At 44.0% G+C, this 72,089-nt stretch overlaps 3 protein-coding genes across 3 annotated transcripts; 1 reads left to right on the top strand and 2 right to left on the bottom strand.

Annotated features, from left to right (window-relative positions):
* Positions 1–29,253: 29,253 nt before the first annotated feature.
* Positions 29,254–29,855, bottom strand: LOC131293309 (uncharacterized). Its single transcript, XM_058321388.1, has 2 exons — positions 29,841–29,855; positions 29,254–29,757 (listed from the first exon to the last, which is right to left on the bottom strand). The coding sequence occupies exons 1-2, from the start codon at positions 29,853–29,855 to the stop codon at positions 29,254–29,256; spliced, it is 519 nt and encodes a 172-aa protein (XP_058177371.1).
* Positions 29,856–32,476: 2,621 nt separating this feature from the next.
* Positions 32,477–34,558, top strand: LOC131290191 (small ribosomal subunit protein mS39). Its single transcript, XM_058319482.1, has one exon. It carries the CDS (start codon positions 32,535–32,537, stop codon positions 34,551–34,553), a length of 2,019 nt encoding a protein of 672 aa, XP_058175465.1. The 5' UTR covers positions 32,477–32,534; the 3' UTR covers positions 34,554–34,558.
* Positions 34,559–42,366: 7,808 nt separating this feature from the next.
* On the bottom strand, positions 42,367–60,597 carry LOC131282715 (mucin-19). The gene is made up of 10 exons (XM_058312247.1): positions 60,077–60,597; positions 59,058–59,219; positions 51,675–51,999; positions 51,166–51,598; positions 50,957–51,105; positions 50,739–50,879; positions 49,431–49,463; positions 48,609–49,277; positions 45,869–46,864; positions 42,367–43,265 (listed from the first exon to the last, which is right to left on the bottom strand). The coding sequence occupies exons 1-10, from the start codon at positions 60,091–60,093 to the stop codon at positions 42,450–42,452; spliced, it is 3,741 nt and encodes a 1,246-aa protein (XP_058168230.1). The 5' UTR covers positions 60,094–60,597; the 3' UTR covers positions 42,367–42,449.
* Positions 60,598–72,089: the final 11,492 nt, after the last annotated feature.

The raw sequence follows: 72,089 nt of genomic DNA, 5'->3' as shown, positions 1-72,089 counted from the left end.
ATAATTTGTTTCATGTTCGAGTGGGGAAAAAGTGCTACTCAAAAGTACCTCATGAACAGACAGTGGATAGAAACTTACAAAGTATTGATCTACACCCAGGCTATCTTACCAATGAAGTTGCCTTCGTGTGATTTTTTTTTTCACGAGTAAAAGGTTCTTGAATTCGGAGACTCGGTTTTTTTGTTCAATCCATCCGAAGGTTGCTATTAGATCGATGTTTCATCTGCTCAGAAACCACAAAGTAAAAGAAGCTAATAATGAGCTTGTCACAAAGTTTTTGGATTAATTAGCTCGCGTAGGAGGGGTGAGCTTTTCGGAGGGCAACCTCAAACAAGCCATTTCATTTAGCCTTAATGGATGGGCTTTGCGTTTTCCAGGGATCCACTTATTTGAACAAACGGAGGTGTTGAAATGAAACTCATAAAAGGCTTCTATGTTTCTAACACACATCAGTTGAATATCATTCATTGAAACTTTTCATTTCAATAAGCAAATGTTGGAGTTTCAGAAGCTATTCATATACAAGAGCCACATTTGAACACTTCGGAGAACAGTATCTACAACCCTTCTGTTATGTTATGTTAAATATCAACCGCTCCTTCAACAGATTTATGGGGGAGAAAGTTGAATAAAAACACTTCTATTAAGCAATTCAAATGCCACGGAAGTAGCAAAAGCTTGCCGGCAGAAGTAAAGCCTCAAAATACTACCATCATTATTTGCCCATAACAAACACATTGTTCAGCAATAATAATAATAACAAACAAACTCAAGGCCTCGGGTTTTTGCAGGAGGAGAATAAAAAGTTCCCGACTGCCTAAAACCCCACCATCATTTAATGTTGGCCACTTTTTCTTCGCACGTTCGAAAGGCTACTAAACCCTTTTGCGACCGGGACTGAAAATGATCACCCGCTAGTCTTACCCGTGGAGTCGTTTCACTCCAGTCGAGACCTCTTCATTTGATTCCGGAGTGCCCTTTTACCGAGGCTTCCCAGCTTATGGGGGAGCTTACGGTCCCTTTAACGCCGCGCAGCCGACAAACACCGAAGGTTTTAGATCCATCTCGAGTAGGGTAAGGGAAAATTAAAGGAAAGTTGAAAATCCAGCCTGAATGATTCCGTCGTCCTTCGGGTCGTCCCGGGCTTGGTCTGGGTAAATGCTCAATTTAATCCTATTGCCTTCTTTTCGCCTTCCCACTTTTGTCTTATCCCGCCCCCCTCATGGAGGCCACATTTAGACGTGTCGGTTGATACTCATACGCCTGCTCGGAGGTGTCGTGCCCGGGTTCGGATGGCGTTGCCGTGTGAAGGTTTTCACGTTCGCCAACGCAAGGTCTTACGGCACGAAAGGACGAAGAGTAATTTCGATTTAAACATCAATACTGACACGAAGACCGATTAAACCGACGGATTGTAAGCTGAAGGTTGCGTGGAGGTTGGTACGCGCAAAAAACAAAAGTGCAGACATTGAGCTGGCGGGAAAACAATTTGACGACCTCCAACCTTTCAGGACATGGTGTGGAGCATTCTTATCACACTGGACGACCGGTTGGCAACGGTTTGGCATTCCAAGCCAAGCAAGAACGCTTCACGAGGACAGCTACAATGTTAAAACAAGAGAGGGCTCCTGCCATTACTGAGAAGTAAATTCTTGGAGCCGCTTCAACTGTAGTGCTCTTCAAACAGAGGAGAAAATAAAAAAAAACCATCGTACATAGGGTAGCTAAGGGAAAAGCAAAGAGGAAACCCGGGGCCAAAACATGGTGTCCGGCACGGAAAGCAACAGAGGCAAATAGAACCGAGAGTGGTACGTGGCCCTTTTACTAAACGGTTCGCCGCCTGCAAAGGTCGTGCGTCGAGGCTAAGCAACATCCTTGAGTACGCAAATACAGTGTAGCTTCAGTGAAACAAACAATTTCTACTACATTTAAAGCAAGGTATCCGGATTTGAAGTCCTTCGTGGATGATCTTGAGAAGAGCTCGGGGAGCACGAGAGATGCTGGAAGTAATCCAACGCACGTGCTCAACAGGGAAGCGTTACGCACTGGATCGTATCTATCAACATTGCGAATAGTACGGAGAGGGATTAAAAGTATCGAATTTCTACAAGATCCCATTAAAACTGAGTAACGATTCAAGTTCCCAACCATTCGAACTCTGACATCTGGTCTGAACACTATCATCGTTCAACATTGGAATAAATCGGAATTTATTAACCCCATACACGCGGTGTTTAGAAATTCTAAACTGATCCCCCGGTACCATCTGTTGCCAGCGAGCCAACCATCGTCAGTCAGTCACCCTAACGTGCGCAACATGCATCGTCAATGTGGCGAATTTTTGATTCCAACCAATCCCCCTCCATCGCAGAAATCTTGGGAACAGCTTTTCGCGATGAAATGTTCGCCACACCAACATAAACTAATCGGACGTGCCACGTGGCACGACCAGGGTGAAAGCTTTCGTATACCGGTTCGCGTTCGTACGTTGCCGTTTCCCATAGACGGCTTAGTAACTTGTAACCATCAGCTTGGGATTCTGGGAGCGCTGGGAAATATAACCGCCGCAGAGGACAAGGAACCAGCATTGATTTTGGGTTATGGGGATCACTGTTAGAGGGTGGGTGGTCGGTTACAGAACTCATAAAACAAACATCACAGCGAGGTGCCGGGCGACATCCTCGTGGTATATTCCCTCCCCACAGGTCAGCAGAAGTAATGGAATATTTAAAGCCGATAAAAATGCGAAAAGTAAAGCTGAAGATTTGTTCGATTTTGTCCGAGGGCTTTTCATGCCAAGATTCTATTGATCGGTTCTAGAGGTCGGGGCTAGAGTTAGCCAACGAGGCGAATAATTTCGAACTTAGGGTGACTACTAATAATTTTCCCCATAAGGCCTTACCCTGAACAAAGATAAGCTTCAGCGCGTACTTGTGCGAGAGTCACCTTTTGCTGTAAATAAATTTGAGCCCTGGGACTAGCGAACCCACGACAACCGATGACCCGTGTCGAACGGTCAAATTTACAACCCATGGGTTTCCGTCCCCACACTTCCCTCGAGAGAACCCCGAACGCAATTACATCGAACGAGTCTCAACGCTCGACTTCCCCTTTGGAAATGGTCAAGTAAACAAATTTATCGATTCCCGGCATCCGGCTGCGAGATTCATTGGGTCCTTTTTCCGCTTCGAACGGTGTTCGGCAGCCAGGGACAGGTAAATGGCGGCCAAATTCCTTCTCCCAAAACGGTGCTCCTGGAGAACAGTGTTTCCGGGCGAATTATCACTGCACGCAAATTACATAAATCCTCTGCCCTCTGGGGGCCGATGCACGGGAAAACATGCTTTTGTGAGGCGAAGTTTTACGACCCCGGGTGGAGTAGGGTTGAGAACGAGCACGGGAACTACTTATAAACACGCGTGCGTATGTGATCGCGCTATGGGGGGGATGAAAGCATTATGATTTTCCAAGAGTCATTTGGAACACGTTTTCCCCTCGTCGTTCGTCGATATCCGTTTGGAAAATTTCATGCTACGTGATGGGATAGCAGCACTCCGAATGTCCCTTCATGGGTTGTCACCCACACGCTTTTACAAGGCAATGGAAGCAAATCCTAAACATCGTTACCCTTAATGGTAAATATGACGCACGGAGTCGCCGGTTTGTTTTTTCGATCTGTAAACGGAACGGTCCAATCGAGCTCGTTCCCATTGTATGGTCACTTTGGGTCCTTCGGCACCATCGGCACCACTCCATCGAACGCCATTCGCATGTGGTCGAGTACGTGGCTAATGGTCGCCTGGATGGGGGGGAAATGGAAAACTCACCCCAGAAATCCGATGGTGGAGCGTGATTAGATCAGGTGCGTCGGATAACCGTGGAAGCGATTTGGATTTTGTTCACGTGGCACGTGGAGTGTTGGCCGCCTTACCATCGTGATGGTGAGTGTGATTTGAACATATGGTGTCGGTAAGGATAAGCGTCGATTTGCTTCGTGCATTACACTTTGAACTTGAGCATTAGGAATTAGGATGATTTGGAGTGGGATATAGAATTCATACAAAAAATCAAAAGTTAAGAGCCAACGAACAGGTCATCTTTTACCAACAAACAAAATGGTTGTGTTCAGAATGGTGATCTTCGAATGACAAACATTTTTTCAACAAACTTTAAATTTTTGTTCAGCTTGAGCGTGAGTAATATCGTCTTTGGTTCCATCACCTTGGAAAATAGACATTAATCTATCTTTGTTTCCACGGGACGACTGACCCAAAACATCATCCCAAGCACGAATCAACAAATTGCGAATGCAGAACCATGCACCACACACGTCCTTCAATCTTGTATCCCCCAATTCGTCCCTTGAGTGAGGACGATAACAATGTTTCAATCGTGCGTATCACGATTCGCTTCAGCTGCCAGCCGAACCGAACAACGCGCGCGAGGACATTGGCCAGCGTGGATAAAAATATCGTTTACGTTCACCCACAGTTCCTTCCAACAAACGAACGGTGCATTTGATCTGAATCAATCGTAATTTATTGGAGCGTAAAACATTCCCTCGGAAAAGAAATGCGCTCGGATCCGCGTCGAATGATGCCGTGAAACCGTGAGTAACATTACGATCATGATCCCCATCCGCTGCATCGATGGAGCGAGTGTAAGCTCGGGTTGAGTCTTAGAAGAAGGATAACGCGAACAAGGGCTGGCCAGCTCCAAAAAGGATACACGAAGGTTCCGGGAAACAATTGAGCCAAATCCGAACACACCGTTTCTTGGCGTCGAGAAAACATCCTCTTACACACACACACACAGTGAATCCCTCAAACCTCCATTCCGGTGCACCGAACCGGTACAATGCGCCGCAAAACGAATTGTAAATCTCATCCGACAGCATCGTTCAACTGTGAACGGCTGTGATCTGTTGTTCGGAGGGAAAGAAAATACCCAGAAGGTCGCTCATAACCTCGTTTCGGTATCCTTCTCGCTGGAGTCGAAACAAATGTTTCCCCACGCCGCGTTGCCGTCTCGCGTTGACGGAGATGGAAGACAAATTCCGCGGAAAAGACACACTTTTTCAACCTTCCTACAACGATTGAAAAACATTGTTGCGGATTCAATGTCTAGTGCTATGGTAATTTCTTTTCTTACTTTCATTTTACTCCTTTTGCTTGCGAGGAAAACAACATTTTTAACGCATTTCTTGAGGCATATTAAACCAGAGGAATTTCCTTTTTGCGGTGAGAGTAGATATTCACATTATTTGTCTTGAATAAAACACGACAAAAGTGAGTTCTCCACGAGATCATTGAGAAGTTGTAATTTTCCAAGAAATTCGCATGTGACGCCATGCCATGTAAACCTGTCTCCTCTGAGGCTGAGGAGTATCTACTTTCATGGAGGCATACGAAACAGAAAATCACCCCGAAAATGTTGGGTCAACAGCTTTACCAGCTCCCAACATCCACCAGCTTGCCAACAATGTTTGCTCGGGCGGCAGGGTTTGTCGAAGGATCGGATTTGTTTTATTTTTCAACACACCCCATCCCGCCAGGTTACGGTTCGAACCCCAAAACCGGTAACACACGTGGCACGCGCTCGGAGCATTGATTGGGTCGCCGGAAATCTGGTTCCTTCCGATTCACCCACTTCTACCCAAATGGGGGGAGGAAATCAGGACCAGGTGCTAATGCGAAAGGAAAACCTCTCGGGCTGTGTTTTGTTTGCTCTCCTGATTACATCCTTTTTCCGCGAAGGAAAGGTGAACGATATCTTTCGGAACCGTAGGCCCATCACACCGAGGGCTCGGGAGGGGAGGTTCTAAATTAGTTGAAGTGTGAAATTGGGTTAGCGCGACCATGTTGCCGCAGTGATGAGCAATCAATGTGAAAGTTTCGAGCCCTAAAGCGATTCCTTATTTGGTCTCGTATTAAATCATGTTCTTGACGGGTTGCTGCTTTTAAATGCACTTGAAAACACGTCCTTCGAACCGAATAAATTTACAATTACAATGAAGCAACAACACACATGAATCATCTTGTTTATTGTTTCTACTTCCCTCGCCAGTAATTTGCATGTCACAAAGTTAATTTGCTACGGATTACTCCGAAACCTCAATGTAGTGGACAGAATGAACCTAACTTTTAGTTAGGTTTATGGCAGTTACACCTCATAACTTCCAAGTTAAACTATTTCCTAGATCCGGTAGCAAATGTTCCATCCCCCGCCCCAAACCACAAATCTTACCCTCTTCGACATGGGACCAATCAAAACCATTCGATAAACTTGACCTACGAACCCGAGCAGACGAGACCTGATTGAACCGGCCAGTTGTTGTTTGCGGGGCAAAGTAACCTTTTTCGGAAAACTTTGAGCTTTTCCCTCTCCCCGTTGGTGTATGTGTGTATCATCTTCCCTGTCGCCGAAAGGATGACATTGGAATAGATTGAGTTTAGAAAGTTACACCATCCGTGCCGCCCCGAAGCACGGAGGACATCTCGCCGACACTTTCGTTCCCCCGTGACATGCAAGTGTATGTGCGAGTGTGTGTTTACTCACGTATCGTGTAATGGATACGAGAATCAAGTAAACTTCGGTGATGTATGCAAACGTCCCACTGGAGCATTACTTTCATCCGAACGCGCGCTCCCAAACAAGTTCTTTTTTTTTATTCGCGGAGTTCCATCTTATTTTTTACACGTACCTTATCTATGTTTACAGCCCCGGAAAAGTTTCGCGTTCACACTTTCTACGGGCAGCAATTTTTCCATCCATGACATGCTTTGAAATATGTTTTCAATTATAGACTCTGGCAGAAGTTGCTCTTCGCCGTGCGAGAGGGAGTTGCTCGTGTTTTTGTGTGTTTATTTTTCATTTTTCCACGGGTCACGGCGCTATAATTTCCCGAAACGATGGCAACAGCGCGAACGCAAGTTCGACGTGTACACAGTTTCAGGTGATATCGTGCACAGAAAGCAACTGTATACGGCAAAGTAAACCGTATTGCGTTAAAATGTGTAGAAAAGTAATAGAATTTACCCAATTCAAATTTGAAAATCATAAAAACTGTTCATAAAATATCAAAGGTTCATTGAAAAAGCACAATTTTGTTTCCAAAAAAATGTTACCTCAAAAGAACCAACGAACCATAATCTGCTAATGTTGAAGTGACCTCATTATAAGGGCGTTTATGAGGTATAATGTTAACATTTCCGGCAGCCAACCTGTCATTACGCTGATCAAAAGACCCTAACATAGGAGGGCATTGAAGGAGGCGCTTGGAGGAGGAACTCAAACAGGTTAATTTTATTACGATTATTAGCCGTACTTGGGAGCGTCGGATAATGAAAAGAGAAGATGATAGATATAATTTTCAATTATCACGTTATGTACGCTAGGGTGATTTATGATACGAACATTGTGCCAACCACAGGCTCGTAAAAATATATTTTCCAAGCGGATGTTTTAGCGCTAAATCTTACTGCCACACAACTGAGAAGGTCGCCGAAATAATCAAACCAGCTCAGAAAAAACACCATTCGTCATCGAGCACCAGTTTGATCCAGTGTTTATCCGTTCGACTGCCACAACGCCGCAAACAACAACCAACCGAAGCCGAGGACGTGCGCCGATGACTTTTTAGCTTCACCAAACACAAGACAACCGAACGCCAACTCCTTCGAGCAGCAGCTGCCAGCATTCACAAGGCACTTAATCAAGATCCACCAATTTGCGCCCACCGATCTTCGCATGGGGAGAAGAAAAATAACAACAGTAAACACCGTTGGTTGGTTTTGCCGTGCCGTTTCTACGACGTTATTTTGTGTTTTGCGTTCGAAACAGAGGCGGGCGGAGCGGGGCCAAGAAAACGGGCGACACCAAAATCAACAGAAACGACCCATTCATTCGCCAATCCGTCAACCATCGCTCATCGGTGGGGACGATAATAACATCATTCAAGGACCGCCGACTCGTTCCGTAAAGGATGGAAAGGTCCACCGTTAGGGCCAAAAATATTCCCACTGGACGGTGGGTGGGCGGGGAGTGTGATACAATAAAACAGAAAACAGACCACCAAACTGTCAACACATTCATCGGAAGGAAGCAATTTCACAGATCGTAGCAGAAATGCTTGTGACCGTGTGTCAACCGGGGGGTGAACGAAACAACTGGTGACTACAGAAAAGCCCAGATTATCCTGTTAAGGAGACTCCTTTTTTCGTGTTATTCATCCCCGGCGCGGGGGGGAAAAAAAGGGATGGGACCGGATTTGGTGATTAAGATCGGACTGTGCCTCACAAACAAGCTAAAAGTCGTTTCCGTCCGTTGGCTTGAATGGGCAGTGGATTTGAATAGTACACGGCTGGGGTTCACCACAAATCCGGTGTCACCGGAAAAATCCCGCTCGGGAAAGCTAAAAATATGCTCTTAACAATAACTCGCCGGTATTTCTAACCGGTACGCCACAGTACGGCTTAAACCAACCTTCTGTTACATGTGTGTATATTTCAGCGGAAAACGTAAATAAAGAAACGCTTTCCACTGTCCCATTTTAAATCCTCACTTTAAAGCTAAAGGAAATCTGACCGAAGTTGAAGAGGATTATATCCAACCCCGGGAAAAGGACAACACCCTGATCAACAATCGGTGCTACATGGCCAACTTCGCAACCACCTGTTGTCACTCCTTTGCAAAAGGGAGTGGAAAAAACGAACCAGGTCGCGTTGGGTTGTTCATCGTGATTTTAGTGAGCTTTTGAAATCACCGCCCGTTTGGAAGGCGCATGGAAATGTATCACTCCTACTTGGGTATCAGCGCGTGGAATCTCTGTTTTCGCCCGCCTCGTAACAACACTGGTAGGTTGAACTTTTTTGTTCCTGCAAAATCATTTTCCTTCGTGAGGTAGAAGAATATAAAATGGAAATGAGAAAAGTGAATGATGTACGGCGGAAAATGGAAGCTGACACGCCACACCGGCGCGCAGTGGGTCTAGATTTGCGTGGTGGTATAAAAGAAAAGCGCTCGCCACTGCTGGCGGTGGAAAATGGAGAAGTGAAGTCAAAAATCCGTCCACCAACAGAGCGCCCTGACAAGCGAGCAGATAAAAGTCAACTCCGATGGAAGCGATGCTTAACGTGTGCCTCGCACGCACTTCGTCGTCTCGAGTCGAGGAAATGGAAATGTGTGACGCCCGATGTGTATGTGGGACGCCGGCCAGTGGGGGTGAGTGGGTTGTAGGAAAAATAGCACACGATAAAGGATTCCCGGGGCATGCATCGGATACAACAAACGATGGCAGCCTGTTGAGTTTCTTTCTTTCTCCGCCTCGCCTCCGGCCCACATCCGGCCGGGGATTAAATGTTTAGAAAAAAGGCTGTCCCAGACGCGATGGTATTTATATTCCCCGCAGCGAATGCCCGAATGCCATCGGTGTTGGCCCCTTTTTTCCATCCTCGACTCCTTTGGTGCTGTTCTTGCGAAGGTCGCCGTTTTGCTCTTCAAGGCTCACGTGAATGTTTGCGATGTGATTGTGTGGATACGCATCGGAGCGGAAGCTCCACCGAACCAAAGTCTCGCCGCTCACGAGCCCAAGCCAAAACCATGGAATGAAGTCCTGACACGACATTCCGACCGCAGCCTAGATCTTCATTCGACGGCACGGCATGCGTCTGAGGCAATTCTTTTTCGAGAAAATGGCGCCCACCGGGTAGGGCACAACCAGGCAAACAAAAATAAATTTCGCCGGCATGCCGTTTTCTTGGCGGAATTCGCGCCATCAAAGCCGCAACAAACGGTTGGTAGGTGCAGAAAAAAAAGGGAAATAACGTCCGGAACACGCGGAGTCGTCTGCAAATTGACTTTCCTTCTGCAGGACGCACAACCACACAGCGGATGGCAGTGAAGCGAATAATTTTAATTTCCAGAACTCACCGGCGACAATGGCGGTATCCGGCGTGTGGCAAGCATTTGGTTCGGGAAAACGGTTGCAGTCTGCCCTTGTTTTTTGTGTATTGGGAAAGGCATAGAAGGGTTTTTTTCCATTTTCCCTCCGAAGGAAATGACTACGGCACCGACCTTTCAATTGGAGACACGATTGGGTAAATGAAAAACCACTTCACGAAACACCAAAGGAAAGCTCGATAGGAGAAAATATCACAACCACCACACATTTTCCTCAACATGAATAGAAAAACGACGAGAATTGTCAAGAAAACACCACTTCCGTTCCCGTTGACACTCTCGGCTGCAGCGACAATCTGACGGGGATCAGCTTTTTTTCGTTTTCCCCACGGGGACGACACTTCCGGCTCAAAATATGCTCCACCTTTTTCCGGGGAAAAATGGGCCGCGCTCTTGCCGAGCCCAGTCGAAGGATCGAAAGAAAAACTTTATTATCTGTGAATAGCCTTTTAGCCAGCCAGCCTGCCATTGTTGGCATATTTTCCGTCGGGCGAGCCTCCAGCAGAATCCGGCGACACTCTTATGCTATCCCATGGAAAGTGCGGCATTTTTTTCCTCTGACTTTCCTTTTGCAAAGAAAAGAGAACGAAGTCTAACCGAAAGAAAAACCACAAAATGGAAGGGAAAAGATGCAAATGGTGGAAATACCTGCTAAGTGCTTACGGTTCAATTCGGTTCAATGACCGGTGTGGGCAAGTAAAATGTGCTTTTGTAGTGTGTTGGAAGGAAAAAAAGGATGTCACAATAGTACACCCACAAACACACACACAGTTTGTCGATATCTGCTCGATCAGTTAATGGACCTGGAAGCGGCTTAAAGGATCGGCACAAAGCGACATTTCACGCGATTGAATTATTCATGACCCAACAATTTGGAAACGGTTATTTTCTAAACGCCTCGTTCTGCGCCGTCCGACGCCTTGGAGTAAAGGTGCACGGTTGGAAAATCTGTTTTGATTATCTCCGTAAGGTGATGTAAAATTATGCAAATGTTATGCATCGTTGAAATTGTCAACATGATTCCGTGCGGATAATCAAACGGTAATCACCGTAAAATGTGTAATCATCATTTCCGCTTCCTTTTCTTTCTCATTCAAAAATCAATTTCCGATAAAAGCGCCTAACAAGAAGTCCGGTTTAATTCATATTTCACCCAAAATTATCTCTAAGCAAATTCTTTTTCCCAAATTAAAGCACACCCTTAAAGGCATTTGGAAAAAAGGTTTTCGTTGTATTAATTTTTACGACCTTACGAGTTCATTCTTTAGGATTTCTCGTTGATCCTCTAAGTGGATGGCGTCGTACATGGAATGCCTTTCACTTTTCGCCCAACAGCTCGGGTGACACAATTCGGGAAAAGATGATCTCCGGAGCCGTTGCGTGAAAGTTGTCATGTCGGACATTATTGTGCTCGTTGGCGTCTAACGGTCATAAACCCGCTCGAAACCCCCCACACCCCCTACAGGTGCGCTGAAACCTACCTGTCAGGATTTTCCCCGTTTCGGCAGCAGTAGCATTCGGGATTTTCGGTGAGAAAATTCACACTTTTGTGTGAGTAAGAAAATGAACAACGCAGTTTTACTTCTGTTTTTTGTAATGTTCGTTCGTTCGTCAGTCGGTTTTCCCGGTCGGTGCGTTTCTTCGCGGCACGAAACGTCAATTTGCTGTCATGTTAGCAAATAGCAAATGGTTTTGCGGACGCCGGGAGACTTTGGCGCGTGCGATGGTTGGAATAAAGTTTTCCCCTGTCCTCTGGCGGCATTTTCCCGGGGACCTGCAGCAACGGCACGCGCTGTGTCGGAATTTGTGGACGATGCGTTTCAGGTGGTCGGCTGCCTGCCAAAGTGAATATGGACATCGCCTCCGGAGCAGGTTATCGACAGCCGCCATTTAGTTAAATTGATTTTGATTATGATGATCGAATAAACTGGCCAATGTACAAATGTACAGAAAACAGGGAAAAGCCAATTGGGCACATTCTATTGACTTTTGATTTATTTTAAGAAAAGATTTTATATTTTTTCCCAAATCGGCTAAATATCTTTTCGGCAGCACAAAATGAAGGGAATATTATTTCAAAATATAATAATTTATCAGTTATTTTTCAAAGCTATTTCTGATATGTTTTTGGGCGACTCGAGGAAATAAAATAATTTGAACGGTTCTATTCCATTTTTATATTAGACCCAGTGTTGTCAAATACTTATTCCAATTTTTAACAAATTCATCGATAGGAAATCAGTTACTTCCATGACAAAAACGGCTTAACTCAAAACAACAAGTACTTCGAAAGCTAATGCTTCTTTGCGACCACCTGAGGAACAACCGGGTTTGCTTCAATATTGTCCACAGCAGCTGAGGTTCTACAGCGAAAGTTGGTAGTCCAGCATGAATTATGCAACATTCTTTCACCCCCAGCCGGTTTCGATCGGCAAAATCATTCCGGGCGAAAGCGGCGCAAGTGGCCAAATATACTTAACACCGCAGCTGGGAAAACTACCTCCCCAAGGCTAACCCTGTCGGCACGGATGGCATGAATGGCCGGCCAGCAACTACCACGGGCCGGAAAACGACCGGATAAAAGGAAAACAACCTCAACCAATTTTCCCGCCCGAAAAGAACAAATTGGGCACCCCAGCGGGGATGGGGAGGACGTTCGCAGTTTGCCAATGGATCGTTCGAAGATCGACAGCACGAGAATCCAACCCGACAAAATGAACGGACGAACGAGAGCAAACCCGTAGCTACCTTGTTTTCCGAACCCCGGGCCGCTTGATGAAATTTAGATTACAAGATTACGGTAAGATCCGATTACTCGGCAAACGGCGTACCGAAACACCCTCAAAATGGTGATGGATTAACGAACTTAGCGGCAACAACATGCGCCACCGAACGCGGGAACCGAACGGGAAGATTGCCGGCGAATACCCCGGTTGGCGCCCGGATCGAAGGGGTCCCGGGTGGGAAAAGTCCTCGACAGCACACAACACAACGCCATGTGGCTTGGATCCTTTAGCTGTCTTCGAGTCGAGGAGCAACGTCGAGGCAAGCAGAGTTTGGAGTGTTTTTGTGTGGTTGAAATGACTCGGGACTTCGTTGGTTCATTTCCCTCGGGAAAACTCAAGACCGAAGCCCACGTTTCATCGCCCTCACACACCAGTTTTCCAAACGCAAACAACACGGAAGTAACGGAATGTGAGGGGGAAATGTTCATTGAGAAAGGACTGAGAAGCATTTTTCAACCACTCCGTTGTAAGCGGAAGTTTTTTATTCCGGAAGGAAACCAATCGATTGCGTCGTTACAGCGTTTCGGGGGGACATTAAGTGATTTTAACCGTGGTTTGTTCCGGTGTTTGTCGTTATACACCTACTTTCCGTCCATTATTCATACTTGAATGGCATTACTTGGAATCTCACAGAAATTGCTTAAATGGATAAAATTAGAAATTAATGGAGCTGAAAGAGCTGAACACTGAAAATGGTTTCGGTTGAAGTGCTTTTTTATCTTCCCAGATGCATTCCTTTTACGGAGGCAATTTTTATTCCTGATTAATTCTATTGAGTTTCATTTTCGTTCGAGTTTTTCATTCTCGCCATGAATTAGATATTCACGGCACGCAGGGCTTTGGCCGCAGAAAACCAGCAAAGAAACGGCCCGACATGGCGTAATAAAATTGCTCCTATCTTGATAAGAAACTTCCAGCATCCAACCTATAACCATGCTTCCTAAACAAAGTACGGGAAACCAATAAACAAATTTCGTCACACAAGGCACATTTTGATTGATTTCCTTCGATTGTGTCATTCTCCTGGTGCTATCGAAAAGTTTGGCTAGAGCGTCCCGGCCGGGCGTTGCAAATGAATCCCTTTTGGCGCCCGGTCAACCTTCAAGTTGGATGCCCTTTCGGGTTGAAGGTACGAGAAAACTAATAAATTCGATTTTTCCTCACTCCGGTTTTCTTACGCAACTTTGCGAATGATGGAATGTAATTTGCTCGCGATGGTCGGGCAATTTGTGCCAGCTTGGAGTGTGATTAGATTAGATGTTTGTACTTTGGAAAAGGGAAAGATGTTATGCAGAAGAAAATAAATGCTGTTCTTTGGTGTTTATTCGAAATGGATACCATTACTTGCTTCAAAACATCTGGTCCCATGATCGCGTGGTTCATATAAATTACTATTCGGAAACCACTTTGCGCCTGACGCCTCGAGACGATCCAGCTCCAACTCGAAGGGCTCGATGATAGTGAAACAATTATGACTGCGGAAAGTATAACCGAGCCGTAGCAAAATGCCGGAAATTGCTCATCGTCATCATCATAGACATGGTGTTTGTCAGCACCGCACAGCATTCGGGCGAGCTGATAAGCCAGGAAAGCACTTGTGTAGCGTCCCATGCACCATGTCACTCCCATTCCTGTTGGAGATATTGAGATAAATAGATGGGAAACATCCACGCAACATCCGTTCCCCGGGGACGATCTGCTTCATCATTCTCGTCTCATTGGTTTGGTCCCGTGTCTCGTTTGACCGTGGACGAAATTAACTTCGAACCAAGCCTTCGCTCAACCGACGACAACGACGACGACGACGACGGTAAAGATCGACGAAATTCACGTGATGCGATTGTGACGTACGGCTGGGCGTTCGGAACCGTCTCGACCAAACAACAAGAAGCTGGTATGTAACTTCGATCAAAGGGTGGTAAATTATGTTTCCGCGTGCTAACGCCAACCAGATAAAGGCAAGGTAAAGTGAATCATAAGTGAGCACGCTGCGATGTTTCAAAAGCCAATCAACACACACCTGAAGAGTCAATCGAATGAAAACACTTGAACAACAAAAGGCAAACATTTACTCGTGGTATCCCCCGGGGCGCTGGGCAAACTGTTATCGGGTAAGTGTGGCGCCTATCGTAAATAATGTTTTACATCGGAATATCACTTGCAAAATCAAAATGAGAAAAAAAACAAAAAAAAACAATACCGATGAATGATACCGTCGGACACGAATATGACTGGTTACGGATGGCATACTATGCTACTTCCACCATTTTGCGAGGTGCGTTATTTACATGGATATGGAATAAATTACATGTGAGATCACCACAGTTTTTCTTTTACGAGCAGATAAAATAATAGAGATTAAAACAAACATTCGGTTACCGCTGGGGGTGATATATTGGTTCGAGTGCCGTTCAATTACCAGAAGCGGAGTAATTGATTGCATAAATTGAAATATCTTGTCCCATTGGCTGGGAAATGGAAGCATATGGACGGTGGATTTAAAAAAATATTTCTTTATGTCCATCATTTTCCGAATTCAATCAACATTACTTTTTATGTTTCCGTGGGATGGTAGTTGAGCGAGTGGATGGTTTATTTAACCCCATCGGTACTCACAAGATCAAGCAATATCGAGTGTACGATTAGTAAATCTTCATCTTAATTTCAATTACACTTCAACATGCACCACTCTCCTCGTGCAACAGGTTTTCGCATAAAAGCTCCTCAAAGCGAACGTAAGCATAAACTTCGTGCCCGTGGTAAATAAATTACACTAATCTGCTTCACACGCTTCCATAAAAGGATGAATACTCATTACCGTAGTGTCTGTTTCGCGTGCACTCAATTGCGCGCTCCTCAATGCACAAATCGTTAGCGATTGAAATCACGATCCACCGGTGGAATGGAAGCTGAAGCACGTGCCGCTTTTCATCCATCAAGCACGGGAAGGATTGAAACAATATTTGCTTCCCCTTGGTCCTGATCCCGGAAGAACGGTTCGGGATTTAATTGCTTTCGTTTTCGTTTACCTCCGCGTCCTATCGAACCGGCTTGCCATTGCAATGCGAGACGAAGATGTAGATTCATTCGAGCAGCATTACGATCCGAGCAATGTTGAAGTACCCTCAATGCGATCCATTAGCAAGAATTCATCGGGAAAGCAGGTACATTTCCACCATTCCCGGTCATACCGAATGCCAACTTCGAAAGGGCAAGGTACAACTTCAATGCACATTCGACATCGACAAGCAGCGGGTTAAATTACGGTTCCCACCCCTTGGACAAACAGCTGCACTTGCACCGGCTTACGCTTATCTCGCGCATTCAAATGAGCGTTATTTAATTAACATCTAATTTTCACCATATTACACCCTCTCGGGGGGCGCTCCAATCAAAGCTTACCTTGAGTTCGACGACTGGTTCGTTGTTTTTTCTTCTCTCACTGTTGATTTCTTTTTTGCTTTTGTGTTTGTTGTTATTTGGAGGTCCAAACCAAAAAAAAAACACAAAACACAAAACTTCAACCCCTTTTCTCCCTGAAGGTGCTAATTGAAGGGTTTGTGGAAGCCTTTTCACCCTTTTTTTGTATGTTGTTTGCTTCACTTTCCACCACTTTTAACCTCGTCACGGATTCACTTGGGAGGGATGATACTGGATGCGTAGATGCTTCCCCTCCCGCCCGGGTAGATCTTCAATGCCACAGAACTGAAACCGAACTAGCATTAGAAACATCTTGCGTTGGTTTAGTTTGTTTGTTTGGTTATCTTTTTATTGCTTTTCTCAACGGAACGCCCTAAAAATTGCCAGAAGGTAACTGCGAACGTGCCGTTCTGTTTTGTTTGCTTTTTTGCTTCACCCCAGACCCCACTTGGATGCATCCCACGATCTCCGGGAGCACTTGATCACCCTTCCCTATGCCTTCGTTATCGCCGGCGCCAGCCCCAACTAGTTTGGTCCTCCAAGAGAATTATCACCAGGAGCAGCGTGATTCAACAGGTGAGTAATTTTATGGGCTTTCGAATGAAATCACATCGACGCCTCCGATGGCGACGGCACACACCCCCCCTTTCGGAGGGTTGATCTTTAGCTTCTGTTTCCTTTCCCTTCCGGCAACAAGGGCGGAACCCATGTTTACCGTCGTCGTGGGCACTGCGACATCAATCGTAAAGACGTCGGGCGACTTTTCCGACGGTATAAAGGGGGAGGGTTGAGTATCAGAAAAGAGCGCGTTCGTAGGCCATTAATTACATTGCCAAGCATCGGCCCCCGGACAACGTACACTTGCGTTAGTTTTAAAGAGATGTAGATTTTTTTTTCGTCCACCATTAAACATTTTCCACCTTCTTTTATTTGCCCTCCGGGAAAAAGGTAACTGTGCAGTTTAATTTGTTTTTTCTTGCCCTTTCATCGAACACTATTTATAGAGACACTGGGAAAAGTGGAGGAACTCCCACAGGTGGTCACCCACTTTCCCGGGTACGCGTTGGAAAATTATTAATGTTGCAAAAAAAGAAACCAGCCGGCGGATAAAGTTTATGGAAAAAGTTACCAAGAAAACGGCGAGGGAAGTCACTTGTGGACGCGCGTACACGCTTTCGATAAACCTTACGGCACACACTGACCCGTACACCGCGACACTCGTCCGCCTCGGGGACTTTTCTCCTTCCCTTGCCAGCGCTTCATGTCAACTTGCATCAAATCTGCATGCTTAATGATGACGACGGGGCGAGCCGAGACACGAGTCAAACACGCGCGGCGGGCTTTAGCATGAATGAGGATTAATTTTACACAACTCAACTATGTGGTAATGGACACCCCCCACCCACTCTCCATCCCGGCATGGAGTCGTTTAGCTTTTTGTTTTATGTATTTTTATAAAAATGTTAGCCAAAGAAGAAGACACTTCAAAAGGGGGAGGAGAGAATATGAAGAGCTTTGATTTTATCTCGAATGATCACTGGGCCATAAATTTGTCTCATCAAATTGCACTTTACAAGGGAGCGTCGTCGTCGTCGTCGTCGTCGTCATTGAAAACACGTCGTCGTTCGCTTTCCTACTTCTATTTCCCCCACTCGCGCTCGGATAACGAGCATCGATCAAATCAAATCCATGCTGCGCTCCTTGAGACGCTTGCGAACGTCACCGAAATGCAGTTGCATTCGGAAACACACCCTCTGCACGGTGCACTCACACACTTTGGTATTCCACTCACTCACTTCCACAGCCAGCGCTGGAATCTGGGTGACAATTACACTTTCGATCAATTTGCATTCAAATGCACTTCATTATCACGTCACTGGCGGCGGCGGCGGCGGCGGCGGCGGCGGCGACGGGCGGGCATATGCGTCCGTTGCATATATCGGTTCGTGGTGCGCTTTTGTTTCTGCACAGCATAAGAAAGCGAAACGAGACGCGAAGACGAAAAAATTGCCCGTGCTAGGCCGTTGGTGTTTCTCCCTCTTTTCCTTTCGGTTGCATGATTTTTAGTGTCAGTGTGTAACACTTTAGGTGGAGCATAGTTTGGTACCTTTTTTAACACAGAAACTTTAAAAAATCACGCTTACATTGAGAGTGCTGATAGTGAAATGTTTCGTAAAGGTGGCCACTGTTTCTTTGGGCTAACCTTTCGGCGAGCGAGGACAAGAAGGAAGGGTCGAAAGGTCGAAGGAAAATCGACGGGAAAGAGTTCAGTGTCAACGCACAAGAAATTGACGGAATGTGGACGGGAAACGGTTTGGTGTTAATTCAATTTAAAGCAGTTCCCTCCTTGGAAGAGGAATGCCTTCGAACGGAAACAGGGCAAAGAAAGACGCTTTCTTCACTGCGAACGGACACAACTGCCCTTCGCGGCACACGGTTGACTGATAAAATAGAACTAAACCGCCCCCGACTAGAAAAGCAGACACACGCACACACGATCCACAACGCGATTAGAAACGGTCATTTGCTTACATGACGCACACCAAAAAAAAAACAAAACTACCACAACTCCGACCAGATGATAGGGGAGAACAATTTTAATTCATTTATTTGTAGTTTAATCTTGCACCAACTAGCCACTGCTCCCCTGCCGTTTCCACTTGTCGCCAAAACGCTGGACGAATTCCGGCGACGACGGGCGAGCGCGTGCAATTATTGCGCCAACGGACACATTCCCGCTGTGCGCCACGTTGTGGAGACGCCGACGAAACGCCGAGAGTCGGTTCAGCGAGCGATGCGTACCCACCGGCTGACGGGGAAAAACTGAACGCGAGCTCGGCCCATGCTTTTCCAGCGTCAGCGAATCCGTCCAGCCGCGTGCGTCCCAGCCGCCACCCCTTCGTCTTCCCCTTGTGCTGAGGCTTCGACGCGCCGACGGAACGCAAGGAACGCGCAAGTGCTAGTGTAAGCTGGGGTAAACTTGAGCACTTCGGTTTCATTAAACAGGCAAAATTATTTAAGATAATTCTGATTTAATCAGGTTGCTCAGTTAAAGTACTTTTTAAGAGAGAACAAATAACAATCAATTTTTTTAACAACACCACTTTCAACCAAAAGCTTTTTATCTTGTGCTTGTGACATTCATGTGTTCATAAAGTATTTAAAATGTTCTGTACAAATCGGATCTTTCGAATACTTGACAATTTTGTTTGTTTTCGTTGTTTAGCTTAATTTTGCTGCCAATGATTAGGACAATTGAATAACTTAACCTATGCAAGAACACTTAAAATCTGTAGTGAAATTTCTAGAATTGACCTTGTGGTACTTTATAACAGTACAACATATTGCCTAGCAACGTAATCTTTGTATAACCAGTACAATATGTACTACTTCAAAATTGATAAATAAATAAATAACAAACAACACAACATAAACATTATACATAACAAACTTTGTTCAAAATCTTTGAGTAATTTTTCTTTAGAGATGATCCGGTTATTAATACGGCCTGGCCGTTCAAACTAAACCTAATATTGATCCGGTTTTGCCTCGTCCCTCAACACGAGTCAAAAAATGTATTTACATTTTGCTATAACATTTTCATTTTCTGTGTTGACTGGTCCGTTTAAGGTGAGCTGCTTTGATTGTAAAACATTCAGCAAATAAGATAAGGAAAAAAAATTTTAAATGCATAACATAATACATTTTATTAGAAAAAGTATTGTATCCTACTGCATCACACATAACATACTAAAAACTTACATTTGGTTCGCACTTAACCTGTTCTATTCAATCAAATCACAATATATAACAAATATAAAGCAAATAAAACTATATCCAACCAATGGTAATATTCATCTTGTTCACATCAAACAAATGCTTTATATTTAATGGGAAGATTGAAATACATTAAAATATGTGATCTAAACTTTGCTATAACATTGCAAAAAATACAGTCATTAATAACATATCACAATCTAACATAAAGTAGCATAATAAATCTAGCATTTAAAAACTTGAGTACACCAGACTTTCACAAATTGAGTCATTGCAAATACTCCAAATTTTGTATTGACGTGACTACAAACTGCTGCATATAATCGTTTGCCTGTTCAGTTCAAGCTAGCTAGTCTTTACCTCGTCATACTCTACACGGTACTAGAAGAAAATCTTGCAAGGAAAAATATTCATTTGTTTTGTCAAACACCACACCGAAGGGAGGATTCTTCGCTAGCAAAATCGAAGTCATCGCGCGTCTGATAAGATCCGTAGACGGTGATGTTTGCTAATTAAATTTTTCCCTCAACCGCGAGCCACTTCGATGGCTGGCGCAACAAGTGGCCCTACACATGTGAGCGCAGTGGCGTAGCCCAGAAGATAAAGAATCCAGCGGAAACTGAGGAACCTTCGCGCACCTTAGAAAGGGGGTTCGAAAGGCAGAAAATAAATGGTGTCAGCTGAGCAGCCCTATCGTTTCGCAACCATCGATGACCTAGAGAACTGATAAAAAGAGGTTCTTCCTGATGGGGAATCCTGGTGTTTTATTTTTCCTCTAAATGGAAGGAACATGACGAAAATGTGTCAACAGATGTTAGGAAATGGGACTTGTGACACATCGGTAGCAAAACAAATGGAAAGTTAAGATGCAATTTGTAAGTTTATGTCAAATAAACTCAACTCACACCCAAAGCCATCAGCTCTAAGAACCATAATAATACCGAACGAACCTAATTGATGCTAAATAGCATACACTTTACAATCGATGCCAAAACAACCCGTTATCATTCAATCCGCAGTTGATTAATTAACTCAGATCTGCGGCTCATTTGCGAGCAGAAACCGAAATCACCTGCAGCTCCTGCAACTGCACAGACTCCCATTCCCGGCGCGAAACAACACGAAAATTACCATCCGAGCCCTAATGACCGGCATCCAGGCTGCACCGGTCCACAATTTGCGACCATTAGCCTGCTCGAGCACAGACACACACACACACACACACCCATTCGATGGCCAATTCGTTCCATCGTCGAATGTCGATTACAAGAAACCTCCCTCTCGAACGCCCCTCGAGGAGAAAAAAAGCTCCTCCATTTGTGCATTTCCCTTTTGCGAACCAAATCCCCAGGACGGGAGAACCATTCCGGAGACCCGATCATCGATGGTTGATAATTAGACTAGAAGAACCACCTCCTCGGGCCGCGTGCCGCGTGCCCTTTGGAGGAGGAGAAAAGGAAAAAGAGCGTTCGATTGAAAATAATCATATTTGCACAAGCGCGGCACAAGAAGTGATTCCGCCGCTGGTTTGTTGTGTTTATTTTTATGCTTCCCTTATGCTTCCCATGCTATGCGGACTGGTGGCGAGAATCGTTAAGGGTGTCGTTAAGCATCGAGCCGAGCCCGCGCTGGCGCCATTTTATTGCCACCTTTCAGGGCAGAGTTCGGTGCCACGGCACCCGTTCCGGCGGTTCAGGTTTGTATCTTCGACACATCTTGCCCGCCTTCAGTTGGAAAGGACAATTTACAACGTCCGACGTCCGAGCTACGAGTGGCTACATTGGATGCCGGTTGTATTTGCCGGGAAAAACTCCCTCCCCGCGTGTTCGAACCACGACGTTCGGTTCTAAGCTCGAGCTAAGGTAACGGAGCACATCGTTCACCTGATCGAGAAAGGCTCGCTTAACGAGCTTCCTGAACTCCTCGTCAGGCCTTCCACGGGCTTCGTCTTGGGTGGCCCTGGCACGAAAGTGCAGCAAACAATGGCGCAATCCGAATGCGACCCTGCGGGGCAAACGGCGATGCGGTCAACGAGATAAAGCCAATCCGGTTCCCGAGCTGCTGCTTCGGCACGCCGCCTCTGGAACCGCCTTCGAACCGGAGTCCAAAAAGTCGTCCTCCGGTGCAATACTGGGTGGAGTAATTATTTCCCCTTATAAGGACGTCGGTGTCCACCCCGGGGTGGCTCGTCCACAGCTCCGAGCAGGGACAACCGGACAAACACACACCCCGGCACCACGTACACGGTGGCCACTTAATGGTCGAATAAATCACACCCCAAAACGGTGCTACGAGGTCCGAAAGCACGCTTCGTCGATTTATCTTCCATTATCAGCGTTCCAGGGGTAGCTCGGCCGCGGAAAAGAAAACATCGAAGAAGTTCAAGCACGGTGTCTCATGTCCTCCACATTCGCGCCAGGGATCGCATCATAATGCGATCAACCTTTTTATCGGTGTATTGAAAACTCCCGAAAGAAATCTCCCGACTGGCCATCTTTTTTTTTTCGTTTCGACCGACAGGTGAACAAGGATCGCGGGGTGGAGAAAAATAACAACACCAGGAGCATGCATAAATTCACACGTTTGTAAAGCGAGCGGTAACAAATAGGCCACTTGTGGACACTACCCCCCGCTTCGACGACACCCTCCTTCTCCCACCAAACCGACAGGACTTTTATGGTCTTTTAAAAGACTTCATTTTTGTCCGTCCCCGATTGTGTCCCCGCGTACGCGCGCGGGTGTGTGTGTGTGTTTTTCTTTATTTTCTTTTGCTCTTATTGCTCCATTATCATTTCACTTGCGGTTCGCCGGCCGATGTCACGGCCCGGCGCGGATATTTATTTGCCTTCCTCCCGCGGTGGATGATAAATTTACGTAGTGAAACATAATAATAATCGTCGATTAATATTCATTTATGTTTTTTAATTTATTTACGATAATGGCAGCGGCAGGCCGTTTAGCCGAATGGGTGTGTGTGTGTGTCTCACTCTGTGACGACCATGCTGCCACTTCTTGTACACTCTGTTCTGCCGTCCGGATGTCACCTTACGACAATGCTTTTTTCACCTTTACTTTCCCGTACCGGGAGATTTTTATTCTTTAAAAAGTCGACATTAAAGGCAGAGCAGGGTGCGAGTGTGAGTGAGAAGGCAAACGCATGAAGCACTGCCCGATGCCCCGGGAAAGCAAAGTAACCCCCAGGACATGGCGGTTAAGGTGTTCCATCAGGCGTGTCACGCAGAAAATAAAATAAAAAAATCGGGACAAAAAATATGAACGAAGGTTAGGGCGGATAATGTGGACAAGATTTATAGTGGCGCACTCTCGGTGGACTCTCCACCGGTTGGCAGCGTAAGAGGGGGATGAGAGTGGGGGGGTTGATAAAAGAAACCCGTACGCGGTTCAAAGAAACCGTGGCTGCCATTTTTTGTTACTTTTTATTTCTCATTTTTCTTTTGCAAAAGCCACAATAAAGGTAACTTCAGTTGAGGTGCCGCCTGAACGTGAAGAACGATAAGCGATCCGTGCGCGCCGCATGTGGCTGCTTATGTCCTGTGGCTACCGGTGAAGAACCGATCTTTTGCTGAACGATGTTTGAAGAATACGGTGAAAGCGATTCCAGGGAGGCTTAAGTCTTGTTTTACATCGGAAGTCAATTTGGTCTTTTAAATCATAGATTTTGAAGGAAAGTGAGAATTGTTCCAAAAGTATAAATATTGAATAATGTTCTTAAATCGTTTGAAGTGGCAAGACAAGAGTGGATATCATCTTGTGAAATCGTTTAAATCCCCATACACGATTTTAACAGAGAAAACCAAAGTTTGTGGAAGAATCGTTTCCGATCGCGTAATACATCAGAAAGTCAAAATTCGGTAAAACCTAAACATCTGCCGTTCGGGGAATGATTTTCGCCAAAGAAGATAACAAAAAAACAAGGAAAGACTACTCAAATCTTCTTATCTCGCAGGATCTTTTGTCCATCTCGAAGCCATCGCCGGCCGATGGAGGTTTTCCCGGCAAAGAAAACCGCCCGCCAGCGATCAAATAAACTTCCAAACAAAAACATCAAAGTACTGTGCGTCTCCATCGAAACGTGAACGGAGTACGGAATTGAACGAGCGTCAAACGACTTAAATTCACGCACACACACATACACTGGGTGGTGGGAGAACTGGTTAACTTTCCGTGCCTTTCACGGCCACGGTTCGGTTGACATTTAACGAGACGGTTCGGGAAAAAAAACCTTCCCCACGAACGGGGACGATAAAGTTAAAGCGTTAGTTGTGTACCGTATTTGGTGGGAATTGATTGGCGGACTCGGAAGTGTCGCTGTCGGTGGTTCGGGGTCAGGGACTGGTGGCCATTAATTTCTGTCCGAAAGAATGAACTTCTTATGGCAGATTGTTCACGCTTGTTCCGGTGCCCAAATGTTTCCACCGCGGGATCCCCAACGGTTGGGTCTCTCCGGGAATCAATGAATAACAAATAAGTTTGACAGCTTGATGGCAGGAGCGTGCGTTGGGAATTATAATTTTGAGCGTCTGCTTTCTCGAAGAAACCGAGCAAAGATTAGCGTGAAGAAACATCTTTGACCAAGCGACTTTCAAGCAAGTTATTGGACATTCAATGAAACAATTTCGATGGAATACATTAAATACAAACCGACTTTCTTTCTGAAGACATTTAAAGAGAAGTGACACAAATGTCCTTTAAAAGTCATCCTGTCATCTTGCTGGATGATGATTCTTGCAAAAACTCCGTGTCCTTGACAGGCAAAGAGGAGCACGATTCAAATCATGCCACGATTCTGTTGATTACCATCCGTATTAAACGCTGGATAAATCGCGAGCCAGATGGCAAACCCGAGGACTTCCCGTCGGGCGTTTGCATACCACTTGACTGGATTGATAATTAGCGAAACAATCCGTGAGGATCCGGCGTGTCTGCTCGTCCATTCCCCCATGCCACGCAGTGCTTCCGATGGGAGTTTAGCAGCGTCTCTGGTTCACCCGACGTGGTTGACTTCCCGTGCGTGACAATTTCCTATTCAATCGCCATCATTGCATAGCATCATAAGCACAGTAATTAGTGCATAATTCAGGCCTGATTGAAACATCATGTGCGAGTTTGGTGTGTACATTCAACGGCCGGGAAATGATATCCATCCTTAGAGGAGTACAAGCGAAGCTGCACAAAATTACTTTTAATTATAAGGTTTTAATTAATCTGTTCAACGAACTTATGTAAAAGCGCTTGTTCTATTGACAGACGATGTTTATATTGGAATGACTAGACGATTTGTTATCTAGTCATAACATAGGAGCTGTAAGACTTATGAGTTCTACAAGGAATAATTTGTTTGTTTAGGAAATAAAAAAATAATTCTTATGACAGCGAAAACACAAACATCCATTTCGTAATAAAACAGCTAATTAATTCCGACAGCCGTAAAGTAAAGACGACAACTTTTTGTCCCTTCAGTCCTGAAGTTCAGTTCACTTTCTGATGCACCGAAAATCAACTCAACAAGAAGTCTTAATTGTGATCGATAATTTATTCACTCCGCTTCCACCAGTCCACCTCATTCGTTTTTTCGCACAAAAAAGGAGAAGTGCAAAAGAAAAAAAAACAGGCAAACCGAACTTCGAACCTTATAACTACCGGCGCTGGGAGTAATTATTTTCCATAACAACTTCCAAATTCATCCGCCCAACACTGTCGCTGGTGGTGATTGAGAAATCGCACGCAATTGCTCCGGTCGGTGATGAAGGACTGGCGTGGAAGAAATAAACCAAAGCAAACGAAAAAGTATTGAGCCCTGTACTGTAGCGATCTCAGGGCCACCATCCTGGGGATTCCTTTTTTGTACCAAGCCACGATTCGCTGCGTCTTGCGTCTTTCCTTCTTTCGCTCCATATTATTCCCTCCCGAAAGCTCGGCGACGTTGAGGATGGTCATGAAACGCAACGAACGCTCGGCTTCGATGTAATCGATTACATTTTATTACCAAACCCCGGGGCCAAGGTGCACGTGTGTCTTATGCTAGAGGCAAAGATAACAGCCTCCGACCGGCGCAAGAAGCGCAAGATGGTGGCACACTGTGCCGGCCGATCGTAAACAATTTCTTGATAATTAAACTTTAATGGTTTATTTGATTTTCACACGGAATCGAAACGGTGCGTGGCGTGTCGCTGTTTTTGTTTTTTTGTTACACCCGGCGTGGAGATTATACCCGATTTATTTCGTCAGCTCCACCGGGTCGACGGGAAAACTGCCGTAAAAATGCGTTTCACCGCCGGTTGCCAGTTGTATTGTGTTTATGGCTGTTGTGCGTGGTTGTGTTTTACTTCGATTCCGCGTGTCTATTCGTGAGTGGATTGCTTAAATCCCACCCGAGTTGAAGTCCGCTATCGCAAACCCCCGGGAGGGGATTTTGGGAACGAGAGATTTCTTGTCAATGCCATCTGCGGCGGCAGAACATTTGAGATAAATGAAGCTATTCCGTAGGGAATTGAAAAAAGACATCAGTTTTACGAAAGCACTACTCACGCTGATCATCTTCCACGACCAACAAACTACCGGAGAAAACACATCATCCCCGCGCACGAGCTTCAGGTGCGCATTATTTCCGAACGATTTTCGAAAGTGGCCAACGACCAAAATCAATATTTTTCACCGTTTTTTGCTCACTCAGCGAATTTTCGAAGAGCGGTTTTTTCACGCGCCACTAATGCGCCACTCGAACGTTAATCCCCGTACCAAGGGATAATCTTGGCCCGGGGCCGCCGAGAAATGATTGATTTATGTCGGTTGAAGAAAAGCAAACACCCCTCGCTGATTTTGCCTTCCGGGCAAACAATCGAGTGATCGAGCGAAAATCAATCGCTTCGCCGGGCGAAAATGTGTTTTCCCAAGGAAAGGGGAATTTTGGGAATTATTTGCTACAATGTTCCATGAAATAATGTTTGGGTGAAAGTGTTGTCTTACGAAGGTACCACCAACGGTAACAACAAGAAGCTATACTGATGGCTGAAAGATAAAATCGAATTTTATACATTCTCACATCTTTTCTAAATTTAATGGAACGGATTTTATTGCAACAATTATTTTTCCTAAGGAACATGATGCATTCAAGCAATTATTTGAAGCAAGCAAAATAGCCATTTGTCGTAATGACAATTCCGAAATAAAAGCTCGTTTACCAACTCGCTTCCTTCGACAGCATTTTCCCAACACCGAGCGTGCAATCTTAATTGCTTGTAATAGGAAAATTGCCCACCAGTTGCTGACATTCTGTAATATTAACGGCTGTAATTTCGGCCGTAATGTTTACGACTGTTTGACACGCTCCGGCGGTGGCCATCGGCACGTGATTGCGTGTTGACGACTGTAGCGGCAGAAAAATCTTAAACAGCGAGAAACTCACGGAGAAGAAGCCAAAGGATTCGCCAAGTGCGTACGGCAAAGGAATGTTAATCAACTCCGGTCAGGTCGTCCATCAGTTATTGAGTTTAAAAGGGCAATGCGGGAAATGTGCAAGGTAAAAGTCTTCTAAATGTTTGATGTTTTTAAAGAAAGTAATCATTTTCCTAACGGACAGCATCGACGAGCCTGAACACGCGGTTCAAACGGTTATAACTCAAAATACTGAACAACCTTTCATCTTGCACGTACGTTAAAAATATGAGCGTATTTTTTATTGCCAAACCAGTTCCTACGTGCGCGTAGGTCGTAGTAAAAACCATCCTAATGACTACCAGGCATCCATCCATCCATCCATCCATCCGGTGTTCAGCGTATACGTTTACGACTAATAACGATCGTTGTCTGTATTCCACCGAGGTGGGGAAAATAAAATGACCAGAAGTAAAAATAAGCTCACGGTCGTCACCGCCACGGTTGTGGATGAAAGTGAGTGAAACAACAAAAAAGTAAATAAATGTAAGCCCCGGTATGGAATTTATGTTATTCCCTTTAAGATGGTATTTTTTTTTTCCTTCTCCGTTCTACACTTGGCCGATCATTGAAACCCGAACCACGAACCACCGGTTCCAAATGGTCTTTTATCAGCAGCACATAAAGCATACGACGCCCATAACCTTCCCAATGCGCGACCGGATGCTGGCCTTCCTCCCCCCACCGCACCCGGTCGGTCCTGATTTCGTGACCGATTTTCACCCCGCCTTTGGAATGATGAAGGATTTGGCTTCTTTTTTTTCTTCCTCTTTTGCGAATCGTTTCCCCCATTTGTGGAGGGCTTCTTGGGATGCATTATCATTAACATTACGCCGCCATAATTACACGTCGCAACCCGAACGCGAACTTTCCGGAGGTCATTTGTACAGGTTTTCCACGGCGACTTCTTTGGTAGCACCTCCCTGCTGCTGTTCGGATCGTTTCGGAAGGCAAGTAAGTTCCCAAGTACCAGCAGTTTCTTTAACACTATTTTATTTCGTTTGCTTTTCCATTTCTTTATTTGCTGAGATTATTTTTCCACCCGGCCGGTTCTTCCTCTTCCCAATGCAATGTGTTTCAAATAAAAACAGCACCCATTAACACTCCATTCACGACCATCTTTCGCCCCATTTCGATCGTCTCGAAAGGCATTCCATTTCGTCACCTTTACAATTATCACCGCCTCGAGCTCGCGGAGCCCGCGCGGAGGATATCGTCACCGAAAATGCGGCCTCTCGGGACGGAGAGCCGGTGTGTTTTCACACTCCCTTGTCATCGGGCGAAGAAGAATCAAGCCGGCGCACGGCAACTGGGACGATAAATGCAACGGTCGAACAATGCTGACCCCTCCCCGAAGCTGTCCCAATCACCTTGCGAAGGGCCCGCGTGCTAAAGACTTGACACACGGAACAGCAAATGGCAGTCATAATATTTGCGAAAATGATTCCACCAAACCCATTAACGAGCTCGTTCGCGGTTCGCGTCCTCTGTTTGCACGGTCAATTGTCGGAAGGCCGGAGACCCGGGCCGGGACATGATGGGAGATGTGACGAGCGGTTACACTACTCTAAGCGCTAAGAGTTCGTACATGCTAAGAAGTCTCCAGATACCGGAGGGAATTGGGATCGGTTTCGGCAATCGAGTTCAACAGTTCAACCCGGTTGCGAAACATCCTACGCTAATTGCTTCACGTGGTTCGACGCGGTGACGTTTCTTGAGGCGTAACTGCCGGAAACCAGCTCCAAACCAGCGTGGTCTAAGGAAGGTAAGCATATGTACACGTGGTTAGATGGTGGACAGAGTTCGTCCATCACCATTTAACGCCACATTTCAAATGCGACGAGGTCCTGTGCCGCTAGAACCGGAACTTTGTCGTGTAGGTTGCCTGAACCGTCTTCTTAAACACGTCCGTTAGCTCGGAGATTTCCTCCTGTGTCATGGCGCTCCGTTTGCGTCTCATGTACAGCTCGTTGTAGTTCAGCTCCGGGTCACTTTCCTCGTCACTGCTAGCACAATCTTCATCCTCATCAAACTCACCCTCGGCACTACTGCTCTCGACCAGCGAACCATCATCACTTTCACTGATCAGCCGCATCTGTCCACACGGTTGATCCTCGTACTCGTCCGAAGCCTCACTGTTGGTGTGAGAACGGCGGTGAACCCGTTCACCCGACGTCGGATTCCCGCACGGATCGATGTGGTGCGTCAGGACGAAGTGGCAGTATAGGTCGTCCTCGCTGCGGAACGTTTCGTTGCAGTAGCCGCAGCCGAACTTTATGGTATGGTAGTGCTTAAGGCGGTTGTGCGTCATCAGGATCTCGAAGGTGGAGTAGTGCTGTTGGCACAGTTCGCACACGAACTGTTGGATAGTGGAGGGGCACCAAAAACTGATCAAAATACTTGTGCTAACTCAAACCAACCGGAGGAGCCGCGTGGACTTACTTGCGTTTCGGACATTGCCGTGAACTAAAACCTTTACTTTTTTGAAGAAGAGAATCCTTTAAGTAGTCTAAACTATTAAGTATTTCACAAGCTTGATTTTGGAACTGGACAAGTGTCTGTTAAGATTCAACGCTGATTAACAACTGAACCGAACGAGTTGTACCGATGGTCGTCTTCATCTATGGGCGCTTTATCGAAACTCAAAGCCACCGTGCAGACCCTCACCCGGTCACCCAGCGACCAATTAACATTGGGGCGCTAAGCGGTGAACATTAATGGTGAGGTAAATAATATATTTATAGCATCGAACAGTGCAATGCACAATAGCAACTTGAAAAGCATTTGATGTGAATCAATATTATTGCCGAGCCCGCCTTGCGCTTTGAATTGAATCCATGGGCCATATTAAGGGCTGCTGTCGTGTGACGCCGTTGATTGGAGCACATGATTTGAGGGGCAAAGTATTTGTTGCCGGCCGGTGAAATTTCGGTGCGTAGTATCTTTTAGTAGCGCATTATGAATGAATCACAAGAACATTGAGGCTTCTGAATTTAGGTTTTCAGTTTTAAGAATTGAATAGAAAAATCCAATGATAGTAAAATAAACCAATTTACTTCATTATTCTTTTAAGTGTAATTAAGTTCAAATTACCAACAGAATACCATTTAAATTCTAATTCGGATACTCAATAATTTGTTAACAGTTTTTCTTTGCTAATTTGAAAAGTAGCTCAGTCGTGTAGTGATGAGCCATGAGCGACCAAGGTTTATATGTCGTTTTCTCATACAATTAATGTTTTCAGAAAAGACCAAGTAGTACGGATAAACCTTTTATGTGCAAAAATGTTTGTCTCAAAGGGACCGTTCAGCACAAAAAAATCTTTAAAATTGGTTATTTTAGCCACCCGGTTGACAAAAATTCAAATTTTTTGCAGCTGTCATGTAGTGCCAGCAAGTTTTTCCATGGCAGGTTGCTGGGACTCTTGCTGGAACTACATCCCACTAGGCAAAAACTTGCATGCTAACTCCTAATTTTGTGTCACCTCGATTTTGCCCATACAAAATTGAGGAGTTTTGAGGAGTTTTGAGGAGTTTGAGCCACGGGGTTATGAGCGTGTGTTAGTGAGAACGTACAGCCCAGATCTATGCATGTGTTGGTGAGGACCATGGAATTTATGTATGTAGTAGTGATAGATATTTTCTTTCGGTTGGCGCCACAAAACACGAATGTCAAAGTTAAAATTCCATCGAATTTTTATTTATTTATAACGCAATCGCAATTTGCTTACGTACAGTTTTTAGCTCCTACTGAAGAAAGGTAAGATTTCCTCACTTTGCATAAGTTGACCATTAAAAATAATACAATGTAATGTTTACAATTATACATACCCAAATTTCAGATGGCTTCACTAAAAAAAGAGATCATTCCGAATAATCCGGTGCCAGACTTTGCAAAAGAATTTCTTTCGATACGCAGGAGCATGGCGCAGCTAAAAGTACAATGGGACATTGTTACTACGAAGGTTGAAGAGCTACATGAAAAAATGGATAAGCTTACCGAAATGATGGATAAACTCATGGCAATCCATAACGCCAGTGCATCCGTTACTGCTAGTGATTCAAAGCCAGTGGTTACCTCATTTTCAACGTTGGAGAGCTTCGAGGCGATGAATTGCCTGGAAGAGCGGTTGGAGGACGAAACAGTCCATATTAGTTTTAAAAAATGGGTGAACCGCAATATTCGCGGAGGCAGTGCGAAACAGCGAGCCTGCGACGCACTAACTTTAATAATCTACCTGAGACTGCGGCTTCTCGAACTTGTCATTTTTTCACTGACCTTCTTTCCACACACGGTTCCACTAACACAGACAAATTTTTGAATCGTTGTGTCCAGACACGGGAAGTTATGTTTATACCACCCGGGCTGGATCCGACAGAACGTTGATTTATACAGATGAGCGGGACAGACGATGATGAGCTACACGCTAAAAAGAGATAGCATGCTCGACAACTTGTGTGCAAAGACCGAAGTATGGGCCAAGAGGGATCGGGGGTGGGAAAACTTGTATGGTAACGGCTAAATTGACTAGTGGGATAGTACCAGCAACAATGTCAATTTCTGTCAACCGGGCATTATTTTAAATTCTGACCAAGGTGCTTGCTACTTTTGGAACAAAGCTTCGTTCAAATTAAATCTAGTGATGAGAATATCTAAATCCGAATCCGCAACCAATCAATAAACTAATAACACGCATTTTCCTTGAACACAAAAAAACTTGCCATATATTTACATTGTGAGCTGCCATTCTATGCAACGTTCGAATCGAGTAAACTGAAATCATCTCATCATCAACTCGTAACGTGTTGATGTAATTCGACTTACCTCGTGTCTGATTCGAGCCACATCAAGTTCATTTACATTTGAAGCAAGTCTCAATCTATTCAAGTCAGTATTAAATCAAATCGAATCACACCCGAAAAGGATCAAATCAGATTTGAATCCACCATATGGGATCCAATCCGTTAGCTTCCGTCAAGGGAGCGAGTCTTACGAATCCCAATGCTGCCACCGCTAGTTCCGTGGAAAAGTCAAATCGCATGACATAACATGGTGTTGTTTTGTTTAGCACCAAAATACCGGGGAAACTAAAATAAAGTTATTGATTAAAATATCGCTGAAAGTATCTTAAACAACATGCATAACTTGTGCAGAACGTTAAACCGATTACGGTTGCATACGTGCGATCGTTCTCTTGCATTTAACCGCGTTTTAACGGCATCGAAAAGCACAACAACGAGTACGACCCAACGGCAACCGGCAGCTGAATCCAATGTTCCGAAGGAAAAGATTATCATACCGACCCGAATCGAACGAAGTCCAACCGACATCCTGATGGCCCTCTCCGCTACCGTTGGCTATGATCCAACGGCACCGCACTACAAGTACCACGACGATCCGTACCTAATACCGACGTCTAATGCGAACAAGAAAACGTTCGCGCTGGCACAGGAGGCCGGCCGGAAGGCTGCCCACTGGATACGGCAGGAAAACGCGAAACTATTCCAGCACCAGGAGGCCGACCCACCGATTCAGGCATTTGTACCCACGATGCTGTACACCGAGGAAAGCCAGGTGGAAACGACCGATCTGCAGAAATTAATCGACAGCGTGGAGGTGAAGGACGCAATTCTGGTGTACAATCTGCTGAAGAAGAACGGCATAGAGGTGAGTGACGAGCTGAAGCAACAGATGCTGGAGTTGCTGTGCTTCTACAACCACGAGGACACGCTCCCGGAACAGTTCATCGAAGAGCGCTGGTTCCGACAGGGCACGGTCGGACGTGAAAGGCAAAGAAAAACGTGGAAAGACTTTGAACTGGCGGAGGAAATTTTCCACGGTCTCGGAGAAAAACGTTCCGAACACTACTGTGCTATGATCCGCGGGATGGCCCGTTACTTCCAGGTCGAGAAAGCGTGGGCTTTGTACCAGGAAACGGTCGAAAAGGGCATCGAACTGGATACGAATACGTTCAATAGCTTACTACACATAGCATCGTTCCTGAAGGAAAGCTACGACAAACGGTGGGATCTCGTGTGCGAAGTGCTGACCGCAATGAAACAGCAGGGCCTCCGACCGAATCTGGGAACTTTGAATGGTATCCTGCAGACCATCACCACCATCGGCGGGTACAACCATCCGCGAACGTACGCGTTGAAGACGCTGGCAGAGTTTAAAAAACTCGGCATCGAACCGTCACTCGCCAGCTGGTATTACATGCTGGTCATCTTTTGCCGGGAGCGTGGACCCGTTAGCCACGTGCTGCACGACATCATGAACGAGGTTGAGGGTAAAGCGTTCAACATACAGGACCCAAAGGATACCTTCTTTTTTGTGACGGCCATGGACGTATGCCGGAACCATCTGCACGACAAGGAGTTGGCGAAGCGGGTCAACCAGTTGCTTCATCATGGCGATAACTATAACCTAATCGGAGACTCGTACAAGGAGTCAATCTACTACCGACATTACTTCACTCTGCTTGCCACGACAGAACCGTTGGAAAGCTTCCTGGAAACATACCACCTACTCGTACCAAACGTGTACATTCCGGAACCGTCGGTAATGGAGGACATTCTCAAGTCGGTCGAAATGAACACCGCCATCGAGCACGTGCCGCTGCTGTGGTCCCATATGGTTCAGTTCGATCATACCGGACGCGAAAATCTAGTCAACCTTCTGCTTCACATTATGGTCTCCAACCAACCGGTGGCCGACGAGCCCAGGCATGCCGATCTGGTGCAGCGCTTCGCCAACATTGGCTGGGATCTTTATTCGCGCATGGAAGAACGAGCCGCCGCTCCGCGGGCCACCTCGTCCGGACTATCCGGGCCGATGCTGGGCGATATTCTGTTGCTGTGTGCGCGTGCCAACGACTATGAGAAAGCGATGGGAATCTTCACGAAGCTTAGCAAGGACCAGAACTCGGTAATCGGCGAGGCACGTGTTGATGGATTGGGAGAGTTTATCAACCTTTGCATAAGCAACCGGACGCCCTCGATGGCGATTCAGTGCCTGCAGTACTGTAGCGAGAACGGTTACCCGGAAAGTGCTGAGCTAGGGCGGCACATTTTCAGCTCCTTTGCACTCGATCAAAATCAGGTGGCGAAAATCAAAAGTTTGGTAGGCGCGGAAGCGGTGAAACCGATCAATTAAAGTAGAATCATAATTGATAGGCCACGAGTCTTGAATAATAAATGAATCATTATAGCTAAATCGTATTCTATTTTCTTGATCTTCGATCAATGAACTTAGGCGCTCAAATATGCATGATGATACAATTGTCCAACTTCCCAAGAATATAGATAGAAAGGCATATAATAAATTTGATTTAAAAGCAAATTGCATATGACCATATAGTTTTAAATTTAAATTGAGTTCTCTCCAACAATTTGTGTAATGGTTTAACTATATAACAAAACTTTTTTAACTGTCATTCCCAATCCTTAACGGAAATCTTGATATTATATTAGCTATGAGATTTTCAATCCCACTTTGAACTATCGATAATCAGGTTCTTACAAACTTTAGTTGAACATTTGCTTGGTCAATCAATGAAAAATAAATCATTTCCTTGTGCCCAATTACTTGTGATCAGCAATTGGTTTTCCATAAGCTTTCCAAAAAAATCGTGTTGTTAGATCTTATTTGTAACTTTGTATTTAAGTCATAGCCGTTGGTTGCACACCCAACGATTGCACGATTAAAAAGAAAAACTACTGAAGGTACCAATAAAACCACAGAAGCATGAGTGTGACTAGAAAAAAATATTATCTTATCAGCAAAACATCTCAAATAGTTGCACAGTAAATACAATATCCAGCTGGAAAGAACTTATCTGAATTACAATAAAATTCAGAAAGTATCCAAAGACAGTAGTTCATTGGAAGAAAGTACCGAACAAGGCGTGTGCATTCAGTGGACGCAACGTTGTTCATCTGTATAATAATTTAAAAAATACTTTGTCCGATATAAAATTCTTAAAAACACATACAGCTGACACTCCTATTGATCTAGGCTGTTACATCCCGACATCTGCTGATGGACACGCTACTAGTCAGCTGCTGATTGAACAGTTAACATCATGTCGAAACTCCGGTTGGCACGAAAGGGTGGTTTCCACGAAACGTTTAATCTTTACTTTGTGAGCGTTATCGATAGCGATGTCATACAAATTAAAAAAAAAAAACGAGTAACATATCTGGTTTTTATCGCTACTATGATAACACAATTTTGTACAATTTTAGCACCCTTGAGCGTCGATCCGATGGCAAACATAACAAGCAAAACCATATTCTGACAAGCCCCAACATCGCGAGCATCGGTTGTTAGAGTTCTTACTTTATCATCTGCGTACGAGTATGTGCCGCTGAACTTCAGGGTTCAGTTATGATTATTCTTTCTTTAAAAACGTCCGTTATTCTCTGACCTCACACAGCTCTTCGATAAGGCGCGGAACGCCTTTTTTCATATAAACCGCATTATCAATGTTTGCTTAGCGAGATAGACTGACTGACTTCGCAATGGCGTAACAGTTCTTTCGTGACTGTCAGCTCTAACGGGCATTTCGATCGATTTATAGTGGTGCTGGTTCGATGTAGTTTGCTGTAAAGATCCATACATCTTTCTTGCCAAAAATATATGAAGTAATAATGATCCTACACCCCGGGCATGTGCTATTATTTTCATGTCTATTACCAACATTAGTGCCCAGTGAACAAGTATCCGCGAACGTCTGTAATTATCTGCAATGTGTAGCAAATTTAACCGAAGTTAACGGCCGTTTGTATACAATTATCCAATACAATGAAACCATATGGAAACAAAACCCACCATATGAGACCGGGTTTGACTTCCGTACATGGAATTGGACAGCGCTCAACGATTTAAGTGATGAAGGGGACACGTTAGTTGAAGTGATATTCAACGGACTCGATATTACGCAAATCGATTCGTAAGTGTTTTGAAACAGTCAATTCAATCATGTACTGGCCAAAATCCGACTAATTTTAAGGTATTTACAGTCTAGGCGGCCACCCCTCCGTTTTCAGTCTTAAGTTAGAAGAACATGAAATTCAAAATGTTCAGCGAAACGCGTTTGGAAATTTTAGACGCTTGGAAAGTCTTTCGTTACGCGCCAATACGATTGAATCTATAGAACATGGTAAGAAATATAAATTAAAATAATAATACCTATGATAGATTCAAGTAATCATAACTGATTACAAAACAATGCTTTTGAAACTAATAGGGATACGAAACTATAATAAATGAAACGCAATAATGGACATTTTCACTTTCTTGCAGCATTTTTTTTCTTCGACAACGTACTCCAAAACTTGGACCTCTCGAACAACTTGATTTCTACGCTCGAAGGCTTTAAGGATCTAACGTGGAGAAATTTGAAACGCCTCAATCTTTCCTACAACCGTCTCGAGCACGTTACGAACCAACTAGTTAAACTAGAAAAATTGGAGTGGGTCGAGTTATCAGATAACAGAATCAAACGTACAGGTGGCCCTTTGATTTTGCCAAGAAATTTACAATATTGCGCACTGAACAACAACCAACTGGGCGATTGGCCTTTCGATTCAGTGCCGGATACACTTACGCATCTGGGTATCCGATCGAATTATTTAAACTCCACCAAAACGGCAATCGGAGTGCGAACATTACACCTATCACACAACCAATTAACGAACTTTTGTGTCGGATGCTTTCCGGCTCTAGAAGAGCTGGATCTTTCAGGAAACTACTTTAAAACAGTGCCTGACTGGACCTCGTTGGAGGACGAACTGCCTATGAAGAAGCTAAGATTCAGTCAAATGCCTCTACTGCAAGTCATTAAACAAGACACTTTCTATAAAATGGGTAAATATGAACTTTTGAAAAGAGTATATACTTAACAGTTTTTGTAGGGTAACTGTACCAATAGTGGTGCACTTAGTACTGTAAATACCAATTAGGTGTAATTTATGAGTGTTAAGAACACAATATTCTACATATTTGAATCAATTATGATCGAAACATGACTTTTCTTCAGAAAAACATCTATTTTCACCGTAAACTATACAAAATACACGAAAAAAAGAGTATTTTTCTTCCTAGTCGGTTGCTCCTATTATGGTGGTATGGTTCCTATAGTTGTGGTATCGTGTTCCTATAGTGGTGGTAGTACGAAAAACTTGAATATATTTTGCCTATAACTTATTTTTGAAGCATATTTCAAACAGAACGGTAAAATACTCCTTGACCAATGCGTTGTCATTGAAAAGACTGTATTGTTTTACCGAAATATGTCCAATTTTAATTCATAAAAAATGCTTTGAATATTACAGCTAATACCATAGTATATGCTTTATAGTGTATCCTTCGCCTGCTTTGTCTTTTCTTTCCTCTGCTCTTTCTGCTGAGCCTGTTTTCGCCGTCTAAGTCTTGCTTTTTCGATTCCCTCCAGTTCCGCTTTGTTTATTTTGTAGAAACAGAATAAAATCACTACATTTACCTGATTATATTGACCAAAAACGGAATAAAACTAAAATATACTCGTTCCTTTCTTTTGTGTGTTACTTGTGAAAAAATCTATGGCTACTATAGGAACAACTCTGGTTTTTGTGCCTATAGTGGCTCTATGGTGAAAACTATAAACATATAATAAAATTATGCTAAAATGCACTAAGTTCATGTAAATCAATTATATTGGAGTATGTAAGTAGCGAAATAATATGGTTTTAATGATTTTGTAGTGATTTATAGCCTTAAGAAAATCATGATATTCGTTATAGATTCTTAAGGAATGTAGCATGTTGTGACAACCTGTTTAAAAAATATGAATTTTGGCGCTTCTGTATTACGGAATGGGATGGTTCATCTTTTGAACACTCCGCAGAAGATCAAAGAACATTTCATAGAAGAACAAATAACTTCATTGTATATATATCGGCGTAGAGCTAGGATTTTATTCCACTACAACCACTATTGGTACTAGCTCCACTATGGGTGCACTTACCCTATACATATTGTTTTTCTGCTATTAATTTAACGGAAATTGAAATAAACGCATGTTCAAAATTGACTCACATTGAAGTAGTTTATACTGAACAGTTTTTGTATACATATTGTTTTTCTGCAGTTAATTTAACGGAAATAGAAATAAACACATGTCCAAAATTGACTCATATTGAAGGAGGGTCTTTCACAAAATTGGAGCGACTTAATAAAGTAAGTTGCAACAAAAACCGTTCCAATTGAGTGCTAATAAAACAACTATTGAATCATTCATTCTTCATATTACAGCTCGATTTAAGCTACAACGGACTAACGAAAGTTCCCAACAACATGGTCCACTGGGACAGGATCGAGCTAGGAGTGAACCTTCAAGGCAATCCCTTCAACTGTGACTGCTCAATGCAATGGTTTTTGGATGGGGTGATCCGGCCAATGTTACCCCATCGAGAGTTGCATACACTCTTTCCAGAACTTCGTTGTACCCAACCGTCCGTCTACAAGAACCAGCAGATGGTGCGTCTGACAATGTACAACAATATACTATGTCGAAGGGCTCGCCAGATAAGTGTGGTCGGTATGGTAAACGCTGATCGGGACGAAGAGGATCATTTCGTTGAAGAAATTGTTTTGACCTGTTTGCTGGTCGCCATTATAATAACAACTTACTATTTAATCTATTTGCGAACTAAACGAGGATATAGATGCTGTCCGAAGCGATCGTCATATGTTTATGGTGACTGAGATCAAATGGTTCACAGTTACCGTCGATATTGTATCCCTCGGCAAAGACGATTCTTGAGAAATAACTTGACAAGCTATAAAAATTGACTGCCAACAAGAAGTTTCAGGATATGTATTTCGCAACTAGCATAGGTCTCCCTCGGACCGCGAATGCGCAGGCAAAAATCGATTAGGTCGACAAGTTTCGTTTTGATTCACTGTCCTCCACCTTTGCTCGATGCATCGTTCGTGTTCTGTATTCAGCAGTGTTGCTCGGAAAAGTGTTCATCTCGGATTTCAACCGGATCAGGTTGAATCTGGTTGAAACCGAACCTATGCTAGTTGCGTACTGCGCTATAATATCAACTGCTACGATTCCGATTTCAACTGACAAAGTTATAATAAACATGATCACGTTATAAAACCAACAATGCAATTGGGATATCATGTGCTGCAGTTAGAAATAATGCTGCTGCTGTTATGATATCATCTGAAAATCCCTGTAATCTGCCAAACGACCAAAAGAAACTCCTCATTGCCAAATTGTTCTGTAGAAGAGTTCTATTTATATATAAAGGACCTTATTGTAATCAATCACTACATGCGGTAGATCGAATAGTAATGAAGACACCTGAAAACGAACGGATTTTCTGGCCTAACGGATGATTTCAGTGTACTTAAAATATACAATCACCTTCACTCATGTGAAGATTATTCTAGAATAGTCACAGTTTCAAGTAGTGATACTCCAAATAAAATTATAGTTTTACTATCGGATTGTGCACCACGCGATGCCAAACACTATGATTGGTTTCTAATATGCTTTGTCTTTTTATTCTTCATTCAACATCAGGTTTTTCATATATAGTATCTGTCTACCATCTAGGCCATCCCATGAACAAGTATTGAACACCTTTGTCGCACTGAGCTCCCATGCAATTCCTGCCCTGCCCCTTTCTGAAACAGCATCTACTGAAACGATTTTCCAACTGCTTTAACATTGTATTTTTGTTGTTACTTCTGTTGTGCTCGCCTCGTGACTTAAAATGAATCCTCGTATCTATCATTTCAATAATCTTTTTCGTACTCCCTCTCCCTCTCAACTGTGGAGGTGTTGAGCAAAATGCCATTTGTAAAATTAGTTGTGGTTGGTTTCGCAAATGTTTTTTTAAGAATGTAAAGGTAAAATTGGGTAAATAGCGGTAATGCAAATCAATAAGGTCTGTTATAGTGTAGTGATAATTTTTTACCGTTCCATAAACGCATCCTACTTGCCAACTTCGCACAACGGGGTGTAATTTATGACTCTCCAACTCGATATTTATGATTTGCTTTAAAGTTTTACCCTTTTCCGTAAGCCGGTTGTTTATGTGATGAGTTCAAATTGCATTGCTCCATATGTTTGTTGATTTGGATAATTTTATGCGCTTAATTAATTGATATCAACGTTTCTTAAAACAACATTACGCTTTGTTCTGGCTTACATCGGGTCAAGATTATATCATGTGTCACATTTAACTGATGCTTATTATTTCCGTTCTCATCGGAGAGCATTCATTCCTGATACGAGATTGGTTTTGGTTGTATTATGCAAGGTTGATAATTTTTTTTATTACAATCGTTCCTTTCTTAGCTAAAATTTATATCCATTCCTCCGATTCCCCGTTTCGTCCAGCATCATGCAGTGAGATGCATACCAAAAAACACGAGCCATTATTATGTGCACTGCTCGCCTCGCCCCATTGGTCATTCTTTACTCTAGCCGAGTTGATTATAAAACGTAACATATTATCAGCATTTAAAAACTTTAAAACCTCGTTTGCGCGAGAAGTAAAATCCCGAAGCCGAATATGGCGTAGAAAGCGACAAGCGACTATCTACCACCCAACGATAATCGGCTTGGAATCGTGATGTGAGTAAAAGTCAAGAGAGCAAACTCGGTGTGTCCAGTGGTTCATAAATAATTACATACGCTTAAGAATACCATAGTTTGAGCAGCGTACCGTGTTTTCCGCATTTCCATGCTTTCGATTGGCAAATTATTTTGTAAAACAAACAAAAAAACACTAACTTTTCCTCCATACACTTTGACTATTAATCTTACGTGTTATCACTTTAGCGCAGTTTTCTTAATTTGATTACGGCATACGGTTGGTCGTTTGCGAACCGGCCGTCCATTAGATATATGTTCAATATTTGGTTTATCTATCATAGTACGATTGATCGTCTGCTGGTTCCAATTGGTTATTTATAATCGTTTTAAACCGCTACACGCTCGGGGAAGTAGAAAGTTCATTTGCCATCAACGCCCATCGGGGGTTGGGTCCGGGAGACAAAAGTGGCTTGCAAATGCGGTCGGATCCTCGGTAGGAGGATTTGCACGCAACTACAAAATGGTATCTTCACCATTCAGTGTGATTATCTAGTTCTCTGTGCTAGTTTTTATTGGTGTACGCTGTAGTTCCACACTTTTTTGTTATGGAAAAACTTAGATAAATTAAAAGCAAAATTATCGCAATACCTCGTATGCTTAACTGTTAACGTGAAGACGATACATACGGGGTTTTCTCGGGGTTCCATACCGATGTATGCGTTAGCCATCTTTAACCATCGATTAACTGTACATCCTTGAGCGTTATTGGTTCATTTGTTGGCGTTCCCACATATTCTTTTATACACACTACGCACGTTATTAGCTAGAACGAATTATGCGTAATATTCTTTGTGCTTTTTGTGACTCATGTTTATATTGGATTTGTTTATTTGGTTGGCGCTTGCACATAACGCGCGTATTGCCATTGATGCATTACTTTCACCGAATAACTGTACTGCCTCGCTTCACGCTCTATCAAGTATGAGTATGCATTTGCGTTAATATACGTTGTTCACTGCTTTTCTAATCGTTATACGATCGCGCTTTAGACTACTTTATTCCAAACATTTTTTTTTTAATTTAGATACGCTTTTGCTGATATTGGAACTCTGTAAATTATAGCGTCTCGAGCAACTGGCAAACCGAAAACACACAAGGAAAACTGTCTGAAACGTTAAATTACGTAGTACACAAAGGGGGGGAAATTGGCTCCACTATGCTGTATGATAACCGACCTAAAGATAATATGGCCTAAGCATTGACTCAACTTTATCGCTCTTATTTTCTTTACTGCTGATGATTGGTTTGATTTGATTTGGACTTTTCCGATACATAGTGTATTTTCGCTAATTCTATTCTACTCCGTACGCCAGCTAATAATGTTCCGTTATCGATCGACTGATACCAACTCTTCCGTATACGATTGCTGTGACCCTAAAGTGAATCATTAATCAATCGAACGTGGTCCAGTTGCTGAAGGACGGTCTCGACCCAGACGAGGGCCGACCGATGGCAGCATTTTCCAGGAGCTCCGTCCCAATACTACTGCCGGCGACTGCGCTTGTTGACATGGCGAGCCGGCTGCTGCTACAGCTTCCCCCCGTTCCATTGAGTCCCGCGGAACCCTGTTGATGGTTGGGAAGATTGAACGATCCCGTATGGTGATGCTGAATGCCCTTGCTGCCCGTGCTACCACCGTTCATGTGCAGTGCATTCGCCCTCGCAGTGCTTCCACCGTCCAACAGGGAGAACTTATCTAGACCATAGTTTCGCAGCAGCTCGAAGTCGTCCGACGTGTTGCTAGCGCGCGGACCGGCACCAGTACCAGCACCAGCGGCGGTGCCGATTCCCGTCCCTTGCCGTGCCGACGGATGGTGATGTTGGTGCGAAGCAGAATGATGACGGTGCGGGGAGACGTTTTGTTGGTAAAGGGGCGTGAAGTAGGGATAAACTGGATTATTAACACCGAGGCTGTTTGTGGGAAACGAAACGGTGGGTACCGTGACCCCGCGTGATGCAGTGGCGGCCAAGCCAGACGAAGAATAGCTGGAGGTGGTTAGTGCGGAGCTGGAAGTGTCATGCACTGTCACGCCGGCACCACCGCCTTTCGGGCCGCCGATCGGTTTGGCCCGTTCATTGAGCGGATCGAAGTCCTCCAGCTCGAAGCTGGAGTTGTTGGTCGTGTCCAGCGTGATTAGGTCTAGGGAATCATCGGTCGCCGTGGGAGGTGGTGTGCTGCCGTGGTCGGGTGTATCACCGTTTGCGGACTGCGGAATACATCGGTTAGGAGGGGGGAGGCGGCGTGAGAAGATGGTGGCATTGGAGCATATTTTAACCGGTGGCGATCAAAAGGGAGATCCAAACTAAATCGAAACACATCACTCCAACACGAGACCAAAATTGCTTCTGTCACCCGATAAATACGGACTTCAACGAAGCCTAACGAGCAAGCGACATTCCCCACGAGAGAGAGAGAGAGACAATTGAAATAGGTATTACTTGTAAGCGGAAAGTCAAAACTTCAGCACTCATCGGACCAAATACGTCAGGACAATAGCCAAATTACTAGTAGCTTAAGGTATATGATAGCCAAATCGTGCCAATCGGAAACCAGTATAAAAAAAACTTAGCTGCATGCGAAAAAAAGAAAACGTTGTTTGTGAGTTATGCATTAATAAAATAACACCCAAGAAGTACATTGTATAAAAGTAAAACATAATCCACAAGAAGGGACAATAACAAAGTAAGTAAAGCATATTAAGGGAGGAATAAATACAGAAGTGTTTAAGAGAATATATTTTAAATAATGAACAACGTTAACGCCAGAAGGAAGGAAAAATTAAACGAAAGCAAAAAGGCATTCAAGCAACGAAATTTTACACTACACGAGATATTTGCTACAACGGCATGAAGACAGCGAGCACGAGAGTGGGTTTGATGATGCGTGATGCGACCTGTATGAAATAAGCGCAAGCAACCGGACGGAGAACACTCAGAAGCGAAAACTTATCGTTTGTGCGAATGGAAGTGAAGATTGCCACAAATTAAATTTGGCGAAAGAAATGAACGATTCGTATGAGTTTCGGGACTACATTTGCCATTCATTTGCTACCGATGGCAACGATGATGATGATGATGAAAAAAGGTGGACATGATCGATGGATGGCAGTAGCATCTTGTGTGATGATGAGGTGATGCACATAGCTTTGAATGGGAAAATTATACACAAAACGGTGCGCCCCCATTTACACACAGGCACCAAAATAGATGTATATGAAGCCCACGAGTGAACAAACAAGAAAACACTCAATGAACGGACACCAAAAGAAGATTGTTGCAAACTTTGGCTCTTACTCAACACGTCTGCAGTTGCGCGACATTCTCGAAGGCCTGAAGGCACTCCCCCGTTGCCAGCTGCCGGTTTCGCCCGTTGGTTGCGCCTTTCACAACACCGGAACGGGTTGGTAGCGAGGGGATGTAGGAACAGGAAATATCGCGGGGACTAGTGTGTGTGTGTATGTGTCTGTTTCTTGTTGTGTTTGAGGGCATGGCAGTCGTACACTGTTTTCTCGGCTTTCTCGCATTCCACCATTTGCAACGGATCATCATCTTTGCTCGCCATCCTTGGAAAAAAGGAGCTTTTCGCGTAAACGGCCGAACGCTATGAGAGAATCGAGCCCACGGAAACGAAAATCTCGGAAAAGCCGGGACTGGTCAGCAGCTGGTCGGTGCTCCTTTCATACGTCCTGATTGGACACCGATTGCATGCTAAGCTTACGTTCGATCTTAACAACCCGCGGCTAGTTGAGGCACAGAAGAACGACGGGTTTTGGCAGCGTCATCGAGAGGACAAAGCGCGCACGCCGACGAAATGCGGGAGAGCAGAACCGGTCGAACGGGGCGTATTTTCGAGGGTTTGTGTTAATAGTGTTAAAGGTTGCAGGTTGGAGTGTAACATAGAAATAAAAGAGCATTGGAAGGTTGGGGGAGAATAATTTTAAATGTATTAATATCTGTGGGTTATTTTGATCCTATTTTAAACAGACGCTAATTGTACCGACAAAAGTGCATACACTAATCATACCGTGTGCGTCAATTTGGCGCACGTGGTGGAACTAAAACCGTTTATAACGTTTTTCTAATGACAATACTTTCAGCAGAGAGATGAAAGGATAATGGAGAAATTTTACAAGTATCAAAAGGCGGTTGTCGTAACTTCTTCACATGAAAAACTACAAACACCTCTTAAATTCCGTTTGAAAATAGATAACAACGATTCAAATAGGCCAAATGGACACACACGCATATTAATAGGTATATCCTACCTAGCTCTAAGAAATAAGGGATTTCACCATGTTTTTAAAATATGCATAATATACAAATTGTCAAGATTAAGAAAACTTTTTTTCTGCTCTTTAATATATCAAACCGTTAGAGAGATATTACAAAATAAAGACCGAAATACCATCAAATTGACGCACCGGTATAATAAGCGTTAAGGAAACTTATCCCCGATACTAGGAAAGGCGAAGGTATTTATGGGACAGTTGAAAATAATTTCATACACAAACCCGAACTAAAGGCAGCCGAATGTGACGATTTAAATGATATTTTCGATATTAATCAAAACTCGCGGGCGGAAAAGCGCCCACCCACTAAAAGGACAGATGGGGGCACATTTTCACAGGCCGAAGCAATATCAGATTTGAGGCGAAATTAACAAAACGCAAAAAGACTATTGGAAAATCGGAACAGTACAATCCACAAGGAGTGTAAAAAAAACGACGATTTACGACATCGCGAAAAGGTGAAGCGCACAATAGAGTAGAAGAAAGCAGTGGATCGTGTGGTACAGGGCAAGTTTCATTACCTCTTTGCGGAAGGTGGGCTTCGGGGCAAGCGGTGGCCGCTGCGGTGGCTGGGGCGCTTGCGCCTTCGGTGGATGTGGCAAGGTATAAGCATGCTGTGGCTGTGGCGGCGCCGGTGCCGACGTGGTAGCGGCGGAGGCCGCCGGCCCGACCGACGGAGGCATTATATGCGGTTGCTGGTTGTGGTGGTGGTGGTTGCTTTGTTTTGTCCCATGATCAAACGTCATGGACACGCTGGTGGTGGTGGTGGTGGTTACCACGTGTGCACCACCATTCGTTGATGCTTTGGCCGCCGATGCTGCCACCGCCGGCGCCGTCGTCGTCGTCGTGGTCGTTGTGAGCGTAAGCAGCTGATCGTCGTCCTCGTCATTAAGAGGAAGCAACACATCCTCCTCCTTACGTCGGCCAGCCGTTCCGAGCGCACTAGTAGCTTTAAGCGGAGGCGGTGGCGGGGGAGAAGGAAGCGGTGGAGACTGGTCTATGCTCGAGGGCGAGGCGAAGGTGGCGGACTTTGGCTTCGGTTGGAGAGGTACAAAGTTGTTGTAGGTACGATACGGGGACGAACTCGACGAGGAAGACGATGGAGGGGACATTGGCGGTGGTGAGATTTGGATCGCAGCCAGTGCGTCGGCCGCGGACTGGAAGCGTCGTGGCGGTATCGGCGGGCAGGGTGCATCCGGGGAGAGATCGAAGTTCGCCTGATCGCCATCGCCGGAGAGCCCGTTTAGCTCTCCGTTATTGTTGCAACTGCCGTACGCACGCACTCCGGCCGTGGCAGCTCTCGACGACGAGCTGCTGCCACCACCCCGATCCAGCTCCAGGCTGAGCAGGGGATGGGAGGCAGACGATGGCGCTGGTGGGCCCACCGATTCCTGTATCCGCGGCAACGCGGTACCACCGTTCGAGCCGGGCGGACTGACCGGTGCTCCCGCACGGGACGATGGTCTGCTGCCGCCCGAGTTGCTGCCACCACCGTCGACACTGTTCGATGGTTTAAGCTGACCACAGGACCACAGGGCGACATACACGTTACAGATACACATACACGCGGAGTGGAACGCACGGCCACAGGTGAGAGTGAGAAATGTGTCGAGAAAAGAAAGAATGCATGAAACAGACGTGCAGGATTTTGCACAGTTAGGCTAGAGGAGAAGAAACATGGTAATGCATTGGGCTCTCCCAAGGATTCGTTCGAGGCACTTTTCAGTATGATGGAATGAACGATGGAATTGATTCTTGTTAACACGATCCAACCAACCGGGGGAAAAAATGAAAGAAAGTAACAGTAGCGCCAAACACACAGTTTTGAGAGGGAAGAAAGTACCCGTAAGAAAGGATAACAAAAGACAGTACGATGTTCTGTAAAACTATGAGCAATTTTAAATAGCACCAATTAGAGTACACCCGACCATGATGGAGCTATGATGGAGCGTCCCCAGGCCACACGATGTCGATGAGTTAATATACAAATGAAAGTCAGTTTAACACACGTTAATCAATCAAATGAACAAAATCTCAGCACAGGACAGTTTGAGATACACAGTAAGGAAAAATCTAATTTATCGCATCTGTTTCATCAATAAGCAAATGGAAAGGCTTACAATCGTTGCCACTTGTCTTTGCCTCTAACCCACCCATGATTGGAATAGTGCATCAACTATTGTCTCTAACGCGCCTGACTTTGTCTTTAACTTATCAACATTCGTTCCGTGTTCATCTAGGTTTGTCTCCTGATTTCAATTTTGAATTTATGAATTTTGAGGAAAAGTTTTTTGAATAAATTTAAATATCAAGCTTGTTGTTTGTACTAAGATCCATTCAATAGAGCTGCCGAGAAAAAGGAAATTATGCAAAATTATTAATTACAGTATAAGTTTGGTCAAAACTCTGATCAAAATTTGAAAAAATATACGGTAACGATTGTAAACAAGTGACGTTTCGCAGTTATACGAAAATATATAGAAAATACGTCGATATCGCCAAATTCACCGCTCTTTGAATCAGTAAAAATTCATGATAATAGGCACAAGTTAGTTTAAATACAAAACCCACAGTTATTTTATTTTCCCGTTTTTGGCGACAGACAAAAGAAGATGACTACGAGACAAAACCAGATACTTTAGAGACAGAAACTGATGAGCTATTTCAAAACCCGGTACCTAACTTAGAGACAACACCCCACCTGCTTTCAAGATAAAGTTGAATGACCCCTCCGCAAATAAAGTTTCCGTCCCAAAATACAATCTCTACCCAAACTCTACCACACGGCAAAGGCAATATCACACTGATCGTTGGCGTTATAACTGTGTTAATCATCAGTACATGCCACAACGCTCGCCGTTCGCAAAAACTCCACACTTCGCTGGTTGGTTATTGTTGGATGCGGCTCAAGTCTTGTCATTTCAAAATGTGCAACACAAAATGTAACCGATAAAAAATCATACTGCAGATAAAAGGTGGCAAGTCACAAAACTAACTAAATCAAAAACTGGAAAACATACCATGGCCAACTACTGGCTGCTTGTGTGCTTTATAATTCTTTTTTTCCAAACGCGCGCAAAGATTACGAGAAAGTGCGCTCGCTTTCATCAAAGCGACTTTCCAGGTCACCATTTCACCGCCGTTTTCGCTTGCGGGAGGCATAAAAGCACGCCCATTCAAAGCACGGCGCAGTCATGCAGCGCACCAGAGATACGCAAAACCAATAAATAACACTGGAAATGGAGCATGCATCGTACTTACATTCCGGTTCACGGCCGGTGACTTGAACAGCGTCAGGTGGTGCTGCATCTCCTGCCACAGGTTCATCTCCGACGAGGAGTTCGAGCTGGTCGGGCTAAGCGTGGGACTCCGGATGTCGCTCGCGCTACTGCTGGCCATCGTGGCCGCACTGTTGTAGTTATTGTTATTGCTGCCACCGTGAGCGTTTCCGTGGCCATAGTTGAGGTTATTGTTCATCATCATCATGTGGCTGGTGCTGCCAGCAGCACTGCTTGCACTGTGCGTCATCGCGGCCGATGCAGTGTGATAGCCGGCACTACTACTGTTGCCGGCACTGCCCCCTCCTCCGCCGTTCGTTTGCGGCAGGGACGCGTGATGCTGATGGTGATGGCTCCCGCCCAGCAGGATATGTGGTGAGTTGTGCAGCGATGTCGACGACGGCGTTAGCATCTGATGCGGATGATGGTGGTGTGTGTGGTACACGTCGTCCGGGAGGGCGATCGTCTGTGGACGCTTGTTGAATACCGGTGAGTTCGGGGCCGACTGGTGATGCCCTCCGCTAACGTCGTACTGATGGTGCAGGTGTAAGCTACTGCTACTGTCCAGCTTCGTCTTCGGTGGGGTCGTTTCGCGGAACTTGGACCGTAAACCTTTGTACGCCGTCTTGACACCTTTGCCGCCTTCTTTCACCTTAAAAAAAAGAAACCATATTAGTGTGAAAGCCTTTGTTGGGTAAACGCTAATCTGTTAATCTTATTATTTACGATTAAAAATCAGGTAAACAAGCATTAATTACATGCTAGAACCGATCACTGAATCTTTTCTCTAGCAAATCCCACTCACCGATTTGACCGCCGATCGAACAGCCGGATTAGTCTAATGAAGCAGCAGCAATCAATCCGCAACAACAGCGTGTGGGTAATAAAACGGGAACAAACGCAACAAACAACAGTACCACAGCATTGGGCAGGCAACGGGAGACAGCAGCAGCGGAAACGCCACGTGCGCCGAATTTTTACCGGAAACCGGAAAGAAGCAGAAAGGGACACACAGTCACACCACACGTAATCACCAACCATTACCGCGACGAGGCACACCGAAGCGCGTTCCGTGGCGTTCACACATCACCCGAAACCAGATTGAATCACATTTTTTGCCAGGAGGAGGAGGCACGCCGGACAAACAAATGAGCAACATGCACGGGTCGTGGCCATCGTGATGAGGGTTCCCCCGGGCCGGGCGGATGGTTTCGGAGTATGATGATGCATGAGATGCAGTTGAAAGATGACCCACGACGGAAGCACGATGATGATGGTATGTATCGAAAAGTGTTTGAAAGGGAAGATGAAGAGAAAGAGAAGAAAAGAAATTTAGATAGAGAAATAATGAACAATGGTACGTACGAGTGAACGATATTGATGGATGGAAAAGGTAACGATCGTTTGATGAGTGGAAAGTGTCGCGAAGTTTATGTTAAAACATTTTAGTAATAGCATATTTAAAACCAATCCAAAGAAAATGCACCAAATGAAAACCAAGCATATTTTCGAATCTAACTCACAGTGTTCTTTATTCGGAGCCAAAATAAATTAAATATCATCTACGACGAAGTCAACTTAATAAGCAAAAGAACCTATAATTTAATGGCCTATGTTATTGTTTAAGTTGCTTTGGAGGGAATTGAGAGAATTTTTTGATAAAATTATCGTAATTTACTTGTCAATGTCCATGAATGAGGAATGTCCGATTCTATTATAAAGTGTAATGTTTACTATAAACTTTGCGATGCGATAACCCACTGGGTTGAAAGAACGGGGACGAAATCGAAATCACAATCGACAACGTTAGATGTTTCCGGGGTCAGCCTTTCTGTTGTTCATTCTACTCAATCTTAATGAACCGAACGCATTTACAGTGATGCAAGAAAAGTGTGCAATACTCTAAATCTCATCCAACGAGAAACCACCCGTTGTAGGTGAGGAAAGGTAAAAACAAAACAAAACAGATGACAAAGAAACGTGAAAGAACCGAGCAATGGAATGTGCATTCAAAAGACAAGGGTGAAGGGATAGGGGTAGGAACACAGCTCATTCAAGAAAGGAAGGAAAGTGGAGTGTTTGGAATGAATCCCTACGCTACTAACGACACTACCTTATCCTTGAAGTTCTTCAACAGATCCTTGTACTGTTTCGTCTTTCGGCCCGACTTTTCCGCGTACCGGAAGTATTCCACCTCGAACTCGTCCGAAAAGCCCTGCCCGGTGTTCAGCATGTCCAGGCGTTCTTCAATAAACTGCAAGAAATAAGGAGTGCGTTACTTGAGAAGGAACCTATTGCGGCGTGAAGCGGCGAAAGGGGATTTTTACGGACCTGCTGAAAGATTTGAAGGTCCAGTATTTTTTCCAGGAAGGGCCGCAAATGCGACGGCCGGGACTCGATGAACGTTTCGGGGTCGAAGGTTATTTTATCGTTAAACTTTACCGCATCGCGGTAACCGCCAATTAATTGCACTAGAATACCTAAAAGTAAGCGAAACGATGAGTTGTGGTACGAGATTCACCAAAAAGATCCGATCGTACCTAGAAATATCTTTGAAACCCGGTCGCCCCGATGGTCGGCCTGGTTGGACAGCTGCTTCTTGAGCGATCCGACCAGCTCCTGGGGCATACTCTTCACGTCGTCGAACGGCGTTTCGAGCGTTCGCTTATCACAGTTCAGGATGACGACCTCGCCGATCTCCTCCCGGCGCAGCGTCTCGTAGACCGCCTCCGGCACGCCGATCAGGAACGGCATCGGCGCCGCCAGGATGTCCTTCATCTGCATCGGCAGCACCGGTATGAAGATGTGCTGCCAGACCATCGGGTATAGGAAAGCGTTGGCCGCCTGGACGCACGAGGACAGTATTTCTAGCCGCCGGGACACGAAGATGATGCGCCGCTCTGCCAGCATCGCGGCGAATATTCCTATCATGAACTTCGGCTCCACAAAGTTGTAGTACTGGTTGAGATTGTGCTGAAAGGAAAGAGGCCAGAAAGAAGTGCATTACTACAGGCGCCACTCACTCCCGGCGTTGGATGCGGTCACTTACGTTCTCCGGAATACTGGGCAGCTGGAACTGCTGTGGCCGTTGGAACAGGAACGTTTGCGAGGCCCGATCGTAGTGCAGCTTCAGACAGGCACCCGGCTCCGGTACGCCCTTGTTGTACGACTCGGCAAGGAACGATTGGAACTCGTTCGAGCGGTTCTTCTTGATTTCGGCCAGCACGTTGAGGAAGCGCATGAACGTATCGTGCCAGGGCAGGTACGTGATGATCACCATTGCTGTGGGTGATTTCGGGTCGTGCCGACAGAAGCCGAATCGCCATTTTGAGTCGATGTTTGTCAGGACGAACGAGTGTACCTGAATGGTTCGGCTTTGAAAAGAAAATCAGGAAACAACAGTTTAATTAGAAAGCGATTATAAATAAAATATTGAATTTATATAAATCCAACGGATGATGTTTTCCACATCAACTAGCTACCTTTTTTATCCTCATATTTTGTTTAGAAAAGAGCAGTGGTATTATACACCTAAATTAGATTTTTTGTGCCAATTTCTTGGGCCCCATTAGTTGGGAATAATCTATTCCCGTGGGTTTTTAAATGAAAATATCAAGTGAAATATCAAAACTAGAGCGCACTAGAAGTAATATATAAAAGTGAATGTGAAAGAATTGACCAAACGTTTGAAAAACCAAAATCTAAGGATCTATGAAACAATGAAAAATATGAAATATGAAATATGAAAAAATTTAACTTGAATAGATATGATGGTTATTTCATTACAAAGGTATACATAAATAAGATTTTTAACATTCTATAATTACATCTTTGAATGCAAGGAAACCCATTTGTTCCAACACAAGAACTCTTCTTACAGAATCAAGAATATACGATAATATACACCAAATTAATTAAAATACGTAGTAAAGGTTTAGGTGGAAAATATTCGATTAGATTATAAAAAATTGTATCTACATTGGTAGGGTTTAGCGTAATAAAAATTAAACTATTTTAAGCGTCAATTATTAATTGTTGATCTGGCCAACACTGTAAAATAATAACATAAAAATATAGATTTTGTGGTTTTTATTAGCTTTAAAACATCCACATTCGTTCTTCCCGAGTCGTGCGTAAAAGTGTCACTAAACACTTTCCTTTTCCACACATACTAAAAATGTCCGATTATCATTTTCAATTGTTTGTTGCAACCACGTTATGATGCTTTTTGTTGCGGTTGAACCAACGAGTTCTGGGCTCGCGTATCGTTCAATCGCATGGCGTCGTCTAATGTTGATAAGAAGCCCAGCCCATAATGTCTCCCGCGAGAATACTATGCACGATAGCGTGTTGATGAGGTTTACAAACGCCCTTGAATTTGATGGACGCATACGTATTGTTAGTAGAAGAACAGAAACTACCGTGGCTGGATGACTCATAGATTGATTGCGATAATGAACCCTTGTCAAAAAGCGCTAGAAAATTGAATTGATCCATAAAACACCAGCGATTTCAATTAACAAAAACGGTTTATATGAAATGAAGTGTGTCTTGATGTTTGATTTTGTAAGAGTTTTGACCACTAATGACAAGATAATATCCAAGCTTTCATTTCTCTTCCCAACAGTCAAAGTTATTCGTTCAAACCGGTGTCATTTCCGGTAGATCGAAACCAATTCCACGAGGAAAGGTCAGTAAGATACGCGCCGATAGTTCGGGGCGGAGGGAAAACCCTCAATTTGCTACCCCAACAAGCAGCAGCCGGGATGGGACGGTCAGGAACTGGTTGTGCCTGCTGCGAGCACATTTCACAACTCATCGGTCCCACCATCGGAATGGAGCGGCCGCGGTCAGCTGAGGGTCAGGTATAAAGCGGATCGCGGGGGTAGGCTGTTTCGAGTTGGTTACGTAAAATGTACGAACCACTTGTTGCGGCGACCCGTGGCCACACGTCCGCCATTGAAAACCTACACCCTCCTGTTGCGGCTCCCTCCTTTCGACGGTTCGACGTGGAGTGTCGTTTCTGTCCAGAAACGGTGGAAGCAACGGGGCTTGGGGGGTTGACTGGCAAGCTGATGAGTAATTAATTGATTAAGTATAAGCACCACGAGCAGTGACCATAAGGAAGGGGAATCGATGTGCGGAAATGTTTGCTGCCAACCAAAATAAAAAAAAACTTAAGTTTGCAAAAAACATCCAATGATCGTAGTGAAAGGCAGGAAAGTTTAAAAATCAATTAAAACATTTCCATAAACAAACAAAAATATAATAAGATAAACAATATTTCACACCAAAAATAAAACATTGCATGTTAGAGCAGGGGTAGGCATACACTTTCTAAAAAGGGCCAGATGATTAACATTAGAACTAGTTAAAATGACTGGTCCAGAACTTTTTCAATTACATTTCTTTTTTAACGTAACACAATTCTACGAAATATTAATGCATGACTTTCACATATCCAATGGAATGTTTATTTTATGTATTCAAGATTGATTTTTTTTTTTCAATTGAACATAACATCGCGGTAATTCTAGTGTTGAAAGGAAACCGAATCAAACGATGATTTAATGTTTTCAAAGAAGTACCCTTTTAAATGAAGTATCTGCTTTCCAAATAGTAAAGCAATATAAAAGTGCCAAAAGATAAAATATTTGAAATTTATCTTTAAACTTGACAGGATGACAGGAACAATTTTAATCTTCATTTTTGGCAAGAAAATAAACTTGACGGGATTAATAAAAAATGAGATGGAATTTTTGTATGAAGCACCAACATTTTTCGATTTTACGGGCCATACTTTGCCGACCTCTGTGCTAGAGGATAAAATAGATAAAAACTATCGCCATTATTGGCGTTCCGTTCATAGTTTATGTAAACATCCAGCACTGTGACTAACTGGACAACACCGTCCACTAACAACAACTGTATCGCCACCGACAGAAGCAACAGCTTGATTTCGGCCACGAATAGCAAACACGCGCCTCTGCGGGGCGATGAGTCATGCCGTGGCCGACGCAGCCCACGGAGCGCGCTTGGTTCCCGGTATCGAGACCACGTCAGATTTACGACATCGCGTTCTCACTATCGCTGCACGATACCATACCTTCGCCTCGGTCGGGTGAAGGTGAACGGCCGACGGCACAAATCCATCCTCCCCGATATCGTGTGAAGCGGCTATAACGGGGGAGCTAGAGCTTCGGTGGTCGGGAGAACTGTTGAACCTCATTTCCGTTTACCGCCCTGTGGTGGCCGGTAGTTCTTTGTGTCTTGCGCGGAAGCTGACCAGAGAGATCTCGACGGGTTGGTGACGTTCTGACGAGGTGCCGCGAGGTGCAAGGTGACTCAAGGCCTTGTGGATAAATGCTTTCCTCCGTTATAAGTGCGCTCCGGTGATTGAAAGGAAGAACGCACATTCCTCTAGACGCACGCGGCGCACTTCCTGGGGGACGGCGCAATTGCACCTATAGCGACGGCTAGACACAGCGGTATTCGCACGAATATTCCCGCCGTCCAGCGGGAATCCCGCTGGACGACGGGAAACTCCATATGAAAAAAACGGATTTCGTTCCCGATATGTTTAAAAAACGCGAAACTACGACCCGGCGGGAACGGACGCATTTGCTTAACTGAAACGTTTCATGAAAAGTTTCATTCGCTTGCTACAACAACGTCGGTATGGGCAACGTATATGGATGCGGCCGATGTTGTTGGAGAGAAACCAAAATGCGAGTAGTCTTCGACGCAAAATTTTGGAGGAGGAACTCAACAACACCATTCATAAACTTTATATTTGATAATGACTCACAATTCCACTTTTACCTGCCGCCAATTTAGATCACGTAAACAAACTAAAACGTAAACAAAGCTTCACTTTGACAGATCGGACGAATAAGCTCGTTCCCGCTGGATATTTTGTCGAATCTGGGCTACTTTTTCCCGTTCCCGCCACCGGGAATTCCAGGCAAGTTTAAACAGCGGTTATCAGTCGCTTCGGCTAACAAAAGAAGAACCAACGAGGAGCCAATTCCAGTCGCTCAAGACGACATCACCGATGACGCTCAGGCAGCAGCGCGCGCGTCTTCTCGGTTGCTGTCGGAAGTGCACCGTAATTGATGCTGGTTTGGACACGTCGACCAATGACCAGACGCTCAGAGGGAAGTACGCACACAAACCACCGGAAGTGGCGCTCCACTTCACCGTACCACCGCAGCCTTTAATGACAAGGTTCACTGATATACATCATTCTCTGTCTTTTCGTGCCCCGTCCAACGAGGGAAAATGGAAAAAAAAACCCAGATTAGCCATTGCGTCACACTTCGGAGAGCGTATTGCATTCGCAAGAATCGATCAGCTCGTGTGCTCGGGGTCAACAGATTATGAGGGTATCATGTTGTGATACAAACTTCCCGCATGGTTTGTACACCGATCGACCGGAACCGGCCTGCTTGTTCTTTACCATTATTAAACCGATAATTCCTAGTGGCAACCGGGGACGGAACACACCCCGAAAGACACCCTCCCCAAAAAGTCGTAACAAAATTACCAACCGGGAGCCATTCCTCTGGAATTCCATGGTCCCTTTTTCAGCTTTCCGACAGGGCCATCATAGCCAGCACCGATCCATATCAATTTTCCCGTAATCAACACGACCACCAACGAACGATGAATGGCTAACTCCTAATCTTGTTACTGCAACCAATTCGGTATCGTTTGCGTGGTGGATGTAATTCGATAGCCAAACCCAGTTTTGCCCTAGCATGCAGGGGAAGGGTGTGCAGTTGGGCCGACAATGCGGAAGACCCGTGTATCCATGAGCTGGCCAACTGTTGCACGCGAAAAGCGAGGACCGAGTCCTTCCGATTCCAATTTGGCGAGTTTGGACGCGTGGCGTGCAACAACTGGGCCGTAATCGTGTGTCCGTGTGTGTGTGCATCTAACTCTCTCTCTGGCGCCTTGTTGGACACACGCTGGATGAAGTGAAATAGACTCCGGAGTGGATGAAAGTGTCTTGCTCGTTAGGCTTTCGAGTGTGACCTACGCCAACCAAACAACGAACCAAGTTATATGACAATTCCATTACGGTAGCCCAAGAGGATGGGGATGGCGTTGTCATGCCATTGCTTTGCATAATACGTGTCAAATCAAGAGGATAACCCTCCAAGGGGGAAGGGTGGGGGGCGTGTCACTTTCGAGTGATGGAAGGAACGAGACACACACTCCCGATAATAATAGTGCAAACACGTACACGTTACATACACCGCGCAATGTATGCGCCGGCGGTTTGAGGATTTTGATGGGAATTGAGGGTTACGGCACCACCCTTGTCCCCCGGGCCGAAGTAATGGACGGTGGTGACGGTTGGTGACTGATATATGCAAGTGCGCGAAGCCATCCCGCGGACACGCAAACCAAGCGCAACGAGTCGGATCGCGGATGGACGGTTCCAAGGCTAGCGGTTTCGCGTGATTCGCATAGTTTTGTACGACTTTTCTTTTCCCTTTTTTCTTTCATCCACCTTTTGGGACAGGGGATAGATCAATGGGGGGGAACGCTAAGGGGGAGGGAGTGGGAATTCCCTTTCCATGGGAGGAAATGTTTGGTCAGGTGTCCGTCCGGTGGCATTGATATTCGAGTATCATTATTTTGATTTGTTTGGTTGATGCCGCGTAATGCGGGTGTTTTCGACGGAATGTTGATGATGTATGATTATCAATTTTACCAAGCAAGAGAGCAACAATCGTATGTTGTTGGGGAATATCAATTATGACGCGGTAAAAATTTATCACTAAAAGACCCAAAGTAGCGAGAGCTATTTATGTTATATGAATGAATTATAAGTGGACCAATGCTTCCATTATTCTATTGCTTGAAAAAATATACCATTTCATTCATTGCTGTTGAAACAGAACATGGTTTTTCCAGCCATCGGTCAAACACTGCTAGTCGATGAAAAACCATCTCCCCCTCATCTCGAACAGTTTCCGTTGACCTTGACTCACAACGAAAAACGAGTCGTAGTTTCTGCTTGGGCAAGCTTGACTATACTTGAAATTCACTCATTAGTAAGCTTGTTTCTTGTTCGCCTTACCCATGACGAGAAGTTGAAGATTTTTTGGTGGTCACTTCACACTGATATACACTGGGCGAAATAAGAATAGAACCACCATGTTTTTTCTCAGTTCCCATGTTGTGATTGACGTGGTTAAAATTTATTTTTGAAGCGTATTCAGCTCGATCTATTGTCAACACTCATTAATATGAGGTTTTGGTATGTTATTGTTGTTAACTTGGTCATCGAATGCACAAATGCGACGTTCAGCAACAGAAAAAGCGTCTTCTAGAGAAAGCTCCTATGGGAGAGCTCGTCGTAATCAGTTCAGTCTATTTTTTTATGTTTTCGACTACATATTCATTAAAAGTCACATTAATGTTTGCTTTCTGCAAAATGGTAAAGGTCGCCAAGCCATCAGTGTTCAGCAAACTACAGTTCGTTTTATAATCAGATTTTGGAAGAGCGTGCCAAGAGCTGCAGTCGCTTGAAGCTCCAATTCTGTACGAATTGCTACTAAATTAATGAAAAAATCATTTAATAAAAGCTAACAAAAAATTTAACAATGAGTCTCTCAATTGATATATTAAAATATAAATAAATTTAAAAAAATATAAAAATATATAAATAAACGTTTGCATTGAACAAATTGATAAATTTCTAGCAACCTTCTTTTGCAAGCAACATCAAGTGTATGAACATTGGCAACTCTTAAAGGTAGGATCTATTCTAACAATTAAAAAATCACAACGACTAAAAAGCATGCCAACATAAATAATGTTGTCGGCTATGGCTTAAGTTTCCATCAAGTACTGTAACGCCGCCTTAAGGGCCGACTTTTTTTTAATTACTAAACTGATAGAACTTTACGATAACATTTGCTTCATTCATTTAGCTTCGATAATTATTTTGTTATCGATATGTTATTTGATATGTTATTTTTTTTTACAATAAAATGTTTTGTTTTTTGGTTGTGCTATTTTTATTTCGCTCTGTGTAGTTTCTACAAGAATCCCAGTAGAACGGTTCCGCCGTTACTGTGATTGGCAGGCGTAGAAATTCGTAGTCGAAAGAGTGAAGCGATAAAACACGCCACATCGGTGACGGAGGAGGAAGCTTTCGTGATAAGTAACTTCTACTTGCCCACCATGCCATGGGGCGTATAAGTTAGTTTCCAGTCGAAGGTCGAAACATTCGATGACGGAGGATTTTTGTATATGCCAAACAAACCCTGTTAATCATACAATAATTTTTGGAACCGTGGCGTAAGTGTTTTAGGGATTATTCAAGCTAACGAAATAGAATGCGTGACGAGCTACCAGAGAAAAAACCCATGGTGAATGAAAACTCACGCACTTTCCCAGATGCCCGGGCACTTACCTCTCGAAGGCGCACGGGAACGCAAACGCGGGAATGTCAGCTATAACCTTCGCATCCTTGAACGACTCTGGGAAGCTTTCCACGATGTAGCCCGGCGCGGGGTCGTCTGGCTTGCCGGGAGCAATCTCGCACCAAAACTCAAACAGTCGGCTGACATCCTCCCTGGGAAAGCGAAGAAACGAGAAGGTGTAAGAACAAGCGGCCCGTTCGCGTTAATGAGTGGCCAACACGCGAGCCACAACTGCCGAAACCACAAAGGTACGATTCAATGTCCCAAAACAAATTGACAGATTGTTGAGATTAGGCGGGTTTCGATTGGAAGTAATCAAGATAGTTCGTCTAGGATCGCTCTTCGTTTTTCCTTCGATTTTGTTTTTTACGTCTTTTAACGACTTCATAAGATTGTTTGTTGAGGCAGGCTCTCAGAGGGGCACACCTTGTTTTTCCTTAAGCCAGGTGGTTCCCAAGGCGCAGACTTCTTCCAGATGGATCGGAAAAACACCACCACAAACGCAAGGAAAGCGAAGACGGGAAGCTCTTTTAGTGAGTAAAAAGGTCTACAGGGGGGTTTTTCAAGATGATTTCCGGAGGAGCCTCGTAAGAAATTGCCTAGCAAAAAAGTGGTTCTCTCTTCTCCTGGGTTGGTCCTTTGGGGGGACCACAACAGCAGCTGATGTGAGACGTAGGATAACATTGACCACGAGCAAGGAGAGACGATGTTTATCTCTCATGGTCCTCGTTTTGCTCGCCATCTCTCATACTTTTTCCATGCTGGATGCTGGGGAGTAGAGAATCCTTGCTCGTCCTAGATTTTTGCGCTATACGCTCGCTCATTACACACCCTGCCATCCTTGTAACCATTTCGATGAATGAATGGACCTTACACAAGCAAGGACGGAGAACTTTAAAAATCATTTCGTACGCACACATACGATTTACTACGTCAAGATGGAGCTGGTGGATGGAAAAAGATGTTGCCTCGAGTGGGAATTGCAAGTCGTAAGGAAGAGGCTACTTACTTTATTCGGGAGTTCATGTCACTCCGAAGATCCGCGGGATGTCAAGGGTAGTCTGGCTACTACGAGCCTCGTTCACCGTTTGGTAGTAGCGTAGCCTACTAGCACAGCAAACGAGCGCGTACTACTCTCGAGTGCACTGCACACACGCACGTACACGCACAACAAGACACACCTTACCAGCAACAAGACCAGCTTCTAGCAGAATTGATAGCACACAAAACGACGATTCACATCTAATGCATCACGCATTCTTTGAGATGCACTTTGCCTTGGGATTTGCCTTCTTTTTGCAAGACACACCAGGCACAAACACACACACACACACGCACACACTATACACGGACACGAAGCGAATCTATTGCTTCATCAGATTGCACTTATTTTCTTTTCCATCCTCCGAGATGATATGTGAACGTGAAACTATTTTATTATGCTTTTTTTCACACCACTGACAACTCCCTTCCTTCACGGTCAGCAAAGCTGGGGAACCAACATACGAACAACGAGGAAAAACGGGCTAAATCCACATACGCTCCGATGCACAAAGAAACACTAGAAAACACACAAGCGGAATACGGGCCCTTCACAGCACACACATTCTCGGACAAATGCAGTGCAAATTGGTGAATTTGTCCACCATTGATGTTGCTGCTGCAAAGATTTCTGGAAACTGGTAGTCCGAGACATGACAGCTAGCATTGCCAAGGTTACTATATTTACTTTTTGACAGAGGTTACTTTAACAGAGCTTCACAGCCGCTTGTCTGCACTTTGAAATAATGGTTAAAATAGTTTATTTGCTAAAACCTTTATGTTGTTTAACAAAAATCCTTAGAATGAAGGGTTATTTTAAGCAAAACCACTTCATGTGATAACAGTTTTAAAAAATACTGTGCGGGACAGTGTAGCTCTTTCGATTGGCAAGCACAGAACTCACACCCTACATCCTTTTGATCTATTTCAAAAGCATTCAGGCAAGCACATTGAAATGAAATGCTAAATGCTAAATCAACAAATTACTTTTTTCGAAACCAGAGCAAATGATGAGAACCGTTCTTTTGGCAGCTCCTAGTCTTGATTCATTCTTGGAGTTTCCCTCCCATCACTAGTGTCGGGCTTGAAAAAATTACTTCAATCCAGTTTGGATTGAGCATACACTTTCAATGTCAAGTGGACTGTAACTCTTTGGTATAAACACAGTTGTTCCAAGCAACCTCTTCTGGAAATCCAAGAAACTTGATTTGAAATGTCCGTTAGAGTATTTAAATTTGAATTTATTTTGAGATGTTTGTAACAACAATTATAAAACCATACTTAAGAGTTTACGTTGTATCCATAAACTCACGTTTGTTTTTATCCCTATGTTTCCACTCAAAAGCTAGGATTTATGATAGCGAGAATTTATGGCGGATACTTCGTTGTTGAATATACACGCTAGAAACTGATATTTTTCCACTGGTAATTTCAGCCTCCATATTATCTGATGCTCACCTATGTACCAGAAAAGTGCAACGTTGCATGCAAATACCTCCCTATTATTTATCAAAACCGATATTTAATTTTGCATGCGCCTTATTTTGTAAGATTAAAACTACCATCAGGTTACAGCTATCAAGTAACTAATTCTAGACATATGCCAATAGTTCACAAAACTATTTTTAAAAGAATGTTGACTCCTTCGATTATACATCAGATAAACATTCTACTGTGGACTCTCACTCCTATCACGCAATACATAGTTGGAAAAGATCATGTATCGAACATTTCTATGATTTTGCTGAACCGCATTCCCATGAATGATTGCATTCACACACTATGACAACTGTGCCAGCCATTTGTGGCACAAAAAAGTTCAATACTGCCCCTGAGAATTCCCTGCTGTCCTTCAACCGGCTTGAATGCACTTAATTTTTTAATCTATTTGCATTCCCTTCCCTATTGTCCCGGCCACTTCCGTCCCCGGCACTCACCGGTACCGTTCATCGCTTGATTACCATTCGGAAGTGAAGTTTCCACAGTTCGTTCCACGGTAGCAACTGCAACTGCATCCGGAGAAACCTACACGAGGTTCAACTCCATCCCCCTTGCCATTGCAAAAGAGCACCGCCGTATGAATGGCCATGTGACCGTGTATGCGTTGACCTGCATTTCACACACCGTTATGTCATTATTTGATCGTCATCGATTCCGGTTCGCGGGTATCTTCGCGAACGTACCCACGGTTTCGACAAGCTCTATGCCCTTCCGTCCGTTAACCGTAGTTTATCGTCAGTACCGGTCGATGTGGATGTACGTCCGTATCGCGGTTCCGGATCGAGGTATACCGATGAAAAGTCCGCATTCAAATGCGACGGACGATCTAACTCCGGTTCCGCTGTTCCTGGGAAACAACAATGTTATTAATTTTTATTTAACACCTCACCCTCGGCGGTTTGCGGTGGTCAACCTGTACGTCAAAACCGAGAACATTCCACCGCGGGGACACCGTTGCCTCATTGTCCAGACGAACCTACCGTAAGCCCACCGTACTGCTGCGTCCCTAACGGCCAAGAGGTCAGTCTATTTATAATACATTAATAATTCCGGGCACAACGAAAACGGACACGCGAAAAGGCAGACAGAGCCCCGTCTGTATCCGGTGTTGCGTTCGATAATCGGTAGACGACGCACGCAGAGAGTGTTGGGCGGAGACGATGGCCCCGATGCTGGCCGGAACCATTTTCCGTTTGATAATTTCATATGCTTCATTAACAAGGTGGCACTTTGTTGGCGGGTATTATGTAGAATGAAAAGCGTCCGGTGGCACAGTGGTAGCCTCGAATGCAGGGCTTTCAGCACGATAATCTACCCTCGCGAACTGCGCGATAATTGAGACTGATTTGGATTGATTTTACCGACGGTAATGTTAGCTTTTACGTAGCAAATTCGTTAGCGTTTCATTTATGTATGCTCGGAAACATGAACTACTTGGAATGAGGCACGATATTAACAGATGAACCTTTTGAAATTTTACCCTAAACAATGCACTAACTTTTAAAATTTGTTTGAGAGAAAATCTAAAAAAGATATTGAAAATTAAATTAATTTGATATTTACACGCGTTGAGATTTTTCCAACATCAACGACATAGTATTCGTCGTACGATGAATCGCACGGACACAGGAGCTTGCAACAGTTGTTGATGCTGATAATCGGTGATCGGTTGGGTGTCGGATGGGCAGATGGAATACATACATCCTTCTGTTTTTCCAATTATCCTCCGGCTGATTGGACAGCATTAATTGGCATTAACGTGCCACGCATTCCGAGTAATTTGAACCGATTTCCGAACGGAAAGGATTGCTACAAATAAAACTCACCCCGCAGAGATTAAAGCGTAATTGAAGGCTTTTTGTTAGTATAAAAAAAGGCAACTACCATGTCAATTTAATGAAAATTTTTGACAGGAAAGAGTTGTTTAAATACCAAGAATTGAATTTCTCATACGCCATTGGCCAACCGATGGTTTAAAATTCCCATTTTCATCATGCTCATCAAACATTCACATTAAATTTCCCAGTTAGGTTGAGGAAAAAGGCGGTAATATCACTATAAGACAATTTACAAATGATGTTTTTCAATACCAAACTATATTTTAATCAACATGTCAGTATATAAAATTGTTGGCCTGAGTTTTTACACGAGCTTTGACATGAGAAACCTTTTGCTACCAATCATGTTTAATTTTTCGATAATTTTTATCAAAAACTTTAGCTACAGCTCTTCTTTATTACGTTTCGAAACAGAATATTCTCTACAAAAGTGAACAGTACATTCCGGAATTGTTCATGCTTGCGCGAAAGGTTTCCTAGGCTTTTTTCGTTGCGTCCGCAGAAGGTTAAACCTCTCGTACTCATCATCCGGAACCCGTGAGTAAAGAAACAAACGCAATTTAATTATCGTTTATTGAAAACATTGGTTAAAACCACAGAACGATTCCAAGTAATTGTCCGCTTCCGAGTGTATACATTATGCGTTGATTCGCGAAGTAAGTTTGATTAAAAAGTATTATATGGATGCAAAATTAATATTCTCCGTACCATCGCCCGTACCCTGTCCAGTGTGGGGTCGAGTTTCACGGCAGATACTTCAGTTTTCGCCCACTCATAAAATATACTCTGGGCTTCAATCCAATAAACGTCTCAAACACGCATCGCTTCCAGTCGATGAGAGAGTTTTTTCGGACACTGCATGTTCTGTTGGTTCACGCTGATTAAAAATAACCAGAATTTACCGGTTTGCAGACCCGAATAAAAAAAAACACCCACACCAACCCTTTAGCAGTCAATAATACATCGTCAGAAATTTATAATTTTGTACAATTAATATTTTATGCCACGTGAAGGAATCGCTTCCTACCGCTTCCCCCATCGGTTGCCGGTTGTGGGTGAATGGTTTATAATTACGTTTTTTCATCTTCGTCTTTCCGTTTGATTTTCACTTTACAATGGCCCTGTTTGCCGAAGTCCGTTAGCGTCAGAAGGGCTCGGTCAGTATGTCTTGAAGTGGTCCTAAAGGATCGCGATGGATAGTAGGGACAAGCATTATGCAATGCACGGAGCACGAAGGTGGTGGCAAAAATAATTAAAATACGGTGATTTCCCTCCAGGTCATGAGAGAAGAGTTTTAAACGAGCGTTGCCTTGGTTACGAGCTGCGTATAAGGTAAGGAAATGAATTCCTCACTGCATTTGCGTACATGAAAAGTTGGTGGGGGTTTAAATTCACGGCCATTATGAAAAAGTAAATTAATTACCTTCTAATTTCGATTGAAAAATGACACTGCATTATTCTTTAAAAAGTAAAATGCTCTACACCTTCCCTGGATTAACATAATACAACTATAATAGTAGCCCTTTCAAAGTAGCACATCTGTGGAAAACGTTGATAAATTCCTTATCCCATTAACCATTAAAGGGCTCGGTGCGGCAAAGTGCACTAATGAATCGAGGTACGGCGTCGGCGTTGTAAGTGCGCAAAATAGGCCAAACCCCACCTGGCAACGACCAGCAAAAAAGCGAATGTGTGCAATAATTAAGATAAGCCTCCTTGAAATCGAGCGGGAGAGAAAAATTGCCTCACGTGGAATCCTTTCGGTCGCAAATGAATCAAAAGCATTGAAACCAACGGCCACACACGGTACCAACTTTGCTCATTACGATTAGCGTTAACATTGGGCCTTTATGGGCCTTTTTCTACAACAGAACCCCACGATCCTTTTAAGCCATCAGAAGAAAGGCATGGAACCATTAGAAATCCGAAAGCAGCCATTAAAAGCACCAATAAAACATTAGCATGGTAGAGGCATGTTTCGCGGCCGGAACGGTGTCTGGTGTGGACTACAATGGTGCTGGATTAAGCGCGAGAGAAGTGTAGGATAAGTGGCCCGACCGGTACACCCAGGGAATGTGAAAATGTCCGGTGTGTTATGAGTGGAAATGGGATGCGCTGGATTTGTCATCACATGCACGGTTCCTGTGAGTTTTCCACTGTTCACAATTGGTTTTGTTTTAATTTGGAAAAGGGCTTGTTCGGAAAGGGTTTCGCCAACCATTTCAATGATATTGAGCTACTCTTCTTGAGGTTTATAACAAGGGACATGCATTCAAGCGCTTGCTCTTGTTCGAAACGGTGTGTGTGCGTGAGACGCTCAAGTGCAGCCATTTAAATGCATATCTTTTCAAAATTCTTTTACTTGGGTACAGAGCTGGCTTATGTTCAGTACATGAAAATACCCTCAAATAAATGAAAACAATTGCGTATGAGATCAAAAATGAAACATTTCTAAAATGATCTGCAAATCAAGAGTTTTCCAGAGGCTTGTGAGGCAAGGTAAAGCAATGCAAAAAATGAGCAAAAATTATAGTTTTTTACAATCCATTTAGAAATCGAGGGTATGTTTTACATTGCTCGATCGTCTATCATCTTTTCTATGATCAAGAAATGTCAGCGCCAATTAACAAAAGCAAGACATCTAGCACCACTTTTCTACGTCTCATTGGAAAATTGTGGACAGAGTGCACCCCGCTAATATCTATCCAATTGGTTCTTAGATTATTATCATTGAGATAGATAGATTTTTATCATTTTTTCAAATTACTTGATTCCAAAACATTTGTGGTTCAATGCAAAAAAAAAGTTGGTTTGGTTTTTGTTCTACTTTGACCATTTGTTATACTATACTTTGAAATATATTTACGAAATGTGATATAATTCCAGTAACTGACGTTTATTCTGATCATGAATATTGTCATAAATAACTTAAATAAAATGCATGTGTGATTGAAAACAAAAGTCTCCAAAAATGACAAGCAGTTCAGGGGCTTTCCATACAATAAACTTGTTACTTTCTTTGAATAGTAAAATATGCTGCAATTTACCTATTATTTTTATTTACTTCCACGGAGGCTACCGAGAAATGTTCTAAGCTTCTCTATAAGCTTGCTGTTTTGTGCTAGAATGAGCCTTACCAGCTTCAACCCCGTCCGGCTATAACATCAATCCGCTTGAGTGTTCAAATCTCTTCAAAACCACCCCAGGCCCAGTGTATACAGCACACACGCCCGCAAAATTATCCACCACCGATGGACAACTCTCGACTTGCCCATGCAGTCAGCCAAGGCATCCATGCGAAAGGGCGATATGCTTTTGTGGGCAAAATCCCGTTCCGGGTGAAAAAATTCGAAACACAACCACATACAACATGTGGTGGTTGGTGATTGTTCCACACCTGGGCCATCCCTGTATGCCCTTGATCTTCAATCCGGCGTTGTTTTTGAATCGAGTAGTAAAAAGCTAAACCTTTTTTTTTATTTTTGAACACCACATCTGGGCACAGGTTTTTTGGGTCCCCTTTTACGCAGCAGTTCGTTGTCTCACTCCCCGCAGCAAGGTTGATGCAATGTGCAGCGAACCGGAACCGGATGGAGTAAAATCGGAGCGTGGAAGAAGCGCACGCTACGATGACCTTTACTTCGATGCCGGCCCACTAAGCCGGTTCGGTTTCGGAGGGTTTGATGTTAACAGTGCGAAGGTGCTCTCTCGGTCTGCTGCCCAACATCTTGGCACGGGTCGGTGATGCCGGAGAGGCCGAGGAGGCCGGGATTCGGGTGTCGGTGGTTTACTAAAGGTGTGAATAAATTTGACCAACTGGGTGGTACCCGAAAACTAACTTCTGGGAAGGAAGTTTTCCCAACGGAGGAACGCTGCCAAGCGACAACTTTTCCGTCCCAAGCGGGAAAGGATTAGTTGTAAGGTTGTTGCGGTCATCTCATTACAAAGTTTGCTGAATTTGTATGCACATGTTGGAAAATATAAACTGAGCTGAACCATCCCAGCGGTGGAACGGGCAAGGGTGGATTGATATCAACATTTTAATGCAGAAAAGGGGACCTGTCCCCGGGGTTTGACTCGGGAGGTATTTCGTGGGCGCATTTACATTTCATCCTAGCACTTGGGTGATCTTTCGGGGTCCCTTTCGGGTGTCGAGGTACCGTCTGCCACTTTTCGAACGGTTTAATATTCCTCGCACGGCTGGCGTCTAGCGGAGTGCATATGTTATGTGGAATTGATTTTCTTCTCGATCAAAAACCTTCGCGGAGGGAGGAAGAAGGGAACTGCCACCAAAGTGTTTGGCATAATGTCAAAGATTTCTTCCCAACTGATAACAACCAACCCAGAAGGGTGTGAGCACGTGCCAAACGGGGGTAGCGGGTGGGTGGAGGATTTTGCATAATTAGTGCCCATTTGCATTCACGATTGACTCATGTTGGAAAAAGGTGTAAAACAAAGGGAATGCGATACGATCGCGCACACAAAACTGCGTGTGATTTATACACGTTTCAATTGCGTAAAAATATTGAATTTTCACTTTTGTATGTCACGGTTGTAATAATCGTATTACTGTTTAAGGACAGAATACTGTTAATTTACAAACTATGATATCAATTACTTCTTAAATCAAAAAGAAAGTTAATGACTAATTAAATAAAATAAAATAAAAACAAGTCTAATCATTAACACTTGAATTCATTGGAAGACTTTTTGTGCGTCACGCAATTGCCTAGAAAACGGCTAAATATTTTTTCAAAACAATTAAAGACTATTCTAAATGTTCAACATATTATCTATATAAACATCAACGTCCATTTGTGGCGTTCTTTTGTAATCGTAAACATATGAAATTATTGTTAAAGTATAATGTATTTGTTTTCAACCTCTTTTTTTTACTGTATTCAAATTTATCTTTAAAAAACAGATTCTATTGTTTACTTTGCTTTGCTGTTTAGCTTGAAATGATAGAGATAGACATAAAAAAATCAAAACGCTTACAAATGCAAAAGTTAAGCAGCAAATATACTAAAGTAGCCGTTTACGGAATAAATAACATCTTGATCCAAAATGACGAAGTTAAGTATTTTATAAAAGAGCGGTTAAAAAGACTACTACAAACTATTCTGGCAAGAATTTTGTTTAATCGTTAAGGAAAACATGTTTAAATTATAAAATGTCACACCCGTTGGAAGGCTAAACTGCATAGTGCACTTGAATTTGCACGTTTATCTGCATCGTGTAAAATGTTTGAAAAATAGTCATTCCTCTTTCTGTTGCTTGGAGAAACCTTTAAATTGTTTTATGTAACTTAATAAATGATTGATAATTTCATCTGTTTCAGGTCTCCATAATTAAAAATAATAGATCAAATATTTCCTTATATACAAAACCAAATACACGTTATCCTTGGTTTGAGTTATCCTAGCAGCAATAATTAAAACGTCGATGAGTAAAATTTTCGTATACAAAACTGCCAGATGATTTGATGATCATTTATTTAGATCGATCCAGTTCCAGCTCCAACGAAGCTATAAATTATTAAAAAAATTGGAATAAAACCAAATATTTTTGACAACAAATATGGTATGGAAAGCGCCAATTTTAATCAAGCCAGCTAGTAAAATTGTACCGAACTTTAATGAAACGTACTAGACATCGTTCCCTCTGCGCCGTCAAGTTCATGACCATGCCCCACCGAACCGTGTTGGGGATCATTTCTACGGCGATCTTTTCTCAGCTGAACGGATGCTCTCCCGGCTCCGTCATCGTAGGTCAAGGGGTAACATTTCGCGGCTCTCGCCGGAGTCGTCCGCACCTTCAGGCGATGTTTTCAGATGCCGGTCAGTTTTCGTCCTTTGTTTTGATTCCTTCGTTCGCGAACATCTCGCACCGATGCGCATGTGCGAAATTCGCGAATATTACTGACCTGTATGTGCACCTCCAGCATCGCGGGACCTCATTCATTTTAGCCGAAGTACCAACCCGAAGCTCCACCCGGTGAAAGTTCACCCGAACCTGCGATGCTGCGTGTCGTGCCATGAACTTTGACGAAAGGTTCGTTCCTTTTTGATTGCCTCGCTGAGTCGACTTTCACGGCTCGATGGGTTTTCCTTCGGCGAGCGGGTTTTTCCTCGCAGCAGCCTTCACTTGCGAAAGCGGGTGGAAAAGGCGATATCCACGCCGGCATTCCCATGCGTTCGCTTACGTCCCGCGATTGCCGGAATGTCGAGCCCCGCACGGAGCGCCAACGTCGCTCAGCATCTCGACTCAACGCTTTAGGTTCAGTGTTTTCCGTCGGTTCGGTCGAAACGGTCACGATCTTATCCGGTGTTAGGCGTCCGCTGCCCGGCGACGTGGTCTATTTTGGCGAAAGTTTCCGGTGACACTGTTTCTCAAACGCACGCACGTTCAAAGGCGGTCGATAAGAGAATGTCAAAAGGATATCAAATAAAAACATAAAGAAAAACCCTGGCAATGGTAATTCATCCGGCTCACTTACTGAACAACATCATGCTACTATTTCGATGGCAGTTAGTGATAAGTTGCGTGGAAAATGTGTGTTGTGTGGAGTAACAGTTTTAAAGCAAACAAAAATTATGCCTTATGTAATAGTGCTAACAAGGGTAAATTTCCCGAATGTTTTTGGTGCGTGATAAACAGAGATCCTAGTGGAACGAGGTGTCACTGCTGGAGTGCATTGAAATATGCCAATTATTTGCAACAAGTTTAATCATTAAAGCATTCCTCGAAGCGTTTTTCGCCTGAATTGAATAAATGTGAGGCAAAACCCGTGGTAACATTGAAACCCAAACCGTACACATCGCTCGAAAATTTTCCCCGCGAGGCGCAGAGGTGGGAGATGAAAAGCGAACTGGAAATCACCTCACCCCATCGCACTCCCCAGCTCGACCCATGTCTTCCGGTGCGTCCGATGGTACCCCACTCCTTCACCCGGCCCCTAGGCTAAGGACTCATTTCCGGAAGGGCTTTGGACGGCTCGGTTTGGGATCGAGTTTGGAATGGATTTGAATTCGGTGGCTCGTGATTCGTGTTGGGGTTTTTTTTCTCCCACTGTTCTCTCCCGTCACTTTTTCTTGTGCGAGTGCGAGTCCGATTTTAGTGATTTAAAAATTAAAGAACACACCGCATCGTTACGAGCGATAAAGGTTTAGGGGGTTATTTTTATCGTGATTTCCAGGGTGAGGGTGGAGGAACATTTCACACACAAATTCGGTATTTCTATTGTGCGGTTTTGTTTTCGTTTCGAAAATATGTTGAGGTAGGTTTTGTTTATGATGGGCAGGAGGCCTTAAAATGGCAATCCGTTTTGCTTGTCTTTGCTGTGGGGTTTTCCTTTTCATTTTTTTTTTATATTTTTATGCCACAGTTACCCTCGGTCTTGATTACATTTTGATGAGCTTTGGGTTTAATTGAATAATTTATCATCAGCAGAGGAAGAAATGTAGGGTTGGCTTAACTCGTTTTACAATCGAGGAGTTCCGGAATAAAATTAACAAATAAATAAAACAAACTTATGACCTTTTTTGTGAGTGCCATGAGCGTCACAGTGGATGATAAATTTTCATGACCATTTTGTAGCCCAATGATACTAATATAATTAATTTTTATTATTATTATTAACGATGATTAGAGACATATTGGAAGCAGAGTTCAAGTTTTACACTTATCACCACTTCAAAATAACAGTCATCGTGGGAAAAGAAAAACACTTCCGCCCGTCAAACTGTGAAAAAGTTACATACCAAGTGACACGTGGAGGTGATGATCGCATAACGTTATCGCCGTAGGGTTTCAGACCTAAATCATTTCATCGTACATGCGTGTGATTTGTGTGTCTGTTCCTTCAACAGCGCATGTTTTCAATCTATGTTTGCAACGGTGAAAAACGGATGCTTTAATCATTCAATGAAGTGAATAAAACCGAAACGAGAAGAAAACGAGAGAAAGAAAAATCGTACCCAACGAGATTATAAGTCACACCCGTAAAGCATCCTGACCATGGTTTATCTTGCGGGCTCCGGGGTCCGGTTTCCCGGCCGAATGATGCTGATGCCGTTAAAGGAAAAAAGATGTTATTCGATTAAATCGAGCGGAAAGTGATTTGATAAAGCCGAGCCAACGGCGAACCGGAAACGAGACAGGACGGCCGGGAAGTGCGGAAGAGCCCGTTGAAAAGTGTTCCGTGGTGGAGTGGGGTGGGGTGGGGAAAAGAAAATCGGTTTCTTTACTGGTGGAAGAAAAAAAAAAGAATCAAGTGGACCCAACAGTGAGGCAAAAAAAAACGGGAGCTACCGAAAGAAAAGCCTTGGATTACCCAAGGTGTATCGGTTCGTGCCCGTGCGTTCCCTCTCGGTCGTTTCCTTCAGACACACCCAAGAAAACCGGGCGTCTGTCGGAGGCGGCCACGGTCGAAGTGCTGCTCCTAATTGCCAAACCGGAAGGACTTCATTACTGTCCGGGATTCTTCTGGCGGGCAGTGAGTGCTGAGCGGTACCGTGGAGATTCTTCACCGGATGCAGCGGTAAGTAGGTCCATGGAGTCGGGCCGTCTCGTACCCGTTTTCAACTAAATTTCGCTTGTTCTGGTAATGGACCGATTTCCGCTCACTCGCTCAAATTTCCT

This window comes from Anopheles ziemanni, chromosome 2, assembly GCF_943734765.1.
Source record: "Anopheles ziemanni chromosome 2, idAnoZiCoDA_A2_x.2, whole genome shotgun sequence".
Taxonomy (NCBI): domain Eukaryota; kingdom Metazoa; phylum Arthropoda; class Insecta; order Diptera; family Culicidae; genus Anopheles; species Anopheles ziemanni.
This window is presented reverse-complemented; position numbering and strand designations above follow the sequence as displayed.

Excerpts from the sequence above, each read along its gene's own strand:
- LOC131282715 (XM_058312247.1), bottom strand. Across the intron at positions 51,106-51,165 it reads GGTTTCAAAGATATTTCTAG|GTATTCTAGTGCAATTAATT; the intron begins GTACGATCGGAT and ends GCTTACTTTTAG. Across the intron at positions 49,278-49,430 it reads TTCGATCGGCGGTCAAATCG|GTGAAAGAAGGCGGCAAAGG; the intron begins GTGAGTGGGATT and ends CTTTTTTTTAAG.
- LOC131290191 (XM_058319482.1), top strand. The coding sequence starts at position 32,535 with ATGCATAACTTGTGCAGAACGTTAAACCGATTACGGTTGCATACGTGC.